This window comes from Girardinichthys multiradiatus, chromosome 12, assembly GCF_021462225.1.
Source record: "Girardinichthys multiradiatus isolate DD_20200921_A chromosome 12, DD_fGirMul_XY1, whole genome shotgun sequence".
In the NCBI taxonomy this organism is placed as follows: domain Eukaryota; kingdom Metazoa; phylum Chordata; class Actinopteri; order Cyprinodontiformes; family Goodeidae; genus Girardinichthys; species Girardinichthys multiradiatus.
Window position 1 is genome coordinate 20,783,432 of NC_061805.1, and position 71,749 is coordinate 20,855,180.

The window sequence follows — 71,749 nt, forward strand, 5'->3', positions numbered from 1 at the left end:
TTTACCACTAGAAACTCCACAAACCAAGCACAGAAAAAATAAAAATGTTTTTCTTTTACTTTTAATTACTGCTGATTTGCCACCAGTGTAAACAAGTGTCAGGATAGCATTGACACTGTTAAAATGATAGATTAGGTTGTTTTACTTGTTGTCCTCTGAAGTTTTGATTAAGTGTTGAAATAATCAAATGGCTGACCACAGAATTGTTCAATTTAAAAAGTGATTAACGAACATCAGTAAATACGCATCACTTACTCTATTGCCAGGGTCACTGAGGTCTTACTGGGGATTAAAAAATCATTCTGTACCACATGGAGCAATATAATTGAATGTGGTTGCTAATGGAAAGACAGCAGGGGATAGACAAAAAGGAAATGCTGCATCTTGATTGGACATTCAATGCATTGTAAAAGCATTCATACCCCTCAAGGTTTCAGCATTTCATCAAGTTACAATCACCAAATCTATGTGTTTTATTTGATAGACCAACACAAAGTAGGGCATAATAGTGAAATGGAAATAAGTGATACGTGGGTTTCAAAATGTTTTTTTTACAAATAAAAATCTGAAACATGAGCAATGCATTTGTATTCATACCCATTTACTTTGACAAATCTAAATAAAATCCAGGGCAAACAACATTAGTGAACAAACAGCATCATTAAGACCAGGGATGGCCTCACACAGAGTTTGGTTATAAAACAATATTCCAACCTTTGAACACATTATGGAGCACTGCTAAATCCATCCTCGTGGAAAGAGTATGGCAAAACTGCAAACCTACCAAGACATGGCCATCAACCTAAGGCAAGGAAAGTCTTATTCAGAGAAGCCACCAAGAGGTTTTCAGCCCAGATGAGGGAATCTGTTGACAGGGCACCTATTAGTTGTGCACCCAAAACGTTTGGTGTTTATGGAAGCGTGGCAAGAAGAAAGCCATTGTTTAAATACAAACATAAGAAGCCCAGTTAAAAGATTGTTACAAGCCATCTATGCGACACAGGAAACATGTAGAGGAAGATCCTCCGGTCAGATGATACCCCAATTAAACATTGTGACCTACTTGCAAAACTCTATGTGTGGTGGAAAAATAAAATCAACCTGAACACACCATCTCTACAGTGAAACACTTTGGTGGCAGTATCATGGTGTGGCAATTACACTATGTTCAGCAGGGACATAGAGGATAGTCAGAGCTGATGGGAAGATGGATGGAGCTAAATGCAGGGCAATCCAGGAAATAACCTGCTAGAGGCTGCAAAAGACAAACATATAACCAGAGCTACAATTAAAGTCCATACCCAAATCCAAATTTGAATCTGAGGCAAAACTTGGCAAAAATTGATATAAACGTATGCTCTCCATCTACAACCCTTATTCCATTGAAGTTGGAGTGTTGTGTAAAACATAAATAAAAACAGAACAATAATTTGCAATTCCTGTTCAACCTATATACAATTGAACGCACTACAAAGACAAGATATGTATTGTTCAAACTGATAAAAGGTATTGTTTTTTTGCAAATAGTCATGCATTTTGAATTTGATGCTAGGACAGGGGCAAGGAAAGACAAGAAAAGTTGAGGAATGCTCAAAAAAACCTCTTTGGAACATTTCACAGTTGAACAGGTTAAATGGAAACAGGCGAGTGTCATAATTGCCCCGAAAGGCACAGTCGTTCACAAGCAAGGATGGGGTGAGGTTCATCACTTTGTTAAACAACTGCATGAGCAAATAGTCCGACAGTTTAGAACCATGTTTCTCACTTAACAATTGCAAGGAATTTAGGGATTTCATCATCTACAATCCATAATATCTTGAAAAGATTCAGAAAATATGGAGAAATCTCTGCAGGTGGATGGCAAGGCCAAAAACCAACATTGAATTCCTGTAACCATGGATCCCTCAGAAGGCACTGCATTAAAAACTGACATCATTCTGTAACGGATATTACCAAGTGGGCTCAGGAACACTTCAGAAAAGCATTGTCAATGGCATGAGTAAGTTGTATATTTATGAAGACAGCATTAATGCCGAAAGGCACATAAAGGTTCATGGGGACGCTGTTCTGTGTCCCTCGTAGTAAAAGACTGCAGGTACTAGACTGGCCAACCTGCAGTCCAGACCTGTCTCCCATTGAAATGTGTGGAGCATTATGAAACTCAATATATGACAACGGAAACCCCGGATACCCCAGACACCCCGGACGTTGAGTAACTGAAGTTGTACACCAGGCAAAAATGGGAAAGAAATCTATTCACAAAGCTTCAACAATTAGTGTCCTCGATTCCCAACGCTTACTAAGTATTGTTAAAAGAAAAGGTGATGTAATACAGTGGTAAACATGCTCCTGTCCAGCTTTTTTGGAACTTGTTGGAAGGATCAAATTCAAAATGAGGGAATATTTGCAAAAACAAAATGTTTATTAGTATAAAGATTAAATATCTTGTCTTTGATTGAATGTTTATTGATTGATTGATTTGATTTATTTTGGTAAATGTACAACATTATAGCCTTTGTAGTGTATTCAACTGCATATAGGAAGAACAGGAGTTGCAGATCATTCCATTCTGCTTTTATTTATGTTTTACACAATGCCCCAGCGTCACTGTAAATGGGGTTGTAATCTGACTTAGGCTGAGCTATTTTGCAAAGTCAAATGGGTAAAACTTTCCAATTATAGCATGGTAGAGACATATACCAAAAGACTTGAAGCATTAATTGCATTGAAATGGTTCTTTGAGGGGGCCAGGGGTTACCAGAAATAGAAGCGACATTTTTTAGATTCTTCTTTCTTTGCAAATTCAAGCAGTATGAATACCTTTCCAAGGCAGGGAAAATGTGCATTAAAATTTTTTTTTTAATTAGGGCACTAATTAAAAACATTTTCCACAGGGAGACCAACCCACTCTTGAGATTAACTGGAGAAGCTCGTATGAAACTTGACAGCGCATATACTCACATAAAGAGGGACCTTCCTCCTGCTCAGCTCCATGTATACAGCAGCTGCAAGGAGAGAAAAAAATATTGACACAAAATAAAGTAAAAAAGATTGGCAAAAAGCACACTGAGCAGCCATGTGACTCCTCATTATTTCCTTGCTTATTTTGGTTTTCCATCTGATCCAGAAGAGATTATCAAACCTCCAAGCAGTCAGAGAGGTCATCTTAAGAGACAGGGTCAGCTTTTGATCACAAGCAGGTGAATAATGATTTTAATGATAGACTTTCCTGCTATGGTGTGTGTAAAGAGAGAAGACCAGAATGTCCACGAATCTGATACACACATGGTAGTTTAATTTTGCGCGTGCCCGCTTTAGATGCATACGCAGGAAATCAATTAGATTTCGATGCTGCAGGGTTCAGGTCTGCTCTGTGTCAGCGGCCACTTCCTAAATGAGACCCAGCAGCAAGATCTTAACAAACTGCCACAGTCATTGCTCATAATGAGACAGCTTCCTATTCGCTTCCAGTCTTCTGCAATCACACACTCAGAAACGAGCTGTAAGAAAGCAAATCTCTGAGGAGAAAAAGTCTGCAAGTAGCTCTTTATGACATGGCAAAAGTCTTCCATAATTAAAAAAAGGAATTAAATATATTTAAACAGTCGAGCTTTGAATACATGTGATGTTGTTAAGATAATAAACTGGCATAAAAGCAAAAATTTGCACTTACCTTGCACCTTAAACCCTAGTAAACAGGACCTGGAAGTGAGCTCTGATTCGTTCAGAGCAAGCTCCTAATTCGGGTTCTTCATTTTCCTTTTACCAAAGCGATCAGGTCAGGGCTGCTGCTGCCTGCAGACTGTATCAACCTCCTCTCTGGTACAACACTGATGCCATCAGCCAGAATCCCTCCTTACATGATAAAGGTACCCATCTTCCGTTAATGCTACAGTGACCTCAAGTGGAAGAAAATAAAACTAACTATTTTCATGTCTGTTCAGAAGTCTATCCTCAGTGGAAATTTACAGTGCCTTGCACCATATACCTAATTGAAAATGTCCTAATTTTGTCAAACAGACTTCACTGCAATTCATTAAGATTTTATGTGACAGTCCAATAAAAAAAAACAATCACATAATTGTAACTGGATGAAACATACACGGTTTTCAAAACCTTTGACAAGTGAATATCTTGACGTGTACCATTATTTCTATGCAGCCACCATGTGTCAATATTTGATAGAACCATCTTCTGCAGCAAGTCCAGCCTTAAGTCTTTTCGAGTATGTCTCTTCAAAACACCTTCATGAGGACCACAAAAATTGAAGCATGTTACGTCGCCCGGTACAGCGGAGCTGGGGTCCCACCCTGAAGCCAGGCCTGGGGTCAGGACTCGTCGGTGAGCGCCTGGTGGCTGGGTTGCTCCTCGCGGGACCCGGCCGGGCCATGCCCAAACAAGAGACGCAAGGTCCCCAAGTGGGCCCACCATCTGCAGGGGGAACCATGAGGGACCAGTGCAAAGAGGATTGGGCAGCGGACAAAGGTGGAGACCTCGGCGGCCTGATCTCCGGATGCTTAGGCTGGCTCTAGGGATGTGGAATGTCACCTCGCTGGGGGGGAAGGAGCCTGAGCTTGTGTGGGAGGTCAAGAGATATCGACTAGAAATAGTCGGACTCACCTCCACGCACAGAGTGGGCTCTGGAACCCATCTCCTTGAGAGGGGCTGGACTCTCTTCTACTCTGGAGTGGCCCACGGGGAGAGGCAGTGGGCTGGGTGGGTTTGCTTGTTGCCCCCCAGCTCAGCCATCTTGTGTTGGGGTTTACCCCAATGGATAAGAGGGTCGCATCCCTGCGCCTTCGGGTTGGGGACAGGTCTCTGACTGTCGTTTCGGCCTACGGGCCGATCAGTAGTGCGGAATACCCGACCTTCTTGGCGTCCCTGTCGGGGGTGCTGGATAGTGCCCTTCCCGGGGACTCCATTATTCTGCTGGGGGACTTCAACGCCCACATGGGAAACGACAGTGACACCTGGAAAAGCGTGATCGGGAGGAATGGCCTCCCCGATCTGAATCCGAGTGGTGTTTCGTTATTGGACTTCTGTGCTAGTCACGGATTGTCCATAATGAATGTTCAAGCATATAGGTGTTCATCAGTGCACTTGGCACCAGAACACCCTAGGCAGGAGGTCGATGATCGACTTTGTTGTCATGTCGTTAGACCTTCGGCCGCTTGTTTTGGATACTTGGGTGAAAAGAGGGGCTGAGCTCTCCACTGATCACCACCTGGTGGTGAGTTGGATCCGCTGGAAGAGGAGAAAACCGGACAGACTTGGCAGGTCCAACCGCATAATGAGGTTCTGCTGGGAACGTCTGGCATGTATTCAACTCCCACGTCCGGAAGAGCTTTGACCAGATTCCGGGGGATGTTGGAGACATAGAGTCCGAGGGGACCATGTTCCCCGCATCTATTGTCGATGCTGCTGCCCGTAGCTGTGGCCGTAAGGTCTGCGATGCCTGTCGCGATGGCAATCCCCAAACCTGGTGGTGGACACTGGCAGTAAGGGGTGCTGCCAAGCTGAATAAGGAGTCCTATCGGCTGAGGTTGGCTTATGGGACTCCTGAGGTAGCTGACAGGTACCTTGAGGCCAAGCGTTCCACAGCCCTCGGGCCTGGGAGGAGTTCGATGAGGCCATGGAGAAGGACTACCGGTTGCCTCGAAGCGATTCTGGCAAACCGTCCGGCACCTCAGGAGGGGGAAGCAGTGCTTCGCCAACACTGTTTACAGTGTGGGTGGAGAGCTGCTGACCTCGACTGGGGGCATTATTGGGCGGTGGAAGGAGTACTTCGAGGATCTCCTCAATCCTGCTGTCACGTATTCCCTGGTGGAAACAGAAGCTGGGGACTCAGGTTGGACTCTTTCATCACCCAGGCTGAAGTCACAGAGGAGGTTAAAAAACTCCATGGTGGCAGGGCTTCAAGGGTGGATGAGATCTGCCCTGAGTACCTTAAGTCTCTGAATGTTGTGGGGCTGTCATGGTTGACACGCCTCTTCAACACTGCGTGGCGGTCGGGGACAGCGCCTCTGAACTGGCAGACTGGGGTGGTGGTCCCCCTTCATAAGAAGGGTGATCGGAGGGTGTGTTCCAACTATAGGGGGATCACACTCCTCAGCCTCCCTGGTAAGGCCTGCGCCAGGGCATTGGAGAAGAGAGTCCGGCCAAAAGTCGAACCTCGGCTTCAGGAGAAGCAGTGTGGTTTTTGTCCCGGCCGTGGAACACTGGACCAGCTCTACACCCTCTGCAGGGTACTCGAGGGTTCATGGGAGTTTGTCCAACCGGTCCACTTGTGTTTTGTGGACCTGGAGAAGGCATTCGACTGTGTCCCTCGTGATGCCCTGTGGGGGGTGCTCCAGGAGTATGGAGTCGGGGGTCCTTTAACAGGGGCCATCCAGTCTCTGTATGAGCGGAGCAGGAGTTGGGTCCGCAATGTCAGCACTAAGTCGGACCTGTTCGCGGTGCATGTTGGACTCTGGCAGGGCTGCCCTTTGTCACCGGTCCTGTTCATAACGTTTATGGAAAAGATTTCTAGACACAGCCAATGGCTGAAGGGTTCTGGTTTGGGGTGCAGTGGATTTTGCCTCTTCTTTTTGCAGATAACGTGGTCCTGCTGGCCCCCTCTAGCCAAGACCTACAGCATGCGTTGGGCGGTTCAGAGCAGAGTGTGAAGCGGCTGGGATGAAGATCAGCTCCTCCAAGTCGAGGGAGGGGCTCGGAAAGCCGCTGCTCCTCCACATCGAGAGGAGCCAGTTGAGGTGGCTCGGGCATCTATACCGGATGCCTCCTGGACGCCTTCATTGGGAGGTGTTCCAGGCACGTCCCACCGGGAGGCGGCCCAGGGGACGGCCCAGGGGACAGCCCAGGGGAAGGTGGAGGAACTATGTCTCTCGGCTGGCCTGGGAACGCCTTGGGCTCCCCCCGTAGGAGGTGTCTGGGGAGAGGGATGTATGGGTGTCTCTACTGAGTCTGCTGCACCCGCGACCCAGTCCCGGATGAAGTGGAAGACGACGACGACAAGGAGTGTGTCTCTTACTGTTTTGTGCATCTAATGATTGAAAAGGACTTTGGATGGAGCAGCTCTTCTTTCTAGGAATCTGGTCGAATTTATTAGTTCTCCAAAACTCTGACAACCCGGGGTTCAGACCAGGAAGCAGGGTCGTAGTTTAATACTCCTCTCTGCAGCTTCTGTACTGCTAACCAGCCATTAACCTATTAAGACAGTGTCTCGCCCACGGCCAAAATTGTATAGGTTAAAAAATAATCTAAAAGGAGGAAATCAGGAAAATCTCATAAAAATAAACACAACTCAGACCGAAAAGAAAGACATTGCTAGTTAGTGACCTGATTTGTGACAATCACATTGATTTATTTTTCCTCACAGAAACCTGGATGCAGCAAGAGGATTATGTTACTATAAATGAGTCAACTCCTACTAATTATTTAAATTTTCACATTCCTCGAATTACTGGGCGAGGAGGAGGAGTAGCAACCATCTTTCAGTCTGATTTATTGATTAGTCCCAGACCAATCAATAGCTACAACTCTTTTGAATATTTAATCCTTAGTTTTCCTCATCCAAATTGCAAAGCACTAAAACCTCTTCTGTTTGTTGTTTTGTACCGTCCACCAGGTCCTTGATCTCAATTTTTAGATCAGTTTTCAGACCTTTTATCTGATTTAGTGTTAAATACAGTCAGTCATTTTCTACCGCTTATTCCATAGTGGGTCACGGGGGAGCTGGTGCCTATCTCCAGCAGTCTATGGGCTAGAGGCAGGGTACACCCTGGACAGGTCGCCAGTCCATCACAGGGCAACACACAAACAACCATGCACACACTCATTCATACACCTAAGGGCAATTTAGAGTTACAAATTAACCTAACAGGCATGTCTTTGGACTGTGGGAGGAAGCCGGAGTACCCAGTGAGAACCCATGCATGCACGGGGAGAACATGCAAACTCCATGCAGAAAGACCCCAGGTTGGGAATTGAACCCAGGACCTTCTTGCTGCAAGGCAACAGTGCTACCAACTGCGCCACCGTGCAGATAAAGTTATTATAGTGGGGGATTTTAACATTCATGTTGACACTGAAAGTGATAGCCTAAATATAGTGTTTAATGCTATCCTAGACTCAATTGGCTTTGCTCAAAACATTAACAAACCTACTCACCTTTGTCTTCATTCTCTGGACCTTGTGCCGACATATGGCATTGAGTGTAAAGACATAACAATATTCTCTCATAACCCTGTCATGTCTGACCATTTCTTAATAATCTTTGAGTTTAATTTACTCCACACCTGAAAGAAAATTTCATTATAGTAGATCATTATCAGGCAATGCTGTAACAACATTTAAAGAATCTGTTCCACTTTTAATTTCCTCATTATCACTGAAAAGCACAATGGAGGGCAATAATTCTGTTTCTGCCCCTTCACAAATTGATTCTTTTGTTCATAGTGTTACTTCATCATTGCATGGTGCATTAGACAATGCAGCCCCCTTGAACAAGAAGGTAATTATTCATAGGAGGCTAGCTCCTTGGTTTAATTTAGATCTACGTACTTTAAAGCACAATGTTAGAAAATTGGAGAGAAAATGGCGCTCTACATACCTAGAGGATTCCTACTTAATCTGGAAAAATAGCCTACTATTGTATAAAAGACACTTCGCCAAGCTGGAACAGCTTATTTCTCATCATTAATAGAAGAGAACAAGAATAATCCTAGGTTTCTCTTTAGTACAGTTGCTAAACTTACACAGAGTCATAGCTCTGTTGAGCCATCCATTCCCTTAGCTCTTAGCAGCCATGACTTTGTGGGATTCTTCTTAAATAAAATTGATTCTATTAAAAATAAAATCTTTGACATACTCCCGAAGATGATTACTTCATCCTCAGCAAGTGAGACAACATTGGAAATAACTGAAGAGCCTGATTTGTGTTTGGACTGTTTTGATCCTGTGAAGCTTCCTGAGTTATCAGAAATATTAGCTTCATCTAAACCTTCAGCTTGTATGTTAGACCCAATCCCAACCAAATTATTTAAGGAAATGTTCCCTCTGATTTCCAGCCCCATTTTAGATATGATTAATCTATCTTTAGTAAATGGATATGTACCACAGGCTTTTAAGTTAGCTGTAATTAAACCTTTATTTAAGAAACCTTCGCTTGATTGAGATGACTTGAAAAATTACAGACCTATATCCAATCTTCCATTCTTATCTAAAATTCTATACTATATATATATATGCTTCCAATAGGTCAAATTATCAGGCAGCATGGGATACATTTTCACTGTTATGCTGATGATACTCAGCTTTACTTATCCATAAATCCTGATGAACCCAACCAGTTAGATAGACTACAAGCATGTCTTGAAGATATAAAAACTTGGATGACTTTAAATTTTGTGCTTCTAAATTCAAACAAGACAGAAGTTGTCGTCTTTGGACCGGAGTCTTTAAAAAAGAAACTGCTTAGTCAATCACTTAACCTGGATGGCATTAAATTGACCTCCAGTAATAAAGTAAAAAACCTTGGTGTTATTTTTGACCAGGACATGTCATTTAAATCCTATATTAAACAGGTTTCTAGGATTTCCTTCTTTCACCTCCGGAACATTACCAAAATTAGAAATATCCTGTCCAGGAGTGACGCTGAAAAACTAGTCCATGCATTTGTTACTTCAAGGTTGGACTATTGTAATTCTTTACTATCAGGATGTCCACAAAATGCAGTTAAAAGCCTTCAGCTGATTCAAAATGCAGCAGCAAGAGTTCTGATGAAAATTAAAAAGAGAGATCATATTTCTCCTATTTTAGCTTCCCTTCATTGGCTCCCTGTTAAATCCAGAATATAATTTAAAATTATCCTCCTCATATATAAAGCCCTTAATGATCTAGCTCCATCATACATCAGAGATCTGATTGGTCCATACGTTCCTAACAGAGCACTTCGTTCTCAGACTGCAGGTTTACTGGTGGTTCCTAGAGTCTCTAGAAGTAGAATGGGAGGCAGATCCTTTAGTTATCAGGCTCCCCTCCTGTGGAACCAGCTCCCAGCTTTAGTCTGTGAGGCAGACACCCTGTCTACTTTTAAGGCTAGGCTTAAAACTTTCCTTTTTGATAAACCTTATAGTTAGAGTGGCTTAGTTTATCAGGGAGGCTCCCTCCCTGTTGGTTGGAGTAAGGGGGAGTCAGGTTTAGCCTAAACCGGCTCAGTTATGGTTGAGGTGCAAACACACCCTCCATTTCTGCTACCTGTATGACCCCTTCTCTTTTCCAATGGTTATAATCAGTCTGACAGAGGGAGGTATCCCAATCCTTGTGGTTTTTAGTATAACAATGACCATCAGTGGGACCCTTTGTGAGGTGCCTTGAGACGACATTGTTGTAAATAAGCGCCGTTTAACTAAATAATCTGAACTGAAACTATCTGTGTAGTTATGCTGCTATAGGCTTAGGCTGCTGGAGGACATAATGACCACTTTCACCCTCTTCGCTACATTCTCACACTATTCTCCAATTTTGCATTATTTGCTGTTATTTCAGCTTTTAACTTCTCTCCTTTCTCTTCCTAGAAGCTACACCTGGCCTGACTCTGTGTCTACCTGTGACACCTTTCTGGAGAGGGGCATCGTCCGAGCTTCTGCTGGCAACAACTTAATGCTCACCCTCTACCGATGATCCACATAGCCCTGTCTTTTAGTGTTTAACACTTTCTCTCTCCTAGACATGGCGATTGACTGAGCTTTTACTGTGAGTAACTCTATGTGCTCTCTTTCAGACTCTAACCTTGAAAACTGGCTCAGAGTTTATCTGTTCTTTCTTTCTAGATGAAACGACTAAAGGAGCTACATCCATTAACATTTACTTTTCCTTCCCATAGAAAGTACTTCTGGATCAGTGCTTCTTTGTTCTCTTTGTGCCTCTGCTCTGTTCTCTCAAACCCCCAGTCAGTCGTGGTAGATGGCCGCTCACACTGAGCCTGGTTCTGCTGGAGGTTTCTTCCTGTTAAAAGGGAGTTTTTCCTCTCCACTGTCGCTACATGCATGCTCAGTATGAGGGATTGCTGCAAAGTCAACGCCAGTGACTGTCCACTGTCTCTACATGCTCATCCGGGAGGAGGGAATGCTGCAAGTCACTGACTGGATGCAATTTGCTGGGTTTCCTTAGACAGAAAAACGTTTTATCCAATGTGAATAAAAAGCTAACACTGACTGCACTGTTCAATGGTTAGTATTAATTGGAATGTATGTACCTGACTGTTGTGAAGTGCCTTGAGACAACATGTGTTGTGAATTGGCGCTATATAAATAAACTGAATTGAAATAGTTGGATTTAAACGTTAACATCTGTGGACATCCGTTTTTATGTTGCATCACAGATTCTCAACTTGATTTAGTTCTGGACTTTGATTGGGCTATTCTAACACATAAATATTGATATAAATCATTCCATTGTTGCTTCAGTGTCTTACTGGAAGGTAGACCTCTACACCAGTCTGAAGTCTTTTGTAGTTTCTTGCATATTTGCATAAATGGCAAAAAAAAAGAAAAAGGTAAATGGTCTGCTCTTGTACAGCATTTTATCAAGTTTGAGGAGCCCAAAGCGCATCATACTACAGTCATCGACCTATTCATACACACATTCACACGCTGAGAGTGGTAAGCTACATTGTAGCCACAGCTGACCTGGGGCAGACTGACAGAAGTGAGGCTACCATACAATAGGCGCCACCAAGCCCTCTGACCACCATCAGCAGACAAGGCGGGTAAAGTGTCTTGCCCAAGGACACGACTGAGATTAACGGGGCAGGGGTTTGAACCAGCAACCCACCAGTTACAGGACAAACCCCTGCCACCATCTCCAGGACAGAAGATTGTCCTGTATTCAGCTCTATCTTCCTATCAACTCTGACCTGCTTCTCCTCCAGTGAGGAACAACGTCCCATCCCCTTAGCATGATGCTGCCTCCACCATGGGGATGTGCCTCCACCATGGGGATGGTGTGTTCAGGGTTATGTACAGTGTTAGTTGTCTCCTACACAGTATTTCGCACATAGACCAAGAAAACCAAGTCTGGCCTCAGCTAACCAGAGCACCTACTTTCACCATTGCTGCTCCATGCATGACTTGTGGCAAAACTTCTTTTGGCTTTCATTAAGCAATGGCTTCGTTCTTGCCAATCTTCCATTTAGGCCAGGTTTGTAGAGTGACAAATTAGCATGGGAATCTTGGCTGCTTCTTCGATGACGTGCCAGTTTAGGTGGACGATCATGTCATAGTAGGTTTGCAGTTGTGCCACACTCTTTCCATTTTCAGATGACTGACTGAATACCTTTGTGAGATATTCAAGGCTTGGAATGTTGTTTTAAATGTTCTTAAAGCGTTTGTATCCGAGTAAAGGGGTCTGAACATAAATGCATGTCACACTTTAGATTTCTAATATATAAAGATTGAAATACCACATGTAATTTTCCTTCCACTTTACAATTATAGTCAACATTGTGTTAGGCTATCACAAAAAAATCCTGATAAAAATGCATTAAACTTGGTATCTTTAATCTGACAAAATGTGGAAATGTTCAAGGGGTATGAATACTTTTGAAACTACCAAAAAGCCAACTGATCCCTATTTTTTTTTTCAACACAAAACTGCTAAGACGTCTAAAAAAACATTTATTTTTCTCTGCTTATGAGTGTGAATATTATGTAAGCACTTCAGGCACACATACAATAACACCTGAAAATGTTAATTACAAGTATTCAGATTAAAGAAATATGACTTATATCCAAACATTCAGAAAGTCTTCACATAGTAAATTTATGGTCCGGTTTTCCTTTGGCACCCATGCAGAAACCAGATGGGTTAGAGCTAAAATGGGTCAAATGGAGGCCTGCTCTGCTGTGATTGGTTGACATCTCATTAGCTGTTCAAACAGGGCAGAAAACTAATCCTACACCCAAGTCTAGAAGCTAATTATAGGTATAGTGATATTTCACAAAATAAACATTTCAGTTAGACTGGAAAGTGTTTTTTGGAAGAGTACAACTGCCTCTTTCTGTTGGTTTGTGACATCTCTGAAGGCTTGAAACAGCTTTTACAGCAAAACAGAGCAGCTGATTAAAATTTATAACCAATCAAGCCAGCTGTGATCAGCCTGCTGCGGCTGCTCGGGATTTTGCATTTTCAGCTTGTCCTGTGCAAATTAGGTGTCTGTCCGAAAACATTTTGAGGTGTTAGCTAACAATTCTGGTATAATTGTGCAGTTGGGTGAAATTGTTTGGTGTTAGGCATCACAAAAAGAGAAATCTCATTGAATATTCCAATTTCATTCAAGGAGGTTGGAAACAAATGTTAGTTCAGTCAAAAGATCTTTGTTTAATGATAAAAGACTTTGCTCTATAACAAATAGCAGCCTCATATCATATGAACCTCATATCTATCACTGGGCAAAAATGTGGGACACAACACAGATCTGATAAAAAAAATTTTGTTTGGTGATGTTTATACACAGAAAACGATTCTGATGCCTCCAATCGAGATTTTATAAAAATCACCCTAACACAGTCTAAAATCAGTTCTTCCTCTCAGTCGATCTCAGGTGACTTGAAGCTCTGGTCTCGAGCTGCTCACTTCTCCCTGAGCCAGGCCATTATATCTGCCAATGTCGGAGGTCGGCACCTCCTTACGGGCGATGGAGGTGGCAAACATGGTGTCCAACATTCCCAGGACCTCAAGAAGCTCCCGCTCCAAGTTGATCTCTGTCTCCAGCAAGTTCTGCAGGCGCAGCAGCTGCCGGTCGATCAGCACCGACTGACCAATCACAGACTTATAGATGTCAAGGATCATCTCCGCTGCAGTTACGAGAATGGGGGCGAACCTGGTGTCGACCACATTTCTGAGGAAGAAACAGGAAAAGGCGATCTTATAGATTTAAACTTTAAACTGATCAATACATTGTGACCTCCTTGGTTTTATTTTGCAACTTTACTGATCTGATCTGCTTCATACCCGATGACGAAGTGGAGTAACCGAGAGAGCTGCTCCTCATCTCTTCCTGCTAGTGCGTTCTTTAGAGTTCCTCTGCGATTCAGCTCTTTCATTACAGCCACAGTTATCTCTGGCTTCCTCCATCTAAACCACGTCTATTGGAAAAGAAGATTACAGAAACAACTTAGCTTTTTTAAACCAACTGACCCGTTCTTTACTCATACTGCCGCCCATTTATCAAACAGTAGAAAATATGCATGGTCATCAGTCAGTCAGTCATTTTCTACCGCTTATTCCACAGTAGGTCGCGGGGAAGCTGGTGCCTATCTCCAGCAATCTATGGGCGAGAGGCGGGGTACACCCTGGACACGTCGCCAGTCCATCGCAGGGCAACACACAAACAACCATGCACACACTCATTCATACACCTAATGGCAATTTAGAGTGACCAATTAACCTAACAGGCATGTCTTTGGACTGTGGGAGGAAGCCGGAGTACCCGGTGCATGGTCATGTTGTTTTAAATTTTGGGATTTATCAATCTGGAAATGAGCTTAGGCTATGCTCTTATTCTATGGGAGGTCTCAGATTGCGCAAGGAAGTTGTTCAGTGTCCAAAATAACAGAACTGCACGCTTGCCCAGTTATTTGACAGGATGGATATAAAAGGAACGTGAATACTTAATACTTTTGGAGGGATGGGACTGACCTCAAGATTTCTTGGGAATATGGCTGCTGTCATTCTTCCTGCATGAATCTGGACTGTGTGATTTATTTATGACTGTTTCCATAGAACTTTAAATTTAGTAAATTCAGGACCCGGATGTAAGGAAATGCCAACAATCAAGAGCAAAGATGTGTTGTACATAATTAAAGAAGGTGTGGGTTTTCTGGATCAAACTGTTTTTTGTTGCAAAGCAATGAAGTGAATACCAAGTGAAGTTCATCTTCCAAGGCATGCAATAATGGAGTTCTGCCAAAATCAAGAACCACATTTAGAACCACATTTATGCCTGGAGTTATGACCCGATTTTCCTCTTCCAACATGCCGTGATTATCATGATTGCTCTAAAGATGATCTTATGAGATATTCCTGCTGTGTGTGGTGTGTTAAGAGTGATCTAGTATGCTCGGAAGGACATCGGGGCCACTCTGACCTCAAATCGGAGATATTTAACATGTTGGACTGTCTTGGCCCAATTTTGTAGCGTGTGGGGTGTTCCCCAATGACAAAACAAGCACCTTGTTGAATGTGACGTGTAGCCAATCAGAAAGCGAGGTGTTTCCCTAGGGAAAAAATATCAAAATACTCACCTCCATTACAGTGTAGGAAGTACAGAACCTGTCTCCACTCCTTTAACCAATGCCTTTTCTTTTTGGAATGTTTTTCTAAGTAAAATTTACTACACAAATGGTCGCCATTGCTTCTTCCTTGTCTGCCATGTTTATTTACTCTGAACTCACATTTGAACACGTCTGACATCTGAATGTTCGTGACTTAAATCTATTCGTGTGTGGTGTGTTGTGCTGGCTGTGTGGCTGTACACCACACTGTAGGACCAAACCTGCTATATCCACGATTTCAGGGTTCGAAAAAATCAACCAACAATTTGAAAATTTTGCAGTGTGAACCAGGCTTTAAGAAGAGAAACCTGTCGCTCCAAAGAAGAAGAATTGTTTTGGAAACCTAGACCTCTTAGTCAGGTATCGGAAATGGACACGTTTGGACCCCGAAGGCTGTAGAGCAGTAGTTTGTGGGTATTGAAAGAGAGGTAGGTTTGCCCTGGAGTAGCTATGTAAACACCACAGGAAAGCGCATGACATAATTTTAAGTTGAGCACTTCTGCACAATATTGTGCTGGACCTGTGTTGTTTAATGTGATGCTCCACAGAGTGATGAACTGATTTGGGTCTGGGAGCTGTTAGGACCTCATCCGGCACTTCTAACCTGTTACCACTCAACTTTCAGACTTAATTTGTGTGAGAAACTGTTTCAAGACAGAAATATTGTTTAACTTTCTTTTCTTCATTGATGCTGTAAATTCAATGGCCGAAGCCAATTAACCAATAAATAATGCTGTACTTATCCTATGATTATTATTAGGGATGCACCGACATGAAAATTCAGACTGATATCGATATTAATATCGCTGTTCTGGCCGATAACCGATATTTACCGATATTATATATATATATCTCACTACCCTGTCAACACCGTAAAAAACGACCACAATGCTGACATTGCTTCTCTCCTTCAGTTAAACACCCTACTGTCCTGCACTGCATCACTGTCACATGCCCCAACAAATACCACCCCCCTGCCCTCCCTCTCCTGAAACACACACAAACAGCAACAAGATGGTAAAAAATATTGGTTATTAATATCGACTCAGTTTTACTTATCAGACCGATACCGATGTTAATGCCGATATATCCTGCATCCCTAATTATTATTTATGCGCCCAAATCTGTCTGTTTTGGGTTCAATGACAAATAACAAAGCTTTACATGTGAACATAAAATTCTAACATGATGTAATAAAAACATAATTTGCTCATTTTCTGAAAGTTTATGAACATGTATCAGAAACTCTTACCTCCAAGGCTGTATCCAAAGCTTTGGATACGTTAAATTTCTTGAGCTGCCTGTCATATTTGGCCAAATGTTCTTTAACTGGCTTGCTGACAAGATAATCATCCTGTAAATGTATCAAGGAAGGAAATTAGAAATAAAGGAACAACACAATTACAATTTTAACATCACAAGGAGCCCTGATGTTAACTGAAAGATGGAAACCTACTTGTTTTGGGACATAATTTTTCCCTTTCACAAAGACACGATACGACGGACGCCGCCTCTGTTGGCTCATTATTTCCATTGACTCTTCGGTGTGTTTTCTGTGTTTGATGCTCAGAATACTGTTGGTCATTCCCACAACAATGGACTCATCATCCGGCTGAGGAGAAAGCAAAGTTCTCATCTTTAGCCCAAGATCAGCGCATAATGATGTCACTACTGTTGCAACAATGCAATATCAAATATCATTATCATAATAATGTAGGTTTCACTTATTTCAACTTTTTCTTACAGCCAAAGCCAGACTGAGGATTGCAGCAGCATAGTCAAAGTTGTGGACCACTTTATAGCTGGTTGTGTTGTAGACCTTCACATGCCTGAAAGACAAGCACAGTCCATATATTAAAACATTTTCATTCTTTCATCTTTTCATTTATTTTATTTTATTTTTTTACAGAAGTTGGAGACAAGAGCGCTTCCACTCCTGCACATGGACACCTTGAGTACACACAGCGATTCTTATAAACGTGACTAATGCAGAACATATTTACTACCTTTGACAGACAAAAAAGAGCAAGATTTACATTATTTAGAATATTTATTTTACGTCTGGAATTCACTGTATCTTGAAGTTGTTATACCTGTCCAGAGATGCAGAGAGCAGTCTTTGTCCATTGCTGCTGAGAGCCAAACAGGTGACGGTCTTATGATGGTTTTTCAGGGACACCAGGGGCTGACCTCCTTTCAATAAATCCCACACTTTGACATAGCGCCCACCTAAGGAAACACATGAACCAAAATTTGTGAATTAAGACTTTATTTTAAATATTTCTAAATAAACTTAATAACCTGTGCTCATTTACTGTATATAATCTCGAGCTTCCTTTGGGGTCTAAGCAAGCAAAAAAAAAAAAAACTGCACTAAAATAATCCTTATTTAGCTTCCTGATAAAATAAAAAATAAAATCCGAACATATCCAACATGCATTTCTGTTACTTACATATTTAACACATTCTTTTATGGAAATCATATCCTGGAATTTAGGCCACCATGTCATGTTTGTTAGTCTGATTTGTTTGAGATATTTATCTGGATTTGAACAGGGGAGGAGTGTCAATGTTACAGACGTCTAGTGGGAGAGAGCTCCAGAGTTTGTTGGCACAACCAACAAACAATTATTTCCTAACATGGGCTGAAATTAAGGTTGGACTTTTTTGTGTTATTATTTCTTGTGTGAGCTCTTGCTCCTGTAATAAAAGGAGACTTAACCTAAAACCTATATAGACATATCTTTAACTGGAGTACTAATAAAGGCACTGTAAATATCTGGGGAATATAACTACAACTAATGGAGTTGCATGCAACACTGATGCTGCTGCATACTGTTCATCCACTGCAGAGTACAGCGCTGTGTACATAGTTTTCCAAAAACAGTAGATGATTGCTACATTTTAGCTGCTAAGATGCAATTTCTTCTTGTGCTTAAACAAACAATAGTTCTAAACCTGGTATAGTGAAACAGAGAGGAAACAAAAAGCTAAAAATGATTATGAGACCCTATGATTCAGAGAGCATTGTGGAGCTTGTGGAGAAGCTCAGTTACTTGAGTTCATGGAATTTGATAAGATGTACTCCAATAGCGGCTAAAGTATCCGTCGCAGCACAACGGGGTCAAAGTTTAATAAATTTCCACTCTAAAATGAGTGCAGTGCAACCTCCAACAAGCTGTTCGCACCTCCAAGCTGACGTGGAAACTGTGCTTCGCTTACGTTTTGCTCAGCGCTACGCAGAGCCGTTGTTGTGGGGAGCATTCATTTCAAATGAAGGGATTTCAGAGCGCAGCGGAGCTGCTGCTGCTTTCGGTGTGGAAAATCACAGATCAAACTATCATGACATGTTTACTTGGCTTTAATTGAACCATTTTTCTCCTTTTTATTTGCAATGTTTGGTCATGTTTCTCTGAAAGGAAACAAAATTAACAATTTCTACTTTTTGGATGGTAATGCCTAAATACTAATGCTGTCTTGCAAATTGGGTGGCGATGTGTATTTCATGTTTGGTCTCAGAACAAATTTAAATGAGAGCACAGATAAATTACCCTGAACCTTCTACATAGGTTGAATAAACATGACAACCTGCTGAGACGAGGAGTCCCTCAGAGGGATAAAGAAGGAGGCTCTCCACCGGCTGCCCGTGCTCCATGGTCATCACACTCTTATCTGCTCTGGCATCAAACACTTTCAGAGTGTGGTCATATGATCCTGGAGCAATAAAAAAAGAGAAATAAATATGGTTTGTGCTTATGTAAGTCAGCTGTAACTGGAAACATCTGGACTCCATTTGCTTTTACCTATGTTTTGCAATAAGTCAGAAACTACCTAAAAGGCACCAGATATTGACATTAATTAGGGAAAAGGTTAACTTCCTACTGTCCTTTTGACATTTCCCCACAGCTCTGCAGATAACCTTCTGACTCACCGGTAATGAAGAGATCTCTGTTGAGTTTGCTGGCAACACCACAGCGAATGTAGTCTGTATGTTCCTGGTAGGTGGTGAGCTCAGCTGCATTTGGGATGTCCCACAGTCGGCAGGTGTAGTCGTCGGACCCGGTGAAGATCTGGTAACGGTCTGAGGTGAAGTCAGTGACATGTACAGCCCTGAGTGGAAAAAAAACAAAACATCAATATAATTGAATTCATTTTAGATCGCTTTCATTAAGAGGGACTTTATGAAAAATGGCTAATCAGTGTATTGGTTATCAGAGTTCTTGGGATCAGCATGAATTTCAGTCGATGGATCACTCAAGAAATCATCATTCAACGTTTTTGTCATCAGGCAATAAACTAAAGCACAATTTCATTCAGCTAAGATGGAAAGTTTATATAGGTAAAAATGTGAACATGATCACAGCTAAAGCTTTTTGATTGAAAATGTCAGCAAACTTCTTCAATATTAGCCTTGAATGTGTTGAATGTCAGAGCTGAATATACTGATCACTGCAGATAGGCAGTCGATCTTGATGGATGGATAATACAAAGTTGCTATTGGGTATAATAGCCCTATGAAATTCTTACATTATAATAACATTGGGTAAAAATACCACAGTTTGACTCCATTACTTTATTTAAAATAACGATTAAAACTAGAATATATAACATGACCTAACTGGTTTTACTCCAACAGAAAAACAAAACATTCGTCGTGCTGCAAAAACAATTAAACACATAATTTATTTGTATTTTCATACATCCACTTATTCAAACGTAAACACAAGTATAACAAGGTGATATTAGCTGGTTAACTACACAGGTTATCTGCTCAGGTAGCCCACCTGCAGTCAACTGCTTAACAGACATGCTGCTCATAGCTTATGGTTTGAAAACAGTTTTATCTTAAAAGAAAAAGATGGTTATGGCTTCCTTATTTCCCACTGAAAGTCTTTTTCACAGCAGGGAATATTTTAAAAAAATTCTTGTCCCTCCTGTAAACGAGGAAAAAGTAATCAAGCACTCTTTAGGCCAGCTGACTGCCAGTGTGCAGCAACAGGTGTGGAAGGGGCAGTGAGGCACACCTCTGGGCTTCATTCAACTGAAGAAAAATATGGTCATTCCAGCACTTTCTCTGGCATCACAAACAAACTTTAGACCATAGGAACATTATTTTGAAACCGTAACTTTTAACGACCTTGGCGACCTCGTTACAAAAAACCAGCCCTTTTCAAGCTTATTCCAGAAAGATCAACAGTTATGACAATACTGAAAAATAAATAAGGACCTTAAATTTGAAAGCAAAGAAAAATTTTCTCATGGCATTAGAGACACTGCACAACTTAATTTTAATGAAGGATTTTCCTGGCAGTTGTCATCACTATAACCTCTACAAGCGCTTACAAAAGTGTTCATGTCCTGACATTTCAAGTTTCTAGCCTAGTGCAGAGAATTATAATATGTGGCTCACTTTGTGTGCCCTTTAAACATCCTTAGCGCCACCTTGCCGCTGACATCAAACAGTCGGACAACCGAGTCTTCGCATCCTGCCACAAGCAGCTGGCCGTCTGACCTGAATCTGCCACAATAAGCCGTGTCCTTGAATCGGGTAAATGTCTTGACAGGCTCTTGGGAGCAGGGCCCATAGATGTGGATCTGAAGAGAAACAAGAGTTAGAATGTGAAGAAAATGTAAGAAGAAAGGTATGTCATTTACTCTTGGAATAAGAAATTATTTCAAACCAGAACTGTTTATCAAATCGCTTGTGTAATTTCATCTCCTGATTGCCTAGACCAGCAGAAACTTTGTCAGTTTTATTTGAATTATAACAAACCAACTATAAAGGGGTATGAATATGTAATGGGAACTTTTTAAAGTATTTCCTTAACCTTTTTGGATGTTCTTAGTAAATAAGATATTCATATCCTCAGGTGTAAATGAAAACAAACATAGAATCGACCATGACATAAGGTGAACTACCTAGAATTTATGCAAATAGAGCCAACTCACTCTTGTAAAGGCAGTTATAGCATAATTATGTGGAGCCACAGGAGAAAAGTCTATGTTTGAGACTGCTCCAAATTCTTTTATCTGGACAGGTGCCTATGAGACGGAGGAAGGAAAAACATGTCAGGCAATAGATTCTTTCAAAGTTTGGAATCACAAATTATTCAATCCATTTATTTTACCCATAATAAGATCAATGGAGCAAGGAGCAGATGAGACTCACCTTGTAGTTTTTCCAGTAAAGTGTGTCCTGCGTGACCTTTTCTCCGAGTTTTGGATAAACCGGGATTTTTGTGGGTTTGAATGACGCCATCTATATGGTGCTTTCAGAAGAGCCTACATGCACACAGTAGGATTCAGAAGTTTAAAAGAAGAATATTAGCATTTAAAGAGTTTACAGGTGAGAGAAGAACCTTTTTTGGTAGTGAACAGAACACTACGCAGACTACACACAGTTTAAACAGCTGAGTAAAAGGTCCAGAGTTGATCATACAGCTCCATGGTATACGTGAGGGAATTACAGAGAAAATGAAATCTTTGAACATGTCTATATGTTTGTCTATTTCCATTGAACTTTTAAAAAGAAATAAGAGAAAGAAATAAGTTCAACGAAAAGAAAAATACATAACATCTAAAATAGGATACTGAATAATCTTATTTGTGATTTTACTTTTGAAATAATATACACATATTGCAAAACAGAAGCAAAAAGAAAAGTAAATATAAATAAACTGTATACTCACTGAACATTTTACTAGGTACACATTTTCAACTGCTTAACACAAATAGGTAATCAGCCAATCAAACAGCTGCAACTCAATGCATTTGGGCATCGCGACATGGCTTGATGAAGTTCAAAGTGAGCATAACAGAATGATAGATTTGCATCATGGATCTGCAGCAACTGCATAAAATATTCATGTCAGCATGGATAAAAATTTCAGATGAATGTTTCTGACCCTTCGGTTATTCTATACCATGGACATTAAAGGCAACTCTGAAGCAATGAGGGATTCAACCTGGTACTTGCAATGTGTACCTAACAAAGTGGTCAATGAGTGTATACATAAGACTGAATTAAGAACAGAAACTAAATGAAAAGGGGCTATCTGAGAGAAAATTCCCTAGATTTATGGCTTGGTCAGTAGAAACGTACTTTAAGAATTTGGAGAGTAAGTTTATTTTAAATTAATTCCAAGTCAGGACAGTTTTAATAAAACAGCATAAGAGTATTTAATGACAATAATGTTATAAAATAAATTTGGTATGTTTGCCCTTCATCACTTTACAAAGTTCTACCTCAAAAGAAGATGAGAAGTCAATATTTATGGATCTAGATTGTATACATTTTAGTATTGACTTCTAAACCGAATCACGTCACAATAATATCAATACGTGCTCTGTTGATTCATCCTCAATATTACAAAAGTGGCATTTATTTAGATTTTTTTTAAATCAGTTTTTTTTTCTTTGGAACTGGGATGTAACATACTCATTATTTGTCGTTTCCAAAAAATGTACAACATTTTTTAATCTAAGAAATGTACGCCATCTAGTTTTTAGTTTACCTATGTTGTGTTTCATCTGTTACTTTAATTAACTAAGACAGACTTAAACTTGATGTCAGCGATGTGGAGCAGACAGCAACATCTCAGCAGGCCATACAGCTAACTGATGTAATTCGTCACAACTTTAGATCGTCCATTAACAAAATTATTGTTTCGGCCGCTACATGATTATACACATAATTATACAGGTCTTAACACGGACACGTTGGCTGTTGTTTATACGACTAACATTTTATACAAAGGAGGCTCCAGAATATCCTCACCTCGGAACAGAAAAAGGTCCCAGAATGCAGATAATGTAGAATGTAGAATGCAGGATGGCTAATTTTAAAATATAAAGACTTTTGTTGTCTAAGTGAAGACAAACTTTCTCATTTTATCGAAGGATCACGTTGCCTGTTGGCGGACAGGAGGACGCCATGATTGAATGTTACTACTTCCGCAATGACAAAGATGAAGTATTGTTAATAAGTTTTTATTCCAACATTTTTTTCCTCAAATAGTTTACATGAAACTTTAATATTTTTACTCTCAATAATTATTATTTTTTTTCTCACTACCTAATGTTTTGTAATGTTCGTTTTGCCTTTTTCTTTGCGTCACTTCCGGTTCCCACTCCTTTCTGCCTCCATCGCCTGTTGCGTGAGCCGCGTGTTTACACACTCCCAGGTCTGTTCGTCGGTGTTTTTCTGTTTTTTTAACCATGACATATTAATTCAGTTGAAGTATAGCATTTAAAACTAATTCTGCATCACCTTGCGAAACTAAACGTGGGAAAACATATTCCTTAATTCATTGTTAACATCAGTTGAAGGAGGCCCAAGCTACTTTTTTTTTTAGCTTGCTTTGCTAACTAACCCGTTTTGTTGACATAATTTAGAATTTAAGCATCATTTATGAATAGGTATTTAAATCAAATGAACTGAAATTAGAAGGTTGTGATATACCGCATCGCCCTGTGTCAAATATCGATTAGTTATTAGAAAAAGTCTTTTCCGAATAGAACCATGTTTAGCATGTCCTATGCTAAAGCTGTAGCTACACACCTCATTCTGATTTTTGCAGAACTTGCGCTCAGGCATTGAAGCGTGAAGCTATTTTCGGAGCCTTATGACAGCTGTGCATTCTTGTTGGTTTTCTGAGTGAAAGGGCAAAACTGAAGGGAGATTTTAGGGGGATTTATTTCAGATACTTCCAGTTTGATTGCATATGTAGCGATTCCTATGAACTGATGTATTGAGACATTAGGGGTAATTTCTGTTGGCAGTGAAAGTCTGATGTGTTATACCAATGTTACGCCTCATTATTCTGTGTCATTTAGGGCTACACGGTATGAGACTAAACAAAATAACATAAAAATCTAAAATAATTTCTAGAAATGAGTCAATATTCAAACTGTACACTCCTTTGTCAATGAAAATTTGTTTAACTCAATTAAACATGGGTTGATATGAGATTCCCGTGGTATAAGCTTGAGTATGATATGCTTGTGTATGAATATCATAGTGTCTCCGTAATTGTAAGTAAATTAATACTTTATTTGTTTTTTTGAGACACAGACTTAAGCAAAAATCTAGAATTAAACCTTTGAATTTTAGCAATGAATTCAAGAGCTTATTGCGCAAAATATTAGATCTTTTTGCAACGCTGCTCTCTGTAGAGTATTATAAGCTGATATTATCAGGTAGAGCCTGCAGTTGGCTATTTAACAGACATGTCGCTTGGAGTCTATCAACATTAGTTTTAAAACCACGTTATCTTAAGAATGATGGGTGGCACACTTTTATTTTCCAATCAATGGCTATCTATGTTTTTCACATCGGCAAATTTTTCCAGATAGCCAAATCTATTTGTCATGTAAGCAGAGCAAAAGTGTAGTTGCCTTTAGGCAGTTTGCGGCAACATGTGTTACTTTGTTCTATATATAATACTGGTACTCACAAGGTGTAACTAACTCCGGCCACTTCAGCTCTTTATTTGGCATCTCATTTAAAAAAAAAAAACTTTAATTCAACAGAGCAAAAAAAAGGAAAATGTTTTGCAACCAGAATTAGTTTTTTTAAACCTTGGTTATACCTGTAGCCAGCCTAGGCCTAGTACCAGTAGAATTGTTATTTAAATCTGTCTATTCTCTTATATGTAAGATGAAGGAGTCGATAATGAACCAGGAGAAGCTTGCCAAACTGCAGGCGCAGGTCCGCATTGGTGGCAAGGTATGTTCCCTGCATGCTGCCAAGTAATAGCTTTGGGGCCTCGGAACCATTTGGTAAAGCTAATTTCTTTGCTTTGTAGGGGTCAGCCCGAAGGAAGAAGAAGGTGGTGCACAGAACAGCTTCAGCTGATGATAAGAAGCTGCAGTTTTCGCTGAAGAAACTAGGCGTCAACAACATCTCTGGTATCGAGGAGGTACAGCTAATAACTTTTTCATGTTCTGTCACGTTACAACCATAAACATCAATTTATTTTATTGGACGTTTATGAGACTGATATACTAATATAAAGTGCAGTGTGACTGTGAAGATCCTGAAAATGATACATGGTTTTTAAAGTCTTTTTGAAATAACTATCTAAAAAGTGTGGCTTCAATTTCTTGTTACCTTATTTTACTTTGATACTCCTAAATGACATCAAGTGCAGCCAGTTGCTTACAGAAATCACTAAATAAAGAATATATGTTTGTGATGCAATCTTAGTATGAATACACCTTGTTCTGTGGCCTCAGAGGTTTGTCGTAGAACATTAGTGAAGAAACAGCATCATGAGGACCAAAGAGGTCAGTGGGAAAGTGTAAAGCTGATTAGGTTTTAAAATAACATCCCAAGCTATGAAAATCTCATGGAGATGTAATCTTTCTGTTCAGTCTATCATCCAATAGTGGAAAGATTACAGTACAGCTGTAAACCTTCAAATAAATGGCTGCCAGCCCAAACTGACAGTCTGGACAAGAATAGCGTTACGTAGATGAGCTGCCAAGAGGCCCCTATAGAGATCTACGGTGTAGGTAGGCGTATCTACCAAGACAACTATTAGTTATGCACTCCACAAATCTGACCTGAATGTAGGAGTGACAAAAAGCCATTGTTAAAAGAAAGCAATAAGAATTTCTGTTTGCCCATATAGCCCATATAGAAGGCAGATCAAGAATTTTATTCTTCAGTAAAAACAGGGAAGCTGATCAGAATTGATAGACCTAAATTTAGGGCAATCCTGGAAGCTGTGAAACACTGGGACAGAGATTTTCCTTCCAACATGAAAACAACTCATTCACATTAGGGGGTGGAATCTTTAGGCATTTCATGATTCAATTTGATAATGATTCAGAAGGCTACAATGTGATTTTAAATCAAATGATGTAACACCATACCCATATCTCACACAACCACACTAAAACACAAAAAACAAACAGAATACATTGGAAGACTTCTGTGGGGACCTCTGTGCACTCCAAACTAACACAACCAGACCTTATTTACATGTAAATAATGAATCCAATTAGGGGTCCACCGATTGATCGGTCGGCCGATCTCTAACTCCACTGTCTTCTATTTTATCTGTAACTAAAACTGAAGTGAAAGCCTCAGAAATAATATCTTTTCAGGTGGAATGGTTTATCCAAAGAGTGCAGCATAGTGTGTAAGCCCTGGTTTTCAGTGACTCGATGGAAGTATATCCTCTGCAGCAAAAGATGCGATAAACGTAGTATTTAGCTTCACCTAGTTAAAGGGTAACTTTGACCTTACTGGTTTATTGGTCCTCTGGCTGACTTGGGCGCATATGCTGTTCTGTTTTAACTTCCACCAACAGTTGGCAACATGTCATATGGTAATTCAAGTTTGTCGTATTTCAAAATATTTCATTTATTTTACACAACCTGTATATAGTGTGGCTCATGTCCGAGTAATTTTTTCCATTTTGTGCAGACAGTACAGGATGTGTTGCATGTGATCTTTAATATGTGTTCACCATAAACTGTCCACGTGCCACACTTGCACACGTCTCAGCTCTGCCTTTTTGTGTTCAAAATTAGGTCACGAGTTAACATTAAGATCACCCAGCTTTGCTGTTTGTTAATCAAGTCACAATTTTTCATGTCCACATCTCGATGCATGAAAAGATTTGATCAAATATTCATCTCCCACCCATGCTAAACATACAGACAAAACTAGAATGGTGTTTTTTTTTTTAGAACATACAGTGTATCACAAAAGTGAGTACACCCCTCACATTCCTGCAGATATTTAACTATATGTTTTCATGGGACAAAATGACACTTTGACACAATGAAAAGTAGTCTGTGTGCAGCTTATATAACAGTGTAAATTTATTCTTCCCTCAAAATAACTCGAGATATAACCATTAATGTCTGAACCACCGGCAACAAAATGAGTACACCCCTAAGAGACCACGTCCAAATTGAGCGCTCTTGTCATTTTCCCTCCAAAATGTCATGTGACTCGTTAGTGTTACTAGGTCTCAGGTGTGCATAGGGAGCATGTGTGTTTAATTTTGTAGCACAGCTCTCGCACTCTTTCATACTGGTCACTATAAGTTCTAACATGGCACCTCATGGCAAATAACTCTCTGAGGATCTTAAAAGACAAATTGTTGCGCTACATGAAGATGGCCAAGGCTACAAGAGGATTGCCAACACCCTGAAACTGAGCTGCAGCACAGTGGCCAAGATCATCCAGCACTTTAAAAGAGCAGGGTCCACTCAGAACAGACCTCGCGTTGGTCGTCCAAAGAAGCTGAGTGCACGTGCTCAGCGTCACATCCAAATGCTGTCTTTGAAAGATAGGTGCAGGAGTGCTGTCAGCATTGCTGCAGAGATTGAAGAGGTGGGGGGGTCAGCCTGTCAGTGCTCAGACCATACGCTCCACACTACATGAAATTGGTCTGCATGGCCGTCATCCCAGAAAAAAGCCTCTTGTGAATTCTGTTCACAAGAAAGCCTGCAAACAGTTTGCTGAAGAAATGTCAACAAAAGACATGGATTACTGGAACCATGTCCTATGGTCTGATGAGACCAAGATTAATTTGTTTGGTTCAGATGGTCTCAAGCATGTGTGGTGGCAATAAGGTGAGGAGTGTGTGATGCCTACAGTCAAGCATGGTGGTGGGAATGCCATGGTCTGGGGCTGCATCAGTGCAGGTGTTGGGGAGTTAAATTTTATTAAGGGACACATGAACTCCAATATGTACGGTGAAATACTGAAGCATACCATGATCCCCTCCCTCTGGAAATTGTTTCGCATGACAGTGTTCCAGCATGATAATGACACCAAACACACCTCTAAAACGACCACTGCTATATTGAAGAGGCTGAGGGTAAAGGTGATAGACTGGCCAACCATGTTTCCAGACCTAAACCCAATAGAACATCTTTGGGGCATCCTCAAGCATAAGGTGGAGGAGCGCAAAGTCTTGAATCTCCGCCAGCTCCATGATGTCATGGAGGAATGGAAAAGCATTCCAGTGGCAACCTGTGAAGCTCTGGTAAACTCCATGCCCAGGAGAGTTAAGGCAGTTCTGGTGAATAATGGTGGCCACACAAAATATTGACACTTCAGGAACTTTTACTAAGGGGTGTACTCACTTTTGTTGCTAGTGGTTCAGACATTAATGGCTGTATTTTGAGGGGAGAATAAATTTACAGTTATATAAGCTGCACACAGACTACTTTTTATTGTGTCAAGGTGTCATTTTGTCAGTGTTGTCCCATGAAAATATACTTAAATATCGGCAGGAATGTAAGGGGTGTACTCACTTTTGTGATACACTGTAGCATATTCATGTGTTAGGATGGCCAAGTGAATGCGCAGATCCATTTTCAACTTGAGAATCTGTTAAGACCTAGATATTCATGTTGGCAGCCAATATCCATCTAATCTACCTGAGCTCGATCTTTTTTGCAAAGACGGACCGGCAAAAATGAATTTTTGCAGCTTTAATTGCAACAAAGACTGCATCTAAAAAATACTACATACATTTCTAATAAAATTCATTGAAGTTCGTTGTTGTAATGCGGGAAATGTAAAAGGTATTCAACTGGTATAGTTTTGCAGACAGCTAAAATGTAAGTATAGTGGGATGCATAAGATTAAAGTTATTTAATAAAAACTATATTCTATTCCGATTAACCCTCTTGGATCCCGTAATATTGTGCTGGTTACTTTGGGAAATACTAGTACAAGAGATTTGGCATGATTGTTTAAGACTGTCTTTTCAAATCCATAGAAATAATCCTTTAAGACGAGTAATTAGATTTTAATGTGTTTGAAATAGACTCAGGATGGAAAGCAACTGCAAAGTTGCCCTATTCCTTACAATGTCTTTAATCTTTTTTTGTTGTCACTGTAGGTGAACATGTTCACAAACCAGGGGACAGTGATCCACTTCAATAACCCAAAGGTTCAGGCCTCCTTGGCTGCCAATACGTTCACGATCACAGGACACGCTGAGAATAAACAGCTAACAGAGATGCTTCCAGGAATCCTCAACCAGATGGGAGCTGACAGTCTTACTAGCCTCAGGAGACTAGCAGAAACCCTGCCCAAACCAGGTACCCACCAGAAACTATTCCTGACCTGTTTGTATCGCTAGTGTGTCTGCGGTCTAGTAATACAATTTCCTTCTCTGCTCACAGTTGGAGAGAACAAAGCCCCAATGGTTGCTGTAGAAGAGGAAGATGATGAGGTTCCTGGTAAGCAAGTGCATTTACATCTCATTTAGTTAGAAATACAGTCATTGTTGCTTAGATATTTCAATATGACACTAACAGCCCTTAAAATGATTACCTAGACATTTAGTGAAACATTTTTAGTCCGTCTGCTCTGGACTGGTTCATATCCATACCTTCGTTACGTTCGCCACTGTTTACCTGGATGGATGTTTGTAGAACTAAATGACAAATTTTTATCGCTAACAAACTATGAATTAAATCGGAATTTAAACATTATTTACAATTGTACAAATTAATCTCTATTTTAGTCTAACACTTTGTTTTCAGTTGTTTATCCTCACTGGCATTTTCTTTCCTTTTTGGGGGTTTTTCAGATCTCGTGGAAAACTTCGATGAGGCTTCAAAGAACGAGGCCAATTAACCAACATCAGAATATCACAATGTTCATGTCATCTTTTATTTGTGGCTACAAATATAACCTGATTTTAAATGTAACACTTGGAAGAAGAAAATTTACTTTTTACAGAACATGTTATTATACAGTTAAAGCTAACTAAACTTTGTAGAAAGTGCACAACTTCTCTTTCTCGTGCTGCCTTCCCTACATTGCAGTTACCCACGCAGCAAAAATGTATTGGTGGAATTAATTGTGTAATAAAGATTCAATTTCTTTCATATTAGCAATATGACTTTGTTTTTACAAATAAACGAAACTGTTCATCATACTGAAACTCAAGCAAATAGTTGAGTTATTAGGAGAGTAGCAGAATCTGTAATCTATCTATTCTGCCAAGGAGCCCTGGTACAAATGAGCTGCAAGGCAATTATAAATACAAGCTAAAAATAAACACAATCATCACTGTAATACTAAAAATATATTCAATGGAAAAAAAAAAAACTATCTTATACATATATTTTAAAAAGTCTTAACTATAAACTCAATACTGTTCTACCAAAGCTGTTTTCAGAAGTTATTTTCAATTAATAATTGGTTTTAATGAGGGGGCAATTAGAACTAAAATTGAGGTAAAGAAAAATAACAGTAATTTAAGCATGCAAGAAATACAAAAGGAACTCCTCTTCACTAAAGAAAAATACTACAATGCATGGGGGGGTGGAAGTCTAAAGCTCCTAGCATTTTAATTACAAAAACAAGCTGATAGATCTATTCACAAAATACACATACAAATAGGGTTGAAACATGCTTAGAAAATATTCAAAAATGCTTCAGGGATTTTTTCCAAACTTTATATTCCCAACCCAAATTGAATAATGAACAGCATATAGATGCATTTCTCTCCCAGCTGTCTAGTCCCAGAATTACAGATAAGCAGATCGATCATAACAGCAAAAATAACAAGCAGAACTAAGAGCAGTTATTAGGAAGTTGAAGGGAGGGAAATCTCCGAGAACAGATGGCTTTACCTCCGAATGGTATAGAGAAATGCAGGATCAGTTAGTCCCTGTTTTATTAAGAGCTTTACACTGTGCTGGAAAACAAAATAATCCCCCCATCTTGGAGAGACGCAATTATTTCATTAGTTCCTAAAGAGGGAAAAGATGGGTTGAAATGCAGAAACTGCCACCCAGTAAGTTTGTTAAATATTGATTATAAAATACTTACTGCCATGATTTCACAGAGATTGGAAAAAATCTTGCCAGAAATAAATTATAAGGACCAAACAGGCTTCATCAGAGGCCGACAGACACAAAATAATATCAGAAAACCCTACATATTCTAAATTACGTAGTACAACAAAAAATAGAGACCCTGGTAGTAAGTTTGGATGCAGAGAAGGCTTTTGACTCGGTCAGGTGGTCCTTCATAAAGTGATGTCCAGGTATGGGTTCTACCAGACCATAATTGATGTAATTGCAGCATTATACCATAAACCATCTGCTAGGATAAAATTTAGCAGAGATATTTCTGATCCCTTTGTTTGGAAAGAGGTACAAGACAGGAATGTTGTTTTTCACCGCTCCTCTTTGACCTTTTCATAGAGCCGTTAAGTCAGTGGATAAGGCAGAGGTCAGATAAAGCAGGACTTCAGATGCCATCAGGGGAGCAAAAACTGTCATTGTTTGCGGATGATTTATTGTTAACTATAACAAGGCCAGCTCAGACTCTACCCAAACTTATGGGGATGATTGAGGAGTATGGTTCATTATCGGGTTATAAGATAAACATTACCAAGACTCAAGTTTTACCGATAAATTACAACCCACAGAACAAAATCAAAAGCTTGTACAAATGGAATTGGGAAGCGGACTCCATAAAATACTTATGGGTCACATTGTCCAAGAATTTATCCAGGATTTTTGATGCCAACTATGGTCCCTTGATCTCAAAGCTGAAATCAGATATACAGAGATGGAATTTGATCCCCTTTTCAAATTTATATTCCAGAATAGAATCGGTCAGGATGAACGTGCTGCCACGCTTTCTATATCTATTTCAATGTTTACCTATTCAGATAGCAGACAAGCACATCATGGAATAGAATAGATTATTATAACAATATATTTGGCAATGGAAAAAGACTAGAGTGAGAAATAGAATGCTGCAATTAAAGAAGGAGATGGGTGGACTGGCCCTTCCCATCTTACAGGACTTTTATCTTGCAGCTCAATTAAGACCAGTGATATGTCTTTGCTCAGCATCTTACGATGCTGGAAGGAAAGATATCGAGGGTACAAAGGTGGAAAAAATACCTTTAATATCAGTGTTAATGGACAAGGATGTACAAGAGACGCTGACAATTCCACAGGAGTCAATGCTACACACAATGTTAGTCTCCTGGAGAAAGATAGTTAGAACTTGTTAATTAGAGAATCAGATCAGAATACTCAGATGGTGTGCATTTGATTCAGCTTTTAAACCAAACAAGAATGATGGGAGATGTAAGGCATGGATTCTAAAAGGATTAACCATTTACTATACATTTACCCAGAAGGGGGAGTTTCAGAGTTTTGAGGAACTTCAGAGGTCTAACGGGGTGGAAAAGGACAACTTCTACAGATATCTACAGGTTGGGGCCTACTTTAATCATGACATACGAGATAATTGGGAAACAGCTAAACCGGAACTTTTTAATGTGTTCCTGTCTCTGTTGAAATCAGGTTCACGCAAGAAACCTATTTCTATACTATACAATGGTATTCAAGCTTCTAAACAAAGTGACACGGACTACATAAGAAACAGATGGATAAAAGGAGGCGATTTGACCATCTCTTCTGAAGGCTGGGAAAAGATCAATTAACTACACTGGATGACCTCGAGCTCCAACACATGGAGAGAGTTCTGTTGGAAAAACACTGTTAGGTATTTTGAAACTCCAGCTCAGAAAAAGTATCTGGGCAGAGGAGGCAGCTGTTGGAGACTCTGTGGGACAAACGAGGGAAATCGTCATCTTATTTTCTGGCGCTGTCCAGTGAATAAACCTTTCTGGGAGCAGGTAGGTAATCACTTAAATAACATTTTTACCAAGAGAATCCCCTGTAAATGTGAAGTGCGTTATCTAGGGGCCATTCCATTTGATAATTGGACTCTAAAAGATAAAAAAAATTGTTGTTAATGCTGCTTGCAGAAAGTAAACAGAAATTCACCAGAAAATGGTTAAACCTGAAGCACCTACAGTAGAGGAGGGGTTCAAAATTGTTCAGGAGATTTATATTCTGGAGAAACTATCATTCTCTGTTAGAGGTCAAAGGGAATCTTTTTTTAAGATCTGGTTGGACACTGAAGTATAGGCAAAAGAGTTTGTCTGTATCACTTGCTTCTGCAATAAATAAATAAAATGGTTTTAATGAATCTAAGATCAGTATGGAGATCATTGCCCACATAAGGAGCATTTGTTTGAAAAGTAGTTTATGTGACCATGGAACTACGGAAATAACTTTCCAAAGACCAGCAGTTGTACACTGGAACAATATTTGAGGTGACTGTGTGTTTAATGTGAAACCTTACCTCCAGTAATTTCACTATTAAGTTTTTCTTCTAAGTTACAATGGTGTTATTTTGACAACTAATACATTTTGCAATAGTGTTAGCTGTTCCACTTGATATACCATATCCAGTTTCTCTTTTTGACTGTCTATTGGGACTTCTGTACACTGTCATTTTGTATCTGCATAAACACAAACTATAAAAGCATATAGGCCTCTTCAAAGATTCAAATAATTTTTATTTAAATTAAACAATATAGAGAGTTTGTGAACACATTTACCTACCCTTCTTCAAGGGTCTGTATTGGGACCCTTGAGGAACACCCGTCTACACTCCTAAAGCTGCATAGTTCTGGTCATCTGCTGCGTTAACTTCCTGAACCTCACTGGGTTCTTCCAGTAAGATAGTTTGAAAACCAATTTAATACAATGCCACTCTTTACTAGCTGAAAGCGTTTTCTTAAGGACTGTTCTGGACCTTAGACCAAAGCATTTGAGCTTTGTGCACTAATAAGACAGAACTCAACGGAATGTACTGCAAACAATCATCTCCTGCCAATAGTCCACGGTAAGGTATTGTGATATATGACTACAATAAATATCTACTAGCAGGAGGTTACTCATTTATTTTGGTTTGAACACAAAGCACTGTAATAAACAGGGATCATAGCCATAATAACTAGGTGTAATGTAGAATCTCCAGAAAACCATATACAATAACAGTGATGTACAATTAAATATGTTTATACTTCTACCTGCTCCTTTCAATGTGTAAATATTCTTTGTAGTTTTCTATTGTTCATCTTTCGTATTGTTCTTTTTTATTATTATTTTATTTTTCAGCAAGATTTAAAAATTCACATAAAAAAATGTATTGTGCAAGATGTTTGAGCATTTTTATGATTAATCAAAATACTTAAAAATAAAGATAATAATGGGTAAGTAAATTGGTACGAAATGGGTCGTTTGGAACAAAATGACAGTTGGTGGGATGGTGAATTAACCCAGAAACCTTTTACACAGTTCACTGTTGTTAAAACAAACATACTAGATGCAGAATGTTTTTTAACTGAGCTGTAGGAGCAAGATTGGAAAATACAGAAATGTAATGAAAAATCAATAATTTGAAATGGCTGGGTCTTTAGTTTTATATATATATTGATTTTAATCACCGTTGACTGCAAATATGTTTGGCTACAAAACTTCAAAAATATATACTTGTAAATAAATGCTAATATTGTTAGCCTCATAACATTATGGCCTAAGGCAATAATGATATGAGGATAACGATCTGTAAAATCTACAACAGAAGACCTCAATTTTAATGTAATAAGGAAACAGATTTACTGGGATACCCCTAAATTGTAAACAATGAAATTTAACAAAACTCAAGGTTATTTCCTTTTTTTTATTTAAATATTTGTTGTTGCTTCTGGTCGGACAAAACTTAGACCTGTTTAGGTATGGTATTTTTTGTGTAGAATATGCCAGACACCCCTGTTCCCTTGAGTGCTCTTAAATGCTTAGTATTTGTCTGGGCATTTTTGAAGTGTCAGAGACAATGTAATAGATTGGATGGGAAGAATTAAAATTACCATTATGTATTTGTTTTTACACAAATGTCAAATATTTACTAGGGAAAACTTTTTTTAAGTTCTCGTTTTCCTTTTGAAACATTAGTTTATTGGCTTCTGGTTGGATGTGTCTTTACAATATAAAATCTATTATTAGTAGTTTTTCCAGAAAGTTACAGGGACTCAAACTTTGTTCCAAAGCATTTTATTTGGACTCATGGTAACACTTACTTTTTATAATAATCTTCCAGATATCCTAAACACATATTCAGATAAAGAATTTAGTAACAATATTCTGTTTATCTGTGTACTTTCAGCAGAATTTTAGTCTGTTCTTGATGTTTTTCTTGGGGGGTGAAGGGGTTTCTTTGCTGCCCTTCTTGTTACAAGACCCTTGTCTAAAGTTCTTCATGTGGCTGTGCATGTTGATGCACTCTTGCCCACCTGTTGCCAATGCTGATCAAGCTCTGCACCAGAGGCAACATGATTCTGGTGTACACATTTGAGGAAGATCAGTCCTGGCCATTTTTGGACACTTGTGGACATTATAAGGCCTTCTTTCTCTGCAAGTACAGTGGGGAGAACAAGTGTTTGATACACTACTAATTGTACAGGTTTCCCACTTGCAAAGCATGTAGAAGCCTAAACTTTTATCATAGGTACTCTTGAACTGTGAATGACAAAATCTAAAACAAGAATCCAGAAAATTACATTGTGTGATTTTTAAGTAATTAATTACCATTTTATCACACGACATAAGACTCTGATACATCAGAAAAACAAAACTTAACATTTGGTACAGAAACCTTTGTTTGCAATTCCAGATATCAGACGTTTCCTGTAGATCTTGATGAGGTTTTCCCACAGTGCAGCAGAGATTTTGGACCACTGCTCCATACAGATGTTCTACAGATCCTTCAGGTTTCGGAGCTGTCGCTGGGCAATACAGACTTTCAGCTCCATCCAAAGATTTTGGATTGGGTCCAGGTCTGGGGACTTGCTAGGCCACTGCAGGACCTTGAGATGCTTCTTACGGAGCCACTCCTTACTCCCCCTGGCTGTGTGCTTCAAGTCGTTGTCATGTTGGAAGACCCAGCCCCGACCCATCTTCAATACCCTTACTGAGGGAAGGAGGTTTTTGGCTAAGATCTCCAGATACATGGCCCCATCCATCCTCCCCTTAATACGGTGCAGTCGTCCTGTCCTGTTTGTAGAAAAGCATCCCCAAAGAATAATGTTTCCACCTCCAGGCTTCATGGTACAGATGGTGTTCTTGGGGTTGCTCTCATCCTTCTTCTTCCTCCCAACAAGGCGAGTGGAGTTTAGACCAAAAAGCTCTATTTTTGACTCATCAGACGACCTTCTCTCATTCCTCCTCTGGATCATCCAGATGGTCATTGGTAAACGTCAGACGGGCCTGGACAAGCGCTGACTTGAGCAGGGGGACCTTTCATGTGCTGCATGATTTTAATCCATGGCGGCGTAGTGTGTTACTACTGGTCTTCTTTGAGACTGGTACCAGCTCTCTTCAGGTCATTGTATAGGTCCTGCCATGTAGTTCTGGGCTGATCCCTCATCTTCCTCATGATCATTGATGCCCCACAAGGCGAGATCTTGCATGGAGCCCCTGACCGAGGGAGACTGACCGTCAACTTGAACTTCTTCTATATTTTTTATAATTGCTCCAAGGGTTGTTGTCTTCTCACTAAGCTGCTTGGCTATTTTCCTGTAGCCCATCCCAGCCTTGTGCAGGTCTATTATTTTATCCCTGATGTCCTCACACTGCTCTCTGATTTTGGCCATTGTGGAGAGGTTGGAGTTTGTTTGATTGAGTGTGTGGACAGGTGTGTTTTATACAGATAATGAGTTCAAACAGGTGCAGTTAATACAGGTAATGAGTGAAGAACAGCATGGCTTCTTAAAGAAGAACTAACAGGTCTGTGAGAGCCGGGATTCTTACTGGTTGTTAGATGATCAAATACTGATGTCATGCAATAAAATGCTAATTAAATTCACAAAAATCACCCAAAGTGATTTTCCGGATTTTTGTTTTAGAGTTTGTCACTCACAGTTGAAGAGTACCTGTGATAAAAAATTAAAGACTTCTACATGCTTTGGAAGTGGGAAAACCTGCAAAATCGGAAGTGTATCAAATACTTGTTCTCCCCACTGTAGTTCCAATCCAGCTTTAGTGCAGCTTGAGTACCAGATCTTGTAACCATAGGTCAATGTCATCTCTGCAGTGTAATTCTGTAGTGACTTTTTTTTTTTTATATTCTTGATGTTATTGTGTTTGTGCCTTTCCGATGAGGTGTTAGGTGTTCCTGCTCCAGCCCAGGTCTTTTAATATGGGTACTCCCTGTAATTTGAAACTTGTGACACATTCCTCATTCTCTCTGTTGATGCCTAGGGCCCTGTAATAATTATTTGCAGGCTTTTTTTCATTTAGTTAGTAGTCATTTCCTTTGTTTTCATTTTGTTGAATGACAAGTTCTTCTTGTATGCTTCTTGTCTTTGTTGAATATTTGAGATGATCCCCAATATGGTTGTATAATCAGCAAATTTATAAATTTTCATTTAACCTTTTGTTATGATTCTGGCCCGTCTGCCTGCTCTGTCTTCATGTAATCGGCTAATCTGCTTTACCTGTCTGCTGCTGCACTGGAGTGCAATCAATCATGCCATGCACCTGTTTTTCTGCAGTTATATTCAGCCCTCAGACAGGCAGACAGTGCCAGATTTTCAAAAACCTACCAGTTAGTAGATGTCCAGCATTCCTTCCTGCCTGACCACGTTTTTGACCACTTTTTGCATCTTGGATTTCCCTGCCTTGCCTGACCCTCATTGGATGTCTCTCGCCTCTGGATTACGACCTTGTTTCTGCTTCTCGACCAAAGCCTCCTGCCTCACCCCTGGATTTGTCTGCCTGAGTCTGCCTCCCTGGTTTCACCCAGTTACTGCCTCCCCTTGACTACCGAGCCTTGGATCTTTTCCCCTGTCGGCAATCCGACTTCTGGCTGCGGCGTGTTCTGCACCGATCCTCCCGGTCTGGAGACTGCCAGGACCGCACCCCGCAAAGGAGCCTATTCTGATTCCTCCGTCCTACACGGACTCTGTTAAAGTGGGTGGCTTCTTTGGAATCATATATATTTACCTAAGCTTTTTCAAGCCACTAACCTGCCTCTCCGTTCCCACTGATCCCGGGTTCCCGGCTGGTGGAGTCCTGAGTATTTGTGCGCTGCTCCTGAATAAATCGTTTAACTTTTATTCTGTTTCTGGCTGAAATTCTGGGTCCTCCGTCCTGAACCTTACAGAGAAAATCTGGCCATAATGGACCCCTCGCCAGCACAGCAGTGGCGCGCCTGTGTGGATAACTCCATCGCTTGTCTTGATTCTGGTATGACTGAGATTATCACCATGTTGCGATCCATGTCCCCTGTTTCTACTCAGGCACCTTTACAGCCAGCTCCGCCCAGCCCTCCTGCCGTACCTCTCATGGTGAAAGAACCCCGACTGGTTCCCCCGGAATTATTCAAGGGGGATTCCGACCAGTATCGGGCTTTCCTTACTTAGTGTGAGATACATTTTGAATTACAGCCGTCCTCTTTCCCCACTGAGCGCTCTAAAGTGACGTTTGTCATCTCCCTTTTAGCTGGCAAAGCCAAACAGTGGGGCACAGCTGAGTGGCAGAATGGCTCCGCCTCCTGCGCTTCCTATTCAGCCTTTTCTAAGGAGCTCATCAGAGTTTTTGATCCGGTCCTTCCTAGTCGGGAGGCCGCCAGGGGGTTGTTGTCCTTGAGGCAGAGAGATAAGAGTGTGACGGCTTACATAATCGATTTTCATCTGCTGGCTGCCGACAGTAGCTGGAATGAGGAAGCTTTAATGGATGCCTTTATGCAAGGATTAAATGATAAGATTAAGGACGAACTGGCTACTCGAGATTATCCCTCCACCCTTATTGAATTGGAGAACCTGGCGTCTAGAATTGACCTCAGACTCAGTGAGTGAGGGAGGGAGAGGCGTCAGGGGGGGGCTCAGTCCTCTTCAGCTCGGAGCTCTGGGTGGTGCCCAGAGCCTCTGATCTCTCCCCCCCCAGGACTTAAAAGGATCTGACCCTGAACCTATGCAAATAGGGAGGACCAAGATCTCGGTAGAGGAACGTTCACGCCGCCGACAGCTGAACCTGTGCTTTTACTGCGGGGGCCAAGGTCACAGTCACCAAGTGTCCATTAAAAGGGCCGGCTCAGTAGAGGTGAGGGGTACTCTACTGAGCCGTAGTCTGCTGTCTGTCTCCTCATTAACTTTTCCTGCTAACGTCCTAGTCTCCTCTGTTTCTCACCAGGTGTCCGTTTTTATTGATTCTGGAGCGGACACAGAATTCATGGACGAGGCTTTTGCTAAGAGTCTTGGAATTGAACTTTTTCCTACACCTGACACCCATAACATCCTGGCCCTGGACGGACATCGCCTCTCCAGCTCCCATCTGAGAACTGATAAGGTTGGTCTGGTCCTTGGCGGAAATCATCAGGAGGAAATTTCCTTTCTCATTATCAGTTCACCTCAGTTACCCATTGTTCTGGGAGCTTCGTGGCTTAAGAGACATAACCCTCACATTGACTGGCAGGCCCAAGAAATTTTGGGTTGGTCTAGGGCCTGTTCAGCTTCCTGTTTGTCCTCCGCCAGAATTTTGTCCGTTCCTGATAACGCCATAGAAGAGACTTATCCTGACCTGTCTAAGGTTCCCCCAGAATATCATGATCTGAATGAGGTGTTTAACAAGTCTCGGGCCACGGCACTTCCTCCCCACAGGCCTTATGATTGTGCCATTGAACTCCTCCCAGGTACGTTCCCCCCTAGGGGGCGCCTCTATCCATTGTCCGGGCCGGAGTATGAGGCCATGAAGAAGTACGTAGATGACTCCATAAAAGCAGAAATTATTCGACCCTCTTCATCTCCTGCTGGGTCTGGGTTCTTCTTTGTTGGCAAGAAAGACGGCTCCTTAAGACCATGTATCGACTATACAGGTCCTTCTCAAAATATTAGCATATTGTGATAAAGTTCATTATTTTCCATAATGTTATGATGAAAATTTAACATTCATATATTTTAGATTCATTGCACACTAACTGAAATATTTCAGGTCTTTTATTGTCTTAATACGGATGATTTTGGCATACAGCTCATGAAAACCCAAAATTCCTATCTCACACAATTAGCATATCATTAAAAGGGTCTCTAAACGAGCTATGAACCTAATCATCTGAATCAACGAGTTAACTCTAAACACCTGCAAAAGATTCCTGAGGCCTTTAAAACTCCCAGCCTGGTTCATCACTCAAAACCCCAATCATGGGTAAGACTGTCGACCTGACTGCTGTCCAGAAGGCCACTATTGACACCCTCAAGCAAGAGGGTAAGACACAGAAAGAAATTTCTGAACGAATAGGCTGTTCCCAGAGTGCTGTATCAAGGCACCTCAGTGGGAAGTCTGTGGGAAGGAAAAAGTGTGGCAGAAAACGCTGCACAACGAGAAGAGGTGACCGGACCCTGAGGAAGATTGTGGAGAAGGGCCGATTCCAGACCTTGGGGGACCTGCGGAAGCAGTGGACTGAGTCTGGAGTAGAAACATCCAGAGCCACCGTGCACAGGCGTGTGCAGGAAATGGGCTACAGGTGCCGCATTCCCCAGGTCAAGCCACTTTTGAACCAGAAACAGCGGCAGAAGCGCCTGACCTGGGCTACAGACAAGCAGCACTGGACTGTTGCTCAGTGGTCCAAAGTACTTTTTTCAGATGAAAGCAAATTCTGCATGTCATTCGGAAATCAAGGTGCCAGAGTCTGGAGGAAGACTGGGGAGAAGGAAATGCCAAAATGCCAGAAGTCCAGTGTCAAGTACCCACAGTCAGTGATGGTCTGGGGTGCCGTGTCAGCTGCTGGTGTTGGTCCACTGTGTTTTATTAAGGGCAGGGTCAATGCAGCTAGCTATCAGGAGATTTTGGAGCACTTCATGCTTCCATCTGCTGAAAAGCTTTATGGAGATGAAGATTTCATTTTTCAGCACGACCTGGCACCTGCTCACAGTGCCAAAACCACTGGTAAATGGTTTACTGACCATGGTATCACTGTGCTCAATTGGCCTGCCAACTCTCCTGACCTGAACCCCATAGAGAATCTGTGGGATATTGTGAAGAGAACGTTGAGAGACTCAAGACCCAACACTCTAGATGAGCTAAAGGCCGCTATCGAAGCATCCTGGGCCTCCATAAGACCTCAGCAGTGCCACAGGCTTATTGCCTCCATGCCACGCCGCATTGAAGCAGTCATTTCTGCAAAAGGATTCCCGACCAAGTATTGAGTGCATAACTGTACATGATTATTTGAAGGTTGACGTTTTTTGTATTAAAAACACTTTTCTTTTATTGGTCGGATAAAATATGCTAATTTTGTGAGATAGGAATTTTGGGTTTTCATGAGCTGTATGCCAAAATCATCCATATTAAGACAATAAAAGACCTGAAATATTTCAGTTAGTGTGCAATTAATCTAAAATATATGAATGTTAAATTTTCATCATTACATTATAGAAAATAATGAACTTTATCACAATATGCTAATTTTTTGAGAAGGACCTGTAGAGGGCTAAATGAGATCACGGTCAAGAATCGGTACCCCCTTCCACTCATGAACTCAGCTTTTGACCACATTCAGGGGGCCAGGTTCTTCACTAAATTGGACCTACTTAATGCTTATCATTTAGTCCGCATTAGAGAGGGCGATGAGTGGAAAACAGCCTTCAACACCCCCACCGGCCACTACGAGTATTTGGTCATGCCTTTTGGCCTAACCAACGCCCCTGCTGTATTTCAAGCTTTGGTTAATGATGTCTTGAGGGACATGGTGGGGCATTTTGTGTTTGTGTACCTTGATGACATCTTGATTTACTCACAAGACCAGGAGACGCAAAACTGCATGTCCGGTCTGTTCTTCTCCGCCTTCTCCAGAATCACTTATTTGTCAAGGCTGAGAAGTGTGAATTTCACACCACCTCCACTTCCTTCCTTGGGTTCATAATTTCCCCCAATCAAGTCATTATGGATCCCTCCAAGGTTAAGGCGGTTTCTGAGTGGCCTACACCTTTAGATCGCAAACAGCTACAAAGGTTTCTGGGGTTTGCTAATTTCTACCGCCGTTTTGTTCGCAACTACAGCCAGGTTTCTGCCCCTCTTCACGCCATCACTTCTCCCAAGGTCAGGTTTGAATGGAATGATCAGGCAGAGGAGGCCTTTGTCAAGCTCAAGAAATTATTCACCACTGCTCCAGTTCTCCGGTCCCCCAACCCAGAAAGGCAATTCATCGTTGAGGTTGATGCCTCCAGCACTGGGGTAGGTGCGATCCTAAGCCAAAGATCCCCAGAGGGCCGGGTTCACCCTTGTGCTTTCTTCTCCAGATCACTGTCCCATGCTGAACGCAACTATGATGTGGGGGATCGAGAACTCCTAGCAGTCAAGCTGGCTCTTGAGGAGTGGAGGCACTGGTTGGAGGGGTCGAAGGAGCCGTTTCTTGTCTGGACTGACGATAAGAATTTGGAGTATCTGAAGACGGCTAAGCGCCTAAACTCCAGGCAGGCCAGGTGGGCTCTTTTTTATGGACGGTTTAATTTTGTACTCTCTTTTAGACCCGGAACCAAGAACATGAAACCAGATGCCCTGTCTAGAATTCAGGAGACCTCTGAGTTGGGGACCAGTGGAGTGGAGGAGTTCATTCTCCCGGAATCTGTCAGGTTGTCCATGACTATGTTGGAATTGGAACGAGAGGTCAGGGATGCCACCGGGGACCTCCCTGCTCCCACGTCTTGCCCTGCGGATCGTCTGTTTGTTCCAGAACACCTGGTTCCCAAGGTACTAGAGTTCTGTCATAAGTCTCGTTTTGTTTGCCATCCTGGAATCCGCAGGACGCTGCGGGTGGTTCGATCCCAGTTTTGGTGGCCTTCCCTGCTCAAGGATGTCACAGATTTTGTTGCTGCCTGTTCCCAATGTTGCCAGGCCAAGCCGTCCCGCCGACCGCCCTCGGGGCTGTTGCTCCCTCTCCCTATCCCTTCACGCCCCTGGTCTCACATTGCCATGGACTTTGTGACAGGGTTGCCCCAGTCTAATGGTTTCTCAGTTCTATTGACTATAATCGACAGGTTCTCCAAGATGGTCCATCTGGTCCCTCTCAAAAAGCTGCCGTCGGCCAGGGAGATGGAGGAGGTGGTGGCACGTGAGGTTTTCCGTCTCCATGGTGTTCCCTTGGATATTGTTTCTGACAAGGGACCACAATTTGTTTCCCATTTCTGGAAGGAGTTCTGTTCCTTGCTGGGTGTATCAGTCAGCCTGTCCTCTGCTTTTCACCCGCAGTTGGATGGACAGACCGAGAGGGCAAACCAGGAAGTGGAGACCTAACTCCGTATTCTATGTGAGTCTGTCCCCAGGAAGTGGTCGCACAATCTGCCTTGGGTTGAACATGCTATGAATACTCTTCCATCTAGCACCACTGGTCTTTCTCCCTTCCATGTTGTTTTTGGATTTCAGCCCCTTGTGTTCACGGTCCAAGAAAGGGAGGCAGACGTTCCCTCGGCCCACGCTGCAGCCTTGAGATGCCAACGTGTCTGGAGGAGGGCCAGGAGGTCCATGGTCAGGATGTCGAGGGTCCAGTCTAGTGCTGCCAACTGCCGTCGTTTACCCGCACCAGCCTACAGGGCGGGTTAGAAGGTTTGGTTGTCTTCACGGGATCTTCCTCTGCGGGTGGAGTCCCGTAAGCTGGCGCCCCGTTTTATTGGTCCATTCCCCATCTCCAAGGTCGTGAATCCTGTGGCCGTCCGTCTCAAACTGCCCCGATCTATGAGAATCCACCCCACCTTTCATGTGTCCCGGGTCAAGCCCTACATCGTGCCTCGTCTTTTTTTTTTTTATATTCTTGATGTTATTGTGTTTGTGCCTTTCCGATGAGGTGTTAGGTGTTCCTGCTCCAGCCCAGGTCTTCTAATATGGGTACTCCCTGTAATTTGAAACTTGTGACACATTCCTCATTCTCTCTGTTGATGCCTAGGGCCCTGTAATAATTATTTGCAGGCTTTTTTTCATTTAGTTAGTAGTCATTTCCTTTGTTTTCATTTTGTTGAATGACAAGTTCTTCTTGTATGCTTCTTGTCTTTGTTGAATATTTGAGATGATCCCCAATATGGTTGTATAATCAGCAAATTTATAAATTTTCATTTAACCTTTTGTTATGATTCTGGCCCGTCTGCCTGCTCTGTCTTCATGTAATCGGCTAATCTGCTTTACCTGTCTGCTGCTGCACTGGAGTGCAATCAATCATGCCATGCACCTGTTTTTCTGCAGTTATATTCAGCCCTCAGACAGGCAGACAGTGCCAGATTTTCAAAAACCTACCAGTTAGTAGATGTCCAGCATTCCTTCCTGCCTGACCACGTTTTTGACCACTTTTCGCATCTTGGATTTCCCTGCCTTGCCTGACCCTCATTGGATGTCTCTCGCCTCTGGATTACGACCTTGTTTCTGCTTCTCGACCAAAGCCTCCTGCCTCACCCCTGGATTTGTCTGCCTGAGTCTGCCTCCCTGGTTTCACCCAGTTACTGCCTCCCCTTGACTACCGAGCCTTGGATCTTTTCCCCTGTCGGCAATCCGACTTCTGGCTGCGGCGTGTTCTGCACCGATCCTCCCGGTCTGGAGACTGCCAGGACCGCACCCCGCAAAGGAGCCTATTCTGATTCCTCCGTCCTACACGGACTCTGTTAAGGTGGGTGGCTTCTTTGGAATCATATATATTTACCTAAGCTTTTTCAAGCCACTAACCTGCCTCTCCGTTCCCGGCTGGTGGAGTCCTGAGTATTTGTGCGCTGCTCCTGAATAAATCGTTTAACTTTTATTCTGTTTCTGGCTGAAATTCTGGGTCCTCCGTCCTGAACCTTTACACGTTTATTTAACCAGGATAAAGTCAGATTGAAATTAAAAACCTCTATCAAGCCGAGATAATATTTGTGCTGTAGATTGGAGTGCAGTGCAGTCATTGGGGTACTAGGTGTACAGTAGTGGGCTAAGGACAACCTTGGGGTACACTACTAATAACATTGGCAGTTGAGGTGTGGTTACTCAGCCTGAAGCTGAGCCCTGGAGGAATAAGAATATACAATTTTAAACTGGGTTTTGGTCAATAATGCCAGTTGACTGTTCATTGCAGTATTTAGATTTCAGATTCATTAGGTCTCAGTCAGTTACAGTCCAAAGTTAAATACAAAGATCAGGTACAAATGAAAAAACGTCATTGAAGAATTTTTGACGCAGTGAAAACCTGTGGCATGGGTCCCTGGCAATGTATATTATTCAATGTAGTGTAGCATTGTACACACAAAATACAGTTAAGCTCAAGACTATTCAAAACTATTCATACCTGTTGGAAAAATGTATATAAGTTATCATTGCTTAGTTTAAATCATGTTTATGTTTGAAGTTCTACTATAGTTAAGATGATTTCTATGATTGTTTTTAGTGTGGAAAAAAGGTTTATGGAAGGTTAAGGAATGTGGTCTGGAGTGGATCAATCCCTGGACATGACAAGCTTATACCATATTCAAATTCAAAAATACTTTATTGATCCCAAAGGGACATTACATTTTGTTGAAGCTCATATTATGCAGGTTTCTTCAAAGAGCCGTTGTAGATGCTGATGGCTGTGGGCAGGAAGGATCTCCTGTAGCGTCCGTCTCACAGCAGATCTGAAGAAGCATCTGACTGAAGAAACTCTGTTGTTGTAGGACAGTCTCATGAAGAGGATGCTCAGGGTTCTCCATAATGTTCTTCATTTTATGAAGGGTCCTTCTTTCCACAATGATCTCCAGAGGTTCCAGAGGAGTCCCCAGAACAGAGCCAGCCTTCTTTATCAGCTTGTTGAGATTTTTAAGTCCCTGGCTCTGATGCTGCTTCCCCAGCAGATGATGGCAGAAGAGATCACACTTTCCACAACAGACTTATAGAAGATATGCAGCATCTTGCTGCAAACACCAAAGGACCTAAGCTTCCTCAAGAAGTACAGTCTGCTCTGTCCCTTCTTGTAGACAGCTTAACAGTTGCATCTCCACTCTAGTCTGTTGTCCAGGTGAACACCGAGGTATTTATACTCCTCCATCACCTCCACTTCTTCTCCCATGATAGAAATAGTTTTTGACTTATTCCTGTTTCTCTTAATCTACAATCTTCTCCTTTTGTTTTAGTCACGTTCAAGATGAGATTATTGTTTCCACACCATGCCACAAAGCGGTCCACCACCGTCCTGTACTCAGCTTCTTGTCCATCTCTGATCCACCCCACGACTGCAGAATCTTCCGAGTATTTCTGCAGATGACAGGATATATAAATATATATATATATATATATATATATATATATATATATATATATATATATATATATATATTAAAAAAAAGTAAGATCCAAAAGCATATACTAGAAATAAGAATAACTAAAACCAAAACACCCTTAAATCATGACAGCTGTTTCTTTTTCTAATACTCCGGTCCAAAGACGACAACTTCTGTCTTGTCTGAATTTAGAAGCAGAAAATTTTAAGTTATCCAAGTTTTTATATCTTCAAGACATGCTTGTAGTCTGGCAAACTAGTTGGGCTCATCAGGATTTATGGATTAATAATGCTGAGTATCATCCGCATAACAATGCAAATTTATCCCATGATGCCTGATAATTTTACCTGTTGGAAGCATTTATATAGTAAAGTGAATTGGCCCAAGCACTGAACCCCGTGGCACAATTAACCCTGGAGTTTAAAGATTATTTACATGAACAAATTGGAATCTGTCAGACAAATAAGATTTAAACCAACCTAGTGCTGTTCGCCTGATCCCTACAGCACCTCCAGCCTTTTTAAGAGAATATTTTGATTGACTGTATCAAATGCAGCACTGAGATCTAAGAGGACAAGTACAGACACAAGCCCATTATCTGAGGCCATGAGGATATCATTGGTGACTTTCCCCAGTGCTGTTTCTGTGCTATGATGAGCTCTGAAACCTGACAGCAGCTCTTCAAACAGATCATCACAGTTAAGGTTTTGAATCATGCTTCTGTTTATTATTTTCCTGGTCATGCTTTAGTTTTTGTCTTCTAGTTCGTGTTTTGTCAAGTTAGGTTTTTGGATCTGGTTATGCTTTAGTTTCATGTTTTTCTAGTTATGTTTCTATTAGTTTGTATCCTTGAATTTCTGTTTTGCTCCAGCCATGTTTTGTTCTATCCTGTCTGTCAATTAACTTTATTTGGTTCATCTGCACTAAGTAAATCAGTCTCCTCATTTCACCTTGTTCTTGCTCCATATATACACCTCTGTTGTGTTTATTCCTTTTCGGATCATATCACCTAGTTTTCAGCCAGTAGTTACGGATCATGCTATGCCTGTTTATTTTTTTGTTCCAGCCTCCTCTTATGAGTGAGTTTGTGTTTTTCTTATGATTAAAACCTTGTACTTCCCGTCATGCTTCCTGTCTGTCTGCATTCCAGGGTCCTCCGCTACACAAGCCGTGACAAGTAGACTATTTTTGCAGCTTAGGCAGGAGTCCTCTAGGTGTGTAGAGCACCATTTTCTTTCCAATTTTCTAACATTGTGCTTACAAGAGTGCAGCTCTGATTTAAATCAGGGAGCCAGTCTCCTATTAATAATTAACATCTTTTTCAGGGGGGCTACATTGTCTAATGCACCACGCAGTGAGAAAGTAACACTATGAACAAGAAAATCAATTTGTGAAGGGGAAGAAACAAAACTATTGCCCTCATCTGTGTTTTTCTGTGATAATGGCCAGGCCAGGTGTAGCTTCTAGGAAGAGAAAAGAGAGAACAAAGTTAAAAGCTGAAATAACAGCAAATAATGCAAAATTGGAGAGTAGTGTGAGAATGTAGCGAAGAGAGTGAAAGTGGTCTTTCAGGTGTGGAGTACTCAGTTAAATTGAACTCAAAGATGACTTAAAAAATGATCCGACATGGACGGGTTTATGAGGAAATATTGTTATTTCATTACATCCATTGCCAAATGTCAGTACATGGTCCAGAAAATGAAGACACAAGTGGGTAGCTTTGCTAATGTTTTGAGCAAAGCCAATTAAGTCTAAGATAGCATTAAAGGCTATATTTAGGCTCACTTTCAGTTTAAACATGAATGTTAAAATCCCCAACTATAATGATCTTATCTGTATTTAACACTAAATCAGATAAAAAGTCTGAGAACTGGTCTAAAAATTGAGAATATCGACCTGGTGGACTGTATAAAACAACAAACATAAGTGGTTTTAGTACTTTGCAATTTGGATGAGAAAACTAAGGATTAAATGTTCAAAAGACTTTTAGCTATCAATTGAGAAAATATAAAAAAAAAAATATATATAAATATTTGAATGTGCATAATTTGACGGGGCGTTGGTTGTGACAGAAGTTGAGTTGTTGAGATTATTGGAATCTCTTTGTGATAACTCCTCAGCAACCATCCATTTATGGTCAATTTCATAAAGTGGTTTCTCAGAATCCTTACAGGACAGATTCTGAGACAGAAAAGCTTTTCAGTAAGTTTGCCGGTGTGGACAGTCTGTTTTTAAAAAGAAAATCTTTGTTACATTATTGTAACAAGATCAGATGCTGGCAACAACCTAAGACTTTTCTGCACAATGGTGGGAGGCCCACTTGCTGGTAAAACTGTGGTAAGGAAAGTTGTATTGAAACATTCTCTGGTAGTGATATTAACAATACAGTCCTCAATGTTACTTGTCTTATAGTTGTGCCTATATCAAATGTGATATTAGTAGCAAGAACATGTTCCAGTTGTTTTGGGGGGCTTTTGATCCTAATATTTGGCTGTGTTGCATATATTAAGTTGCACTCTTGTCTTCTGTGAGTCCATACAAGCTGAATAGGTTGAGCATAACCCTGGACTTGTTGGTGAAATTGGAAACATTGTCACATTCTTTGTAGAGCACTAAACAAGAAAGTTTAAACAGATTTGTTTATTGTAATGTTATGTTTTTTGTGTTTTGTACATAAAGGTATTGAATTTTTGCACTCTAACATCTCTGTTTCCCAACTCAGATATGACTAAAGCTATTTAGGTTTAGAGGGAACTGAAACTTTACCCACAGTTATTTATGCGTCACTGACCAAAACGACTTTACACACATGGCTAAGGAACATATTTACATCGTGCATGTTCTACTGAAGGTGGCCAATTTACTCAGGAAAGAGGAAGGGGGGGAACAAAAACGACAACACCGAATATTAATTTTGTATTAGTGGATCCTTGTGCAACCACCTCACAAGCATGACAGAAACGTAATGACTATAAGTGAGGATAAACAAATGAGGCTCTCTTTCTGTTTTCTTTTCATTCTGGTTGACATTTTGCCATGCAAAGAAGGGTTGCCCCATGTGGTGGGGAAATTCTGTTGCCAGTCCCTCTTTTTTTTTCCAGTCCAAAGTCATGTTCTTTGGATGTTGCTTGTATTATATGTTGGGGGAACGCCAATGGAGGGGAGGATTTCTGTTATCTTTTCTAATGATTGTTAATGGCAAAAGGATTAATTCTGAGTTAGATTTAGGTATCTGATATTTTTCGGCTTATTTATCTCCTATGGTTATTTTTTTTTTTTCATTAAAAAAAGCACTTTATTAGATCAAGCTAATTTAAATATCAGACAAAGAAAATTAGAGTAACTGCAAAATAACATTTTCAAATGATGATTTAATTTATTCAGGGAAAAGTTTGAAGTTTCACCACTGTTCCATGTATCCTTCATTTGTGGATAATAGCTCTCACTGCGGTTAGTTGGAGTCCCAAAGCCCTAAAAATGGCTTTGTAAGCCTTTTCAAAATGACAGATCTCAGTGACTTTGTTCCTCATGCTCTTTCATTTCTTCAGATCGGTGCATGATGTGTTGTCTATTTAAGAACTTCTTGCGTAGTTCATATTGTCAGACAGGTTTTGTTTAAGTGATTAAGTGACAAAATCTGCAAGGAAGCAAATAGTTTTTCACAGTACTGTATACTAAAATGTTTGTTTTTAAAGGATGCTTTGAAAAGGATGATTTACTTTAACAGTGACAGTAAGTTGAATAGTTCTTAATTGGGAAGTAACAAACAGAAGTTCTGCCTTTTTTAAAACTGTTATAACTATAACAGTAACTATAGCTATAAAATCTAAAACTGGGGGAAATCAAAGCATTTTCCATCATTTGCCATTTATAAAGAAAACTTATGTATTTTACCTCACTGGACAGTGGCAAACCCCATATCATTTAAACACCCACGTTCCTTATCTGCATCTTTTTTTATCTTAGTCAAAACTCAGATATGTGTTTGTGAAATTTGACTTGCAAAGCTGAATAGAGGAAATGCACATTCGACCATGGCTGTCTGCAGGCTTTTATCAACACCCTGTGGGTCAGTTTCTGTCGCATATCAAAAAAAAGGTGTGATAAGTGGGTGTTAAGGGAGGTGACAATGTATGCTTCATGGCACGCTATAAAAATCATTCTCTGTGAGTGGTTAAAGCAAACATCACCAGAATCACTCTCATTGAACTTCTGCGATTTTACCTTTTCAGCCTGACTTTAGGGCAACTTCATCCAAATGGTAAGTAAAGACTAAAAATAAAACAATTAGTTGCTTTTCTAAGCTAAGTTTAGCTATAAAATATTTTAACTATCAAATTATCCTAATATAGGTTGTGTTGGCAACTTTATTACAAAACCCTTTTAATTACAATTCAATGACATACTTGTTTTCCTGTTAAAGATTACATAATTTGCAGAATGTTTCCTCTGTCTCACTGTCACTCAATCTGTCAGATGACCTTATTGTCATGGATCGCTGGGTTTCTGCTGATGAGCATAACTGCAGCACAAGACCTCAAGCACTTTCCACAAAACGGTGGGTCTTTCATTTTCAGTTTACACACTTTTGCAATATTTATTTGCATCTAATTTAAAGTGATTCAAATTTACCTAATTGAACACATCTTTGTGTTCATCTTTCTTAATCTGTGCAGTTGTTCTGGCCAAAATAAATGAAAATTCTGTCACCCTTACCTGCGGTGCACCTACTGCTGGACCTGTGACATGGAAGCTGAACGATGAAGATGTCGATTATTTTGAAGACCATTTTGAGAAGAAGGGCAAAAATCTAATTGTGAAGGAGGTGGATACACCCCTGCTGGGAGAATACAGCTGCTGGAGAGGGAAAGCAAAATTGTCATCCGTTTATCTGCTACAGGGGACTGAGGAAGGAGAGGATATAGGTGGGTTACAACTCTGTACCCAACAGCTTCGGTATCTAATTAAAACAGGCAGGGTGGCTGGGCTGATCACAGATAGTTGATACATGTATGGTGTTGTTTTTGGTTGTACTTGCACTCACTCTTATTGTGTATTATTACAGATTCTTTGCTCACTTGCCATGCAAAGTCCTATGACTGTAACTTCAGCTGCAGCTGGACTAACAGCAGATATGCAGTGGTGCGCCTTGGAATTGGCCCTGAATGGTAAAGAATAATAAAGTTAAAGAGACCACATTTATTGTATGAAAAGAGCTCTTCACACGGTTATTGTCAATCCTGGAAAAGATGTGTAAAAAGCCATGCATTAATTTCATTTTCTAGTGTTGTGGCATGATCTAACACTAAAATGAAATTTAATCTAACCCTTAAACTGAACACATGTAGTTAGTGCAGGTGGAGAAGAGGGACTCAAACGTTGATAAATATTTGATTTTGACACAATTACTGGTGCAATAACAAGCTCTATAAAACAAGTTAATATACATACATTTACTTTTTTTGAGTTGATCTGGATGTGTAGGGGCATTTGAACTAAATAACTAAAGCAATTCATAACTTCATGCTGCCCTGGGTTATAAATATTACATGACACAGAGGCTCTTTAAGGACCTCTTGAAAATAACAAAGACAGGAGTATGTCTTTCAAGTAAACCAAATAGTTGTGGATCTTCATAAGTCAGGAAAAAGGGGGCATACGATTGAAAAGATGGTATGGAAAAAAAGGCTGCTAACCTGAACTTTGACATTACTACAGTCAACAATTATTAAAAAGCTTAAATACTGCAACTGTATAATTTAGTTTTTGTTTTCAAGTGGATTAGAGTGTCTAGGAACGTTGAATTAGTAATTCATGATAATCTGTTTTCTTGGGGCATATATATGAAATGGTGCAAAAGCCTTTCTTACTCAGCCAATATTCAAAATGTGAAAGACAAAAGAAATATGCCACGGAAGAAAGGAAAATGTGTATAAAATTTTATAAGCTAGGAAATGACTAGAGGAGAATAGTTACTGGCCTGAAATTGCCCATATCTTTCGTTAGATCATAATTTACTATGCGATTAAGGGAAATAACATATCTCCAAGGTTTAAGGTTTTAATACACATAATGTTTTAAGGTTTTTATACACATAATTTTAGAATGTGCTGTAGGGCGTCATTATTTGATCTCATAATTTGAGATTATATCCCATCTAATGTTTGTAGTATTGGTTACTTCTACAGCAGTAAAGGTCAGAGATCATGTCAGTGGGTGAGCAGCAGTGGCCAGCTCGGGAATGAGGGATTCCAGTTTGAGCTCTACCACAACCTCTCACCATTTGCTGAGGAAAGCAGCATGTTGGAGGTCACCGCTGAGGCCATCAATAACCACTTCCTCCTCAGGAAAACCAAACTGTTTTATCTCAGAGATATTGGTGAGTTGAGTCAAAATAAGCAATAATTTGAAGAACTCAGTGGATGACTTTGAGCAGGTTTACAACATCCTAAAAAACTATGGCCATCAAAGTGCCCCAAACTGAGCAAAACTTTATTGAAACGACAGACACAATGATATTACCATCTAAACCATGTGTAAATGTTTTTGAAAGGTGAAACTTTAAAAGTTACCCATATAAAGACATCTATTTATGTCTACATGTGGTTGAAAAAATGTGTTAGAGTTCATCCAATTATTCCCTTTCAGTGTCTTTATTTAGTCTTGTTTTTGTCAAGATGTGTGAGATCAAAAAGTCCGATTTGGAGCACACCTTGCTAACAGTTTCCTTGGGACAGTGACTGCAGATCTAATTAAGTATTAAAACAGATGTCCTTCGACATGTTTAAAGTTAAAAGTTACATCAAAGAATATCATGTATCATTAAGGTGTGTACATTTTCTTTTTTTTTCATTGAAGTTGATTTCTAATTCCAAAGAGGAAATCAAGCCTTAACTATTCAAGCCTTAACTGATCACCATAAATTTCACTTAGAAACATTGTGTGTTTCGCCATGTTCATGCTTCTGCTTTGGTTTTCTACCTCTGCAGTTGTACCTGACAGCCCCCAGATTGTCAGCTCTGAGGTGGTGGGGCAGCAATTGAGCGTCAACATCAAGCCACCGTCCAGCTGGTCAACTCCTTACAGCTTCTTCAGTCTGCAGCATGAGATTGAATACGTGCTCAGAGACGATGGCCGGGTAAACACAACCTGACTCTCAATCACAGCCTTGGGTTTCAGAGCTTTCTTGTGTTTTTTTCTGTTGCCTTTTGTCATCTGATTGTGGTTTCTGTTTGACTTCAGACTGAGCGCTCTTTGTCTTCTCTGATACCGAAGAGGATCAGCAAGCTGAGGGTCCGCTGCAGAGATCCCCTGGTGCTCTCACCTTGGAGTCAGTGGACTCCGTGGAAAAATGTAACCCACTGAATTTATCTAATCCAAATTCTGTCAGCTTGTACTCTTTATATGCTCTTGTGTTTTTCACAAGTGTGCAGTGGCTTCTCATGTCTATTATGAAGGATTTTAATGATGTACTCTTCTGCCTACATGTATGATCAAATAATGATGGTTTAGACAGAGCTGGTCCAAGATATAAGTAAACTAAACCAATGCTTAGGGTCCCCAAACCATCTAGGGGCTCCTATGCTTCAATTTTATACAGACCGTAGATCAAAAAACTTTCGATTGAAAAAGACAGTACTATTAAATTTGATTTTAAATAGTTTAAAATTGTGATTTAGGATTTAAGGAAATTGGCAAGTTTACTTGGTCAAAGTACAAGAAATAATACTTACTGTTTGATTGTTGCAATCTGAGACTACAAGTTTAATCTTTTTCTTGCGCTGGAGGTTGGTTTGTTCTCAAATACATCTCAGCAAATAATAACCACTAATCAAGGATTGCTGTTGAGCTCAGCCAATTAAACTTGGCCTTCTCTCCCACATTTGACCAAATCTGTATTAAATGTTGTTGGTGGTGATGTTCATAGCCTGAAGAGGGACCCAAATCAAATTCTCTTTAAAACTCTTGACCAGCCATGTGGTCAGAAAAAAACTGTTTCATGTCATAGAATATATATTTTTATTATTATACTAACTATACTTGTGTTCGCAACCTATTTATTTAAGTATTTTAAGAATGTATTTATTTAATAGATTACAAAACACTCATTCCTAATGTGGAGTGCGACACATCTTTGTGAGGGTTAAATGAGGTAGAAGGAAAAAAAATGTCTGGGGAAGTCTAACCTTACATGTCTGCTGGAGAAGTCTTCTTCAGTGTCTGACATCACAATGTGTGCTTCTTGTCTCTGTTATTTCTGTACATGTGTTGGTGTTTCTGTGTATTTTTGCGGGTTTGTGCAGTGCAAAGCAAACAATTAAAATAGCTTTCTGTTTCCTTCCTTATACATGTTCCTTCTTCATTTGTGTATTGCCCATGTCATGCTTGCATGAGTTAATGGCTCGACGCGCAAAGAAATTCCCCTTTAAAGTAATTCTCAGTGAAACCAAATAATTTGTTTATTCATATGTCTTCATAAGGTGTTAAAATCAACCTCATCATTTACAGATGAGGTTGTTGAACCAAATTTGAAATCAATGATAAATAAAATACTTTCTGTTAATATTTAAAAAGGTAGCGCACTTTCCAAGACACAAAAATAGACACTATTTTAGTCACTAATCATTTACAGTTTCTTGTAAAAGTGATTGTACCTCTTTAACTTCTTCACATATTGTCTCTTTAAAACCGCACTCTTCAATATATTTTATGTTATAGAGCAGCAGAAAAAAATCTAACACGTTTAACGTGCATTCGTATTCATCCCCCCCCTACTGTAGAATCACCTTTTGCTGCGGTTACACCTGTGAGTTTTTTTTTCGCTATATCTCGTTAAACTTTGCAAACCTAGAGAATGAAAGTTTTGCTCATTCTTTGCTGCAAAATAGTCCAAGCCCAGCCACCATTTGTTAATGTGATTTAGGTCTGTACTTTGACTGGGCCATAATAATGGTTTGATTTAAACCGTTCAATTGAAGCCCTAGCTATATGTTTGGGGTTAGTGTTCTGTTGGGAGGCGCACCTCCAACCTAGTCTCAAATCTTCCGCAGCCTCTGACAGATTTACTTGCAAGACTGCCCTGGAATTAGCTTTTCCATGTCCCAATGAACGAAAAAGCATCCCCACATCTAAATACTCCCACTGCCATGTTTTCACAGTCAAGATGGTGTGTTCAGGGCGATGTGTAATGTTAGTTTCTTGTCATGAATAGCATTTTGCATATTGATCAAAAAGTTAAATTTTGGTCTTATCCGATCAGAGTATCTTCTTCCACCTGTTAACTATGATCCCCAAATGAAATGAGACTTCTTGAAGCTTTCTTTACCAAAACCTTTCTGCTTGCCACTCTTCCCTATAGGCCAGACTTGGAGAGTGCACCACCAATAGTTGTCCAGTCAAAATATTCTCCCACCTGAGCAGTTGATCTCTGCTGCTAATCTGGAGTTTCCACGGGCCTCTTAACTGCTTCTCTGATTAGACTTCTCTTGGTGTGTTCCTTGGTCTTTATGATGCCATTTTGTTTTTTTACTCATGTTCTGTAGATCCTTGAAGCCTTCAAAGATCAACTTTTGTTTTAAGGAAAAGTGTTTTCTAATCCACATATTCTTTTCCTTCAACTTCACAATTGTGCACTCCTTTGTCCTGGTCTTTCATATGAACTAAATTTATGTTTTTTATGTAACAAAGACAAAAACAAAGTCAAGGGGTATGAATGGTTTTGCAAGGCACTGTATCCATTGAAATATTAAAGCAGAAAAATAGACATTTAAATTTATGATAATGTCAGTTTTTTCCATTTAAGTCACTTTATGATTTTACTTTCTTGCAAAAAATATGCCATCTCTTCAATTTAAAAATAAAGCAAACTATGGGTAAATTGCTAATGTATTCTCTTTTGTTGTGTTAATTTCATTCTCAGTGGCCTTATCCCTCTCGTTAAAACTGCCACACAGAAATATGCAGCAAATGTTTATTTTGCTAGCATAAATTTAGGTTTCATATAATACTGTGGTGGTTGTTTGATTTTAGTTTTATTTTCCAGGTTTACACTCATCTGAAAAGAAGCCCATCTAATCATTTTTGAAAAATAGATCATGCTAATATTCTAAAAAGATTAAGCACAAAAAATGTGCAATGCGAAAATTCCCCACCTTGTAATTTCAAGATGTTTTAAGTCATGGTTTCAAGGAATTTTGACAACCAAATTTTCAGTTTCCATGCTGTTTCAATATAATTTCAATAACTAATCTGTTGTTACCTCATTACAGGTGAGGAACTCATGCCGATGCAAAAAAAATCCAAGCTGCCTTCCCGGTGCTTGGAACACTGTAAGAAGAAAATGGAGGAAAGAACAAAAGATGCTAAGCGAAGTCAAGGCCTTTGAAAATGAAGGTATTTTTCACAGAGATATGCAGTGCAACAACAAATTTGCAGGTATACACATTTGATATAATAAATTTAAATAAATTATGTAGATTAGCAAGTCAGACTCAACACATAAAAAAACACTGATTTAGTTTATCAATTACAAATCGCAGATTATCCAAACTGTTTGGTTTTTGACTTGCTACATTAAACGAGTGAACAACTAGTAAAATCAATTAGCTTTATTGCAGTTATTTGGTTTCAGAATACGAGCAATACGATGCGTTGAGAGTAATGGCTCACAGTCAGACATTTTAGGAAACTTAGTAAAAGCAGACAAATTAGGAAAGGAATAAAACACGAGCAGTCTATATAAAGTCACTTACAGGTTGGTGACCAGTATGCATAGACTGGGAATTTTTTTGACCGTCTGTGGTTTGCATGAAGCTGGGAAACTTGTATGATACAAACAAATTCCACCCACCAGAAATGTATGAACTGAGGAACATCATTAGTCATGGAGTTTTTTGCACCCTGCCCCCCTCCCCCTTACAGTTGTGGCATAAAACAACAATATTATTGCCAGTATACAAGCATGTAAAGTGTGCTACCAGAGGAGCTTACAAACTGGACAAGGTCTAAAGCAACATCAAGCTTGGTTTTAAGGCTAGGAGAGCCAGTCTGTCCCTGTTTTTTAAATTCATGCTTCTGCCCCCATTAGGATAACTGCTTATGTCATCACAAAAAAATGTCCAGATGATGCCCTGAAGCAGCTGCAGGACAGCTTTGACAGGACTAACAGGTAGATTTTTGAAGACCCAGATCTGGAGATATTCACAGACCTGCTTAGACACTGTTGCTGTTGAAAATGCACCCAGGTCTACACCAGCAAGAAGCCCTGGATGGCGAGGCATGCGTGGCAGGGGATCCAGCACCTCACCAACTACGAGACCAACCTCAGTGCTACTGATGGTAATACCTCGGTTTTAGAGGAGCTGTACCTCCTCTTTTCCCGCTTGGAGGTGGTGCTGCCACGAGCAGCTGCACTACATCCTACAGCCAACAGAAGCTTCACCCTCACTGTGGAGGAGCATGAGGTGAGGTGCACACTGCAGCCTGTCATGATGAGGAAGGCTGTTGGACCCGACGGTGTCCACAGACAGTTGCTGAGGGGCTACGCTGACCAGCTGGAAGGAGTTCTCATCAGGACCTTTAACTTTTTCCTGTCCCTATCCACTGTCCCACCCAGTCTGAAATTCTCAATCATTACATTGATACATGTCAATGTAATTTCAGCAATTTAATTGAGAATAAATGTATGTATATTAAATCCTACATTTCTGTGTTAAAAAAGTTTTTTTTATGGATTTCATGTGATATTCTAATATTAAATATTGAGTTTTCATTAGCTGTAAGTGGAAAATCATAATTAACAACAATAAAGTACTTCAGTTTGTGTGTAATCAATCGAGCTACTGCACTTTTCAATAATTATTACATTTATTGAATGGATCTGTATATTACCTGAAAGTCATAGCACAGTTAAAACTGCTATTAAATATCCATATGTTGAAATAAATTAATAATAGACATTTACAGTGTGTCTTGTTTTTTTTTCAGAAGAATGTAAACCTAACCCTAATATTATTCATTGCTCTACCATGACAAATATTTCCACATTACATTGTCATCCTGTAATCTTAAGCATTTGATTACTGCATTAACATTAGTTACTAAAGTATTTTTAGGTTTTAAATGAAAAAAAATGTCAAACTAAAAAATGCATCAAATACAACAAATAAGACACTTTCTTTTATAAAAACAAAACCATTTGAATCCTTTCTACATTTCTGAGAAATTGACAAAAGATGACAAAACAGCATATATTATGCAGCCTACTGACCGAAAAAGAAAGGAAAATAATTGAAACAAAATTACCAATACCTTGTCTAACATTTTTTGATTTACATTGTTTAATTGAAATGGAGTTTTGACAACAATTCAACTTGGAAGACTCCCCTCCACTCCCAGCTCTGTCTAACTACTCCACCACGTTCTCCGCTCCAACCGATGAATTCCTGATCTACATTCCTCTTCAGCCAATCATCCCTCCAGGCTTTGCTTTAAAAGACCTTCTTATCTCCTGATCTTCAGCTGAGCTTCGACCCTCCTCCACCCCATCTCCACCATCAGGCTTCAAGCTCCTTCCGACTCCACCACCAGTATCAGGATCCCCGGGGGAAGACTTCTCTAATTCTATACCTAAGATGTTTATTCAAGCTCATGTCATTATCAGTATCCATGTCTTCCACTGGGGTCCGAGCGCCAAAAGAAAACAAACATCAGCTAATAAACTCCTCTAATTGCCATCTCTGTGTTTTTCTCATTTGTGAGTATTTCCAGGTTGAAATGGGCAATTCTCTGATTTCTTTTTAACAATCATAATAAATATTTAGTAAAAAGCAAATCTGAATTCAGAAGAGAAATCCATGGATAATTTAAACATATTTGAAAACAACAATGTTGAGGCATTCTGCCATAATTTATTCTAATTCTTTGGATAGTTTGGCAGAAATAAAAAACAAATTCAATCACCCACATGTTGATTCTTCTTAGAAGCAGTTACTTTTCATACAGCATATAAAAATCATTTATAAAAAGTCACCCAAACTGAGAGGTTGTACATGTACAGCCCATGAAACAGTTTCAGACCAGAAACTGAACTTGAGAAATGATAGGTCTAACTAAAAAGCTGCAAATGAAATAAAAGCAATGAAATTTGTTTTAACCATAATAGATTAAATTAAGCATGCCTTAAAAGCATTGAATAAATAATTTTAAAGATCTTATATGTAATATAAAAATTTATATTTACATTTATATATATATATATATATATATATATATATATATAAATATATATACATATATATATATATATATATTGCTTACATACATATATACTCTCTCCATACACACACACACACTACAAATGCAGTCATATTTAATGTATTATATATTCATATATTGGCCTGATGTAAAATTATAATCTTATATGTGGTGTTTTCATTAGCTGTAAGCAGAACATAGTCACAATTACTGACTCGGAAACATCAGCCTGTGTGCAGTCATTCTATACAATGTATTTCACTGTGGATTAAGTTACTGAAATAAATAAACTTATATGGACTTTAAAAAAGTCCAAAACAGGAACAAACATCATTGCTTATACACTTCTAGGCTGTGATTGTTAAATTGTTTGCCTACAAATAAACAAACAAACAAGTATTTCCTGATCATCTCAGCGCCTTTCTGGGATATGCTTTCGGACATGAGCTGACTCTGGACAAAGTAAAACAAAAAACAAAACAAAGCTTTAACGACAAGTCAATACTCATGAACATTTTTTTTTTTTAATTTAAGGTAAATTAATTGGTTTATATAATATTATATAATAAACTGGGTTATTCCGAACTGAACTTCGCTGTAATTTAATATTTGCATATATACTTTTTCCCATGCATTACTTACCTCCTCCTGCAACGAGGGCACACCCGCCCCCACACAGTCCTCACGGTGGCCTCCCGCAGAGCCGGGCTTCCCCAGATGTACACGGACGGGGTGCACACGGCATTAAAACGGGCCAGGATCGCGAAAAGGTTCGTGGCCTCGTTTCTGAACGTTAGACCCCGTCCTGTAAAAAATCTGATTGCAATATTCACGAAAGAGGGGCACCACAGCACCAGGAAGCTTATTACAACAAAAATAATAATCTTCAGCGACTCCTTCTTGCTCTCTCTCTCAGGACCTGGGGGCTCCCTCTCTACCTGATACTTTGCCACAAAATAAAGTTTAATGGTCAAGAGCACTTTGGTGACCACTATCAGCTGAAAGAAGACGATGCTGAAAACATACAGCTGAATAGCTTTGGAGACCGGCAGCATGTTCCTAACCAGCAGGTGGGTGGCATTGTACACCCAGCAGTATATGTTTAATCCTATGACAACCTGCCTTGTTATGAAGCGGCTGTAGACAAATGGATAACATACAGCAAAATACCTGTCAAACTGAGCAAACAGAAAGGTCAGTATGTTGACCCCTAACAGATCCCGTAATACGCCGTATGTTCCGTTTCTGGAAGGATACCCGTCCTGAACGTCAAACAGGCCCAGATAATACACAGAGAAGCCCACCAGAGTGTCACAGATGCTAGTGTTCAGCATGAAAATGAAGCGGTTCTGAAGGCAAAGGGCTTTGGTGGCTGAGATCCCGATCACCACAGTCCCTGCTACCAGGACTGTGGTGGTGGCAAATAAAATCTGGAAAATGAAGACGAAGTAGTCCTCAGGGCTGCTGAAGTCCACAGAGAGAGGAACTCCTGCTGCTGCTGCAGAGTCTGTCATGTTGGACAGGAGCATCGTTAATGAAGCTCAGGCACAGAAATTATTATATATGTTCTGTGAAGTCAGTGGAGATATGGTCCTCAGAGTTTATGCCAGTTCACTCCTAAGTCTCTTGCAAAAGTTTTCATACAACTGGAACTTTCTCACATTTAATTATATAAAACCAATACAATGTATGTATTTTATTGGAATTTTGTGTGATAGACCAACACATGGCATATATGTGAAGTGGAAAAAAGTGATTAATGGTTTTAGTTTTATTCTTTTTTTCAAAGTGAGGTGTATATGTGTATTCAGCCCACTTTACTCAGATAAATTAAATCCAGTACTACCAACTGTTCTCGAGTCACCTTACTAGAGAATAAAGTAAATTTGTTCAATTTAATATCACTTTAACTGCAGCCATTCTGTGAAGGCCTCTGAGCTTTGTTAATGAAGATTAATGAATAAATAGCATCATCAAGACCAAGGGTCACAGCAGACTGGTGAGGGGTGAAGTTTTGGAGAAGTTTAAGGCACAGTTAGGTTATAAAACAATATCCAGAACTGTGAACACCTGACAGAGCAATGTTCAGTCCCTCTTCTGAAAAAGGAAAGAGTATTTCACAACTTGCAAACTTACCAATACATTGATGTCAACCTAAACTGACAGACTGGGCAAGGAGAGCAATATTCATAGAAGCGGTCAAGAGGCTTGTGTTAAGGAGCTGTAGAGATCCACAGCTCAGGTGGGAAAATCGAGTACACAACTGTTAGTCATTTCCTCCACAAACCTGCCCTTTATGGAAGAGAGTCAAAAAGAAGGCATTGTTGACCGTCTTGATGTTCACTATACACCATGTAGATACAGCTAATATGTGGTAGAAGGCGATGAGACCACATTAAGTGTTTTGGCCTACTTACAAAACATTATGTGATGTGGAAAACTAAGACTCCACATCCCACTGAACACAAATTCCCACAAGGAAATTATTTTTCCAGAAGAACAACGATTCCAAAACCTACAAACAGAGCTACAATGGAAGGGTTTAGCTCCAAGCATATTGCTTTGTTAGAATAGCCTAGTCAAAGACCAGAGCTGGATCTAATTGAGAATGATTGGCAAGACTTGAAAATTGCTGCTCACCAATGATCTTCATCCAATCTGTCTGAGACTGAATGATTTTGCAAAGAGCAATGGGTTCAGTTATAGGGTGTATTGTTCTTGGAGCTGTACCCAAATGCAGGCAGGCAGGCAGAAGCAGTACAGTGAGTTCAAAAAAGGGTTCAATAAAAATGAATGTAAAATTTTACAGCTTGGCATGAAGAGTGGCTGAACAGGAACACAAGGTGGTTTCACCTTTACACCCTCATCGAAGAACTCTGGAACAGGAACACGAAGCGTATCTACCTGGACATGCTTGCTGGGAAACTCTGGTACAAGAACACCCGACATGTTTACCTGGACACCCTTCCTGAAGAACTCTTGGCCAGAAACACGTGGTGTGCCCATTTGGTCACCCTCCTTGGAGAACTTAGATGCATCACATGATTTGGATTGTCCTTGAACTCCTTGGAGACATTGAAACCTGTAACTGGAGGCGGGTCACCTTCAACCTCCTTGTAGAACTCAGGAACAGGCACACGAGGTGGATCATACTCAGGCTTTTTGGAGTACTTGGGCTCAAGATCATGAGACAGCTTTTCCTCGACCCTCTTGGAGAATTTCAGAGTTTGAAGCAGATCCTCCTCAATAACCTTGAAGAATTCTGAAACTAGAACAGGAAGATGGTGGTACTTGACCTCCACGAAGAACTCAGGCACGGGAACATGAGGCCGGTCATCCTTAATCCTCTTGGAGAGCTCGGCCAAACTTCCAGGACTGGAGTTAAAACATGATGACGGCGACGCCATCTGCAATGAGCGGACGCTTGGTGGCAGGCAGAAAGGAGATGTTAGTCAGACCCTCTAGGACAGTGGCAGAGGTGTCAGCCGAACCCTCAGAGGTACGGGTGGGGACCCCAACCGGAACCTCTGTGACAGTGGCGGTGGCAGCCAGCTTACAGCAGCATCTTCGGTGTGGGTGTGCAGAGGAGGTGGAGACAGAGATGTTAGCCGGACCCTCATAGGCAGATAGGAGCTATGGCCCAGATGAAAGTGGGCCAAGGTTAAACTCTGCCACTGCTGCCTTATAGCTCTGCTGCATCTCCTCCAACCTCTCAGTAAAACCAGAGGAGTATGGACAGGAGAGAATTCACACAGCAACTGTTATTGTTTAGCAAGCACCCTTAACCGCTTCACTGGTTTGCCAGGCTGGGCCAAGGTGCCTTGAATTGGCAAGGATGATGATGGCGAGCGTGGCATTGCTGTGAACATATGAAGTGTCTCTGTAGCAGATGAGACCATGGACTCCACAGCTGTGGCTACTGCTGCTGTAGAGGAAACTGCTGCTGCGGCTGAAGAGGATGTTGGAGCTGCTTCACAAATACGTCAGCTGCAGTGGGGGGAGATGAGTCCCCAAATCAGGACATGCATGAAGAATGACAGAACAATGAGGCAAACCACAGGCATGAACAAAAAGGGATAAACCAGCAAGGAGAAATGGGAAGTATAAATAGCAGGGGAAACAGGTGGAAAGCATGAGTCTGATGAGCAGGCAGCAGGTGGACTGTGTGAGGTTAATTAGAGGGTGACTGAGAGAGACTAATAAACATGAATACAACTGCATGGAAGTAAAATAAAACCCTAAGAAAATATCCATCAGAAAACAAGCAGAAAAACTCCTAAATAAACAGAGAACATAGAATGACTAGGAAACAACAGAATAATCTAAAAATGTGTACTCCAAACAATAATAAACAGTGTGCTGTGAACTGAAGAAGGCAGTGCTTAAGAGCCCAGTAACTGGCAGGAAAAACTCTGGATAAACACACAAAAAGAAAATCAAAAACTCAAACCCCTCCTAATCAAGACATACAGATGCCAATCTCTAGATGTGCAGAGCTGTTTATTTAACGTGAGAGTTTATTTAATGTGGACTTAATACAAATGCACTACCCTTTTCAGTATTATTATTTGTAAAATAAAAATGAAAACCATGTATCAGCTTCCTTTTATTCCATCAGCTGCTACTATCTTGCACTGCAGTAAATTATACATTAATGTGCTCTTCATCTTAGCTATTTACCTCGTTGCATCTTGTGTATTATGGGCAGTGTTTGTGCAATATAAATAACATCCTGTTGTACAGTTTTTATTCTTTATTTTTCATTCTGGTCTTTTTTTTTATTCCATTACACTACTTGAGAGACAGCAACACCCAGAGACACGTTCATTGTGTGGGCACACATTTGAAATTATTTTCCATTCTTTTTCTTTATCTCCCTTCCTGAGAAAATCTTTTACATTTACATTTTCTTTAGACATGACCATTTTTATCGTTTTGCCATGATATTAAGTATTTGGTAAACAGCCATCTAAATTCAATATTTAAACTAATGTATTTTGTCAACTTTGCAAAGAATGGTTTATTAGAGCAGCACACACACACACACACACACACACACACACACAGACAGGATTTGTTGCACTGTTGTCTTCATTTCATCAGCTGCATCCACAGGCTTTATTACATACATATACATTTTGGATGGATTTTTGTTTATAAAAGCACCAGATCTCTTGAAGGCAGACATTTAAAACATATCTATTAAGAACATCAGCCCCTAAAAACAGCCTTTGAATTAAATGTTTTTTACTTCTATTGCTTTTTATTCAATTTTATTTATATTTAGTCAGAAAGATGCAGCTGAACCTAACGGAGGAGAAAATGGTTTTGTTTCTGTTGCTGCAGTAACATCTTAACTGAGCTGCTTCCATCAAAAAATCAAGTTGGAAGAATTTTATCCTTCACATCTCATTAAGAGGCTCTAAAACGTTTTTGTCGTATGAAAAGATGAAAACGTCTTCTACTAGAACCTGTGAGTAAAACAATAAATGGCTGATTAACAAGTGCAATAAGATAAAATAGATTTAAAAAAATAAGGAATTGGTGAACTTTTAAACCCTTCTAATTACTTTGTTCAAAGTTCAGGCAAATTCTCCAGGTATAAAAAATAAGATTGTCACCGTATTTAGGAACCTATTATTTGACCAAGAAATTAGAAAAATAACTGAGAATTTGAAGATCTGCATCATTTTTTTAATTTAAGAAAGGAGGAACATGGCGGCTGAGGTGAGTTACACTTTATAGAGGACAAAAGCTTTTAACAGGGGTTTTAGGGAGATGATGAGTGGATCACATCCTTTATCCAACAAAATGAGCAGAAACTCAGAATAAGAAATAAAAAAAAAACAAATGTCATTATTAATTTGGAAAATAAGTTTTTCGTCATAAACTCAAAGCTTTTGTCAGTTTTACTCCTGCAGCTAAAAAATAAAAATCAACAGCCAAGTAAAAGAACTGAGAGGGTTGTGTTTCTTATTAATTTGGATTCAATCCAGTTCATATGCAGACAGATGTTACAATATGTACATATATATATTTAATGCATATAATATATATATATATATATATATATATATATATATATATATATATATATATATTATGCATTATATATATGTATGTATTTACACAATTCACTTTATTTTATCCCCAGCCCAATCATTTCGAAAGAGAGTCAAACATCATCTATTGGCTATTTAAACATATACCCTTTGTCTAATTTAAAGCGCCACGAAAGTGCATATTCTGTGGCACTCAATACTTTTTAAAGAGCTTCCAATGTAATTTAATTTGGATTATTGCACTCAATTGACAAGGATTATGAATTTAATATAACTCTCTGGCTATACACTTAAAAAAACAAGAGAAAGAGGAATATATTTCTGGTCATCTCGATGCCTTCTTGGGATCTTCCTTCGGACAGGAGCCGCATCTGGACAAAAGAATCAGACCTTTAATGAGCATAAAGGATTATTGCAATCTGGCAATAATCACAAAATTATTTCTGAATTATGCATATGAATTGGACCTGTTTGCAAGTGTCATTTTGGGGTGACATTTGTAATTAGGTGCCCTACAAACATGAATTATGGTTGTATACTTTTTCCCATGCATTACTTACCTCCTCCTGCAACGAGGGCACACCCGCCCCCACACAGTCCTCACGGTGGCCTCCCGCAGAGCCGGGCTTCCCCAGATGTACAAGGACGGGGTGCACACGGCATTAAAACGGGCCAGGATCGCGAAAAGGTTCGTGGCCTCGTTTTTGAACGTTAGACCCCATCCTGTAAAAAATTTAACAGCAATATTCACGAAAGAGGGGCACCACAGCACCAGGAAGCTTATTACAACGAAAATAATAATCTTCAGCGACTCCTTCTTGCTCTCTCTCTCAGGACCTGGGGGCTCCCTCTCTACCTGATACTTTGCCACAACATAAAGTTTAATGGTCAAGAGCACTTTGGTGACCACTATCAGCTGAAAGAAGACGATGCTGAAAACATACAGCTGAATAGCTTTGGAGACCGGCAGCATGTTCCTAACCAGCAGGTGGGTGGCATTGTACACCCAGCAGTATATGTTTAATCCTATGACAACCTGCCTTGTTATGAAGCGGCTGTAGACAAATGGATAACATACAGCAAAATACCTGTCAAACTGAGCAAACAGAAAGGTCAGTATGTTGACCCCTAACAGTGATGGAAATACGCCGTATGTTCCGTTTCTGGAAGGATACCCGTCCTGAACGTCAAACAGGCCCAGATAATACACAGAGAAGCCCACCAGAGTGTCACAGATGCTAGTGTTCAGCATGAAAATGAAGCGGTTCTGAAGGCAAAGGGCTTTGGTGGCTGAGATCCCGATCACCACAGTCCCTGCTACCAGGACTGTGGTGGTGGCAAATAAAATCTGGAAAATGAAGACGAAGTAGTCCTCAGGGCTGCTGAAGTCCACAGAGAGAGGAACTCCTGCTGCTGCTGCAGAGTCTGTCATGTTGGACAGGAGCATCGTTAATGAAGCTCAGGCACAGAAATTATTATATATGTTCTGTGAAGTCAGTGGAGATATGGTCCTCAGAGTTTATGTCAGTTCACTCTTCTGTGTCTGCATGATGTGCAGTGCCTTGCAAAAGTATTCATACCCCAGTACCTTAATCATCTTTTGTCACATTTTGTCATAACCACAATTTCTAGTGTATTTTACTGGAATTTCATTAAATAGATCAATGTTGAGTTACACACGATCATAAGTGAAAAGAAAATAACAGAGGATTTATATTTTTTTTCTGATGAAAATTAGAAAATGGTCCTATTAATTTCTATTCAGCCCCCTTTGGTGATACCTCCGCATAAAAGCTAGTGCAACCAACTGGCTTCACAGTTCACACTACTAATTCAACTGGCATCACCTGTGTGTAATTTTGGCTTTGTATAATTTCAGCTGTTCAATAAAAATCTCAGAAGTTTATAAAGAGAACATTAGTAAACAAAGTGGATCACAAAGACCAAAGAACATAGTAGAAATGTCTGGTATACAGTTCTGGAGAGACATTTAGGGACCCTTCAGTTGCTGCTGTATTGGGGTGCAAGGCCTTGTGTATTTGGGGAAATCATGTTTGTGAACGTTTGGGATTTTGTAGTTTATGAAATATTGTGGTGAGCAAAATCACCAATTAGCATGCGTGGTTGTGAATATACAACACTGGTAAGGCAAGTACCTGCAAGAGCTTGTTTAGCAACACCTCTGAGACTTTGGGTTTGAGCTTAGCCTCTACAGATTTTATAACAGAGAAGAAATGTTTAATGTATTCTGATCAGATGAGCCCAAAAATGTTTTGGACTATCTGTCAAATGTTATGCGGGAAATAACAGCTTTCAGAAATATAAATGATTGTTTATTTTGATCAATTTACAAAATTCTAAGTGAGCGTACCCAAACATACAGCCAAAGTCATTAAGAAATATCTTCACTGTAAAGAAGAACAAGAATTACTGGAAGTGATGGTATGGCCCCCAGAGAGCCCTGATCTCAACATCGACGAATGTGTCTGGGATAACATGAAGAGACAGAAGGATGTGAGAAAGCCTACATCCACAGAAGATCTGTGGTTAGTTCTCCAAGATGTTTGGAACAACCTACCAGCCGAGTTCCTTCAAAAACTGTGTGCAAGTGTACCTAGAAGAATTGATGCTGTTTTGAAGGCAAAGGGTGGTCACACCAAATATTGATTTGATTCGGATTTATCTTTTGTTCATTCACTGCATTTTGTTGGTTGATGAAAATAAATGATGAACACTTCCATTTTTGAAAGCATTCTTTCTTTACAGCATTTTTTCACACCTGCCTAAAACTTTTGCACAGTATTGTATTTCTGCAATGAAATGGGGTGGTAGAAGCATCATAATGCGGGGAGGGCTTTTTTTCAGCAGGTATCAGGAAGCTGCCCAGAAGAGATGTATGACATGAAATAGAGGGCAATACTGGATGAAAACATGTTGGAATCTGCAAAAGTTTTTATTACTTTATTTACTTTATATTTTATTCCTTCATTTTATTTTATTTTTTCATCTACAGTACAGACCAAAGGTTTGGACACACCTTCTCATTCAAAGAGTTTTCTTTATTTTTATGACTATGAATATTGTAGCTTCACACTGAAGGCATCAAAACTATGAATTAACACATGTGGAATTATATACTGAACAAAAAAGTGTGAAACAACTGAAAATATGTCTATATTCTAGGTTCTTCAAAGTAGCCACCTTTTGCTTTGATTACTGCTTCACACACTCTGTTGATGAACTTCAAGAGGTCGTCACCTGAAATGGTTTTCACTTCACAGGTGTGCCCTGTCAGGTTTAATAAGTGGGATTTCAAGCCTTATAAATGGGGTTGGGACCATCAGTTGTGTTGTGCCGGAGGTGGATACAGTACACAGCTGATAGTCCTACTGAATAGAATGTTAGAATTTGTATTATGGTAAGAAAAAAGCAGCTAAGTAAAGAAAAACAAGTGGCCATCATTACTTTAAGAAATGAAGGTCAGTCAGTCCAAACAATTGGGAAAACTGAAAGTGTCCCCAAGTGCAGTCACAAAAACCATCAAGCGCTACAAAGAAACTGGCTCACATGAGGACCGCCCCAGGAAAGGAAGACCAAGAGTCACCTCTGCTGCGGACGATAAGTTCATCTGAGTCACCAGCCTCAGAAATCGCAGGTTAACAGCAGCTCAGATTAGAGAACAGGTCAATGCCACACAGAGTTCTAGCAGCAGACACATCTCTAGAACAACTGTTAAGAGGAGACTGTGTGAATCAGGCCTTCATGGTAAAATAGCTGCTAGGAAACCACTGCTGAGGACAGGCAACAAGCAGAAGAGACTTGTTTGGACTAAAGAACACAAGGAATGGACATTAGACCAGTGGAAATCTGTGCTTTGGTCTGATGAGTCCAAGTTTGAGATCTTTGGTTACAACCACCGTGTCTTTGTGCAGCACAGAAGAGGTGAACGAATGGACTCTACATGCCTGGTTCCCACCGTGAAGCATGGAGGAGGAGGTGTGATGGTGTTGGGGATTTATTCAAAATTGAAGGCATACTGAACCAGCATGGCTACCACAGCATCTTGCAGCGGCATGCTATTCCATCCAGTTTGCGTTTAGTTGGACCATCATTTATTTTTCAACAGGACAATGACCCCAAACACACCTCCAGGCTGTGTAAGGGCTATTTGACCAAGAAGGAGAGTGATGGGCTGCTGCGCCAGATGATCTGGCCTCCACAGTCACCGGACCTGAACCCAATCGAGATGGTTTGGGTGAGCTGGACCGCAGAGTGAAGGCAAAAGGGCCAACAAGTGCGAAGCATCTCTGGGAACTCCTTCAAGACTGTTGGAAAACCATTTCAGGTGACTACCTCTTGAAGCTCATCAACAGAATACCAAGAGTGTGCGGAGCAGTAATGAAAGCAAAAGGTGGCTACTTTGAAGAACCTAGAATATAAGACATATTTTCAGTTGTTTCACATTATTGTTCAGTATATAATTCCACGTGTTAATTCATAGTTTTGATGCCTTCAGTGTGAAGCTACAATATTCATAGTCGTGAAAATACAGAAAACTCTTTGAATGAGAAGGTGTGTCCAAACTTTTGGTCTGTACTGTATTTTACCACTTGAGAGGCAGCACCAGCCATGAGACATATTCATTGTTTCGGTTATGCATTCAATCATTAAATTTGATTCAGACATTATGACTGTTGAACTGAACTGAAATTTGGCAGATAATGACATTTCATAAAAAACAAAAATAGACAAAAACAAAAGTGAGTGAAAAAAAGTGAGTAAAAGGTGGAGCTAGAAGTGGCAATTCTATCCACCAGAGGGCGGTATACTCACTGAAAACAACATCGTCTTGTTTTAATTTGAATTTTGAGCATCAATACTCAACCATCAACTGCCCATATGAAGAGGAGCAATGGGTTTTCTGTTCTTGGCACTGGTATTCTATCAACAGCATTTCAATGTATCAAGGTTCTGTAACTGTAACAATAATGTTAGTTAATCTAGCTATTTTAAAAAACAAAAAGGAGTCCCTAAGTCCTATTTAAATCTAACTTGTTTTGTTTTGGAAGGCAATGTTGTATCATTAGCTCAGTAGTTCTTAAACAATTTTTGAAATGTATTTTACAGAAACAGAAATACTAGGTGACTTTGTCTGCTAAGACCAAGTGTTGCAAACATTTGAAAGGTTTCAGTGACATTAGCACAAAACACTAAAATATTTGTGTTGCAAAGTCCCTAAAGACAAGTGCACTAAAATGTGCAGTCACTTAAATTCAAGATGAAAACCCAAGTTTTTACATTAATTATTTATTTATTATAGGAACTGACGTTGGTGAACACTGGCTCTGTCAGAAGGGTAATGATCCACAATAAAACTGGATAAGGAAGAGGCCTTCAGGAGTGGGGACAAAGACATATACAGAGAGACGAAGTACAAGTTTGGCAAGGCAGTGAAAGGCCAAACGACTGTACTCTGAGAAGCTCCAAAACCAGTTCTCAGCCAACGACTCAGCGTCTGTCTGGAAAGGGCTCAAGCAAATCACCAACTACAAGCCGAAAGCCCCCCACTCCATCAACGACCGACGCCTCGCCAACGACCTGAACGAGTTCTACTGCCGCTTTGAAAGACAAAGGGACAGTCCTGCAACCATCCCCCACGACAGCCCCCAACAGCTGCAGCCACAATCCACCACCTCCACCTCCCCAACCTCAAGAGGGGCCTTGGCACCTCCAACCCCCACCCTGAAGTTCCCCCCCACCAGCCCCCTACCCACGCCGGGGACGGCTCTTTCCATCCAGGAGAGGGACGTCAACAAACTCTTCAGGAGACAGAACCCCCGGAAAGCTGCTGGACCGGATTCTGTCTCACCAGCCAGCCTGAAGCACTGCGCTGATCAGCTGTCTCCAGTCTTCACAGACATTTTTAACACCTCACTGGAGACATGTCATGTGCCAGCCTGCTTCAAGC

General features: G+C 40.2%; 4 protein-coding genes across 6 annotated transcripts; 3 read left to right on the forward strand and 1 right to left on the reverse strand.

Moving 5' to 3' along the window:
* Positions 1-13,356: 13,356 nt before the first annotated feature.
* On the reverse strand, positions 13,357-23,281 carry utp15 (UTP15 small subunit processome component). Its single transcript, XM_047382082.1, has 12 exons — positions 23,113-23,281; positions 21,505-21,617; positions 21,285-21,377; positions 20,746-20,930; positions 19,267-19,445; positions 18,924-19,049; positions 17,429-17,564; positions 17,080-17,164; positions 16,792-16,947; positions 16,588-16,689; positions 14,014-14,147; positions 13,357-13,900 (listed from the first exon to the last, which is right to left on the reverse strand). The coding sequence occupies exons 2-12, from the start codon at positions 21,592-21,594 to the stop codon at positions 13,600-13,602; spliced, it is 1,587 nt and encodes a 528-aa protein (XP_047238038.1). The 5' UTR covers positions 21,595-21,617; positions 23,113-23,281; the 3' UTR covers positions 13,357-13,599.
* A 126-nt stretch (positions 23,282-23,407) lies between these two features.
* LOC124878230 (transcription factor BTF3 homolog 4-like) lies at positions 23,408-30,206 on the forward strand. The gene is made up of 6 exons (XM_047382084.1): positions 23,408-23,518; positions 24,994-25,062; positions 25,142-25,255; positions 29,210-29,411; positions 29,496-29,552; positions 29,906-30,206. Exons 1-6 carry the CDS (start codon positions 23,423-23,425, stop codon positions 29,950-29,952), a joined length of 585 nt encoding a protein of 194 aa, XP_047238040.1. The 5' UTR covers positions 23,408-23,422; the 3' UTR covers positions 29,953-30,206.
* A 2,100-nt stretch (positions 30,207-32,306) lies between these two features.
* si:dkey-88e18.2 (interleukin-12 subunit beta) lies at positions 32,307-58,426 on the forward strand. Of its 3 annotated transcripts, XM_047380674.1 has the most exons (9): positions 49,749-50,726; positions 50,942-51,023; positions 51,142-51,390; positions 51,531-51,633; positions 52,654-52,844; positions 53,455-53,603; positions 53,708-53,818; positions 56,734-56,857; positions 57,552-58,426. In XM_047380674.1, the coding sequence occupies exons 1-9, from the start codon at positions 50,724-50,726 to the stop codon at positions 57,554-57,556; spliced, it is 1,017 nt and encodes a 338-aa protein (XP_047236630.1). In that variant the 5' UTR covers positions 49,749-50,723; the 3' UTR covers positions 57,557-58,426. The 3 variants fall into 3 exon arrangements, with proteins under 3 accessions (XP_047236628.1, XP_047236630.1, XP_047236629.1); XM_047380672.1 differs by lacking the exons at positions 49,749-50,726; positions 56,734-56,857; positions 57,552-58,426 and adding exons at positions 32,307-32,560; positions 32,652-32,986 and having other exon boundaries at positions 53,708-55,809; XM_047380673.1 differs by having other exon boundaries at positions 49,749-51,023.
* Positions 41,861-42,623, forward strand: LOC124877458 (uncharacterized mitochondrial protein AtMg00860-like). Its single transcript, XM_047380675.1, has 2 exons — positions 41,861-42,431; positions 42,497-42,623. The coding sequence occupies exons 1-2, from the start codon at positions 42,141-42,143 to the stop codon at positions 42,512-42,514; spliced, it is 309 nt and encodes a 102-aa protein (XP_047236631.1). The 5' UTR covers positions 41,861-42,140; the 3' UTR covers positions 42,515-42,623.
* Positions 58,427-71,749: the final 13,323 nt, after the last annotated feature.

Coding starts and splice junctions, on each gene's coding strand:
- LOC124878230 (XM_047382084.1), top strand. CDS start 23,423: ATGTTCGTTTTGCCTTTTTCTTTGCGTCACTTCCGGTTCCCACTCCTT. Junction 25,063..25,141: donor AGGTCCGCATTGGTGGCAAG/GTATGTTCCCTG, acceptor TTTGCTTTGTAG/GGGTCAGCCCGAAGGAAGAA. Junction 29,553..29,905: donor GGAAGATGATGAGGTTCCTG/GTAAGCAAGTGC, acceptor GGGGTTTTTCAG/ATCTCGTGGAAAACTTCGAT.
- LOC124877458 (XM_047380675.1), top strand. CDS start 42,141: ATGGATCCCTCCAAGGTTAAGGCGGTTTCTGAGTGGCCTACACCTTTA.
- si:dkey-88e18.2 (XM_047380672.1), top strand. CDS start 32,801: ATGACCTCGAGCTCCAACACATGGAGAGAGTTCTGTTGGAAAAACACT. Junction 32,987..50,941: donor ATAAACCTTTCTGGGAGCAG/GTAGGTAATCAC, acceptor TCAATCTGTCAG/ATGACCTTATTGTCATGGAT. Junction 52,845..53,454: donor GTTTTATCTCAGAGATATTG/GTGAGTTGAGTC, acceptor CTACCTCTGCAG/TTGTACCTGACAGCCCCCAG.
- utp15 (XM_047382082.1), bottom strand. CDS start 21,594: ATGGCGTCATTCAAACCCACAAAAATCCCGGTTTATCCAAAACTCGGA. Junction 21,378..21,504: donor TTTACTGGAAAAACTACAAG/GTGAGTCTCATC, acceptor TCCGTCTCATAG/GCACCTGTCCAGATAAAAGA. Junction 13,901..14,013: donor TTACTCCACTTCGTCATCGG/GTATGAAGCAGA, acceptor TTTCTTCCTCAG/AAATGTGGTCGACACCAGGT.